A 72,089-nucleotide genomic window follows, 5' to 3' on the forward strand; every position below is an offset into this window, starting at 1 on the left:
TGGATGTGTATTTTCCCTCCTAAAGTCCAACCCTATCCTCACCGTGGTAGGGGGGTGTAACGTTGTAGTTTAACAGCTACACGGCTAAATGGGCTCTGGCAAAAAAAAAAAAAAAAAATCCAGAAAATGTCGGCATGAGTTTGTTGCGTCCGTCATCTGGTCGTCTTTTTATATGCTTGCATGTGGCGAGCAAAAAGGCGTGAAGGGGGCAGGCTGAAAGGAGAACAATACCCGAAAGATGTAAACCGAACGAAAGAGAAAAATGGGCCTCCCTCCAAGGCCCTGTGTTCTCCCCAGCCTGCTCCCAGTTTCCCCGACTTTGCATGCAACTGGTTTTGAGCTTTTGGAAAGCTCTTTTCTCAGTGTCGGGGTGTTGACTCCACTTCCAAGTTAACAAATAGCTGCAAGTCTGGGTACGGTCCGATTGGTTCCGAAGCTCTTCCGCTGTGAGGTGCGCTTTCGAATCTCCCGAAGGGGGCTACCCTCTAAGCAGGCGACACGTGCTCGTGTTACTATGTAATGCATGCTTGCCTCGACTCGACTAAGGACGACTAGAGTTCGACTAGATTGTGTGCTCACAAGCCGCTTTAAGGCCGCTTTTATTATTCCTACTGTCTACGAACTCCGAAACGGTATGGTAGTGCAATTATATATGACCGTCCTCCAATACGAAATGGTAGTGCAATTATATATGACGGTCCTCCGATATGATAGTAGGAATGCCAGTTTTGTGAGCGATCATCGCCGTCTTATGAACACAAACTAGTGGTATCTTTACGAATCCTGTTGGGTAGAGAGAACACCTCTGTTTTCTGCTCCGCCTGTTATTCTGAGTAGAAACCGCTTTTTAGTAGATGTTCGCAGCAAAGCTTGTTTTTATATAGTGCCCCTCCTTTCGGGAGTTCATCACCTCGCTGCCCAGACAAGAGCTTTCCCCGGCGGAACCTGTTTTTTTTTCTTTGTTTTTTTGTTTTACTTTCCAGTTTAATAGCGAACGAACAGTCACCAGCAAGTGGTCTACACCGACAGGAAGATGAGTATAGTATCACCCTTTCTTCTTTCTATTTCGATTTCAGTCTTTGTGATTTGAAAATTTAATTTAACTGTTTCCATTGTTCCAGCTTTCACACAGCAGTAGATTATCAACACTATAAATATCATCTCTTTTTTATAGATTGGAACAAGCAATGAAACCTAGCAGCATCACCGTTCCTGTCTGCAACATGTCTTGTGCACTTTGAATCAAGTTTTTCTTTCTTTGCGTTCAAGCACATCTGGGTACAATCAAACTGTGTATGATGTATGTCTATCTGTTTCTTCCAACATTAGCATCTCGAAGTGTTGGCAGCCATCATTGTCATAGAAATAGAGTAAGTATTCTTTTTCTTTCCTTCTGTGTGTATATTTTTGTAATTTCAGGTACTCCTCTTGATCATGATGGAATTCTACTATCAGCTATTGTGAGAATTATGTGGATTAGAAAAAACAACTGAATCCAGCAGCATCAGCTATCCTAGCTGCCACATGTTTCCTGTAGTTACAGAAGTCCTCAAGTAAGTGTTTCTTTCTTTGTGTACATGCACATCTGGGTAAAATCAAATTCTAAACTATTAGCTTTATTTAAATGAATTCAGTTCTGCTTGTATTTCTTCTCATCAGCTAACTTATGCAACTACAAAAAAAAGTAGTACATGGGTGTTTGATCATAGCCAGAAAGTTAAATATATCATTTTAAAAACATCCATTAGTTATGTTGTCTCTCTTTATTATATAAATAAAAAAAAAAGTTTTTAAATAATCAAAAGAAAAAAAATCATCACAGTAAAAATTATATATATGTAACAAAGAACACAAACAAACATGAAATTGCCATGAGTTTCAGCAAGAAGCAGAAAAGAGAAAAAGTGGAGATAACACCTGGGAAGTAACAGGTAAGAATTTTCTGTATTTCTTTTATTTCTTGTCTCGAATAGCACATAGATTTTTTTCATGTATCAATTAAAAAAAATAACCTAAGTCAAACAATTGATGGAAAAACGAAGCATTAAAGTTCAATTAAGCATTAAAAACATAACTTCTAATAATTATGTGATCTTTATACAAATTGTCTCCCTTGAATATATATGTATATTAAAAAAATAACTTCTAATAATTATGTGATCTATATACAAATTGTGTCCCTTGAATATATATATATATATATATATATATTCAAGGGAGAAAATTTGTATATAGATCACATAATTATTAGAAGAGATCAGATAATTATTAGAAGTTATTTTTTTAATTGAAATAAATATATATATATATATATATGTATATATATTTATTTCATTTAAAAAATAACTTCTAATAATTATGTGATCTATATACAAATTGTCTCCCTTGAATATATATATATATATATATATATATATATATATGTATATATATTTATTTCATTTAAAAAAATAACTTCTAATAATTATGTGATCTATATACAAATTGTCTCTCTTGAATATATATATATATATTATATATATATTTATTTCAATTAAAAAATAATTTCTAATAATTATATGATCTATATACAAATTGTCTCCCTTGAATATATATATTAAAAAAAATAACTTCTAATAATTATGTGATCTATATACAAATGGTGTCCCTTGAATATACATATACATATATATATATATATATATATATATATATATATATATATTCAAGGGAGAAAATTTGTATATAGATCACATAATTATTAGAAGTTATTTTTTTTATTGAAATAAATATATATATATATATATAAATATATATTTATTTCAATTAAAAAAATAACTTCTAATAATAATGTGATCTATATACAACTTGTGTCCCTTGAATATATATATATATATATATATATATATATATTCAAGGGAGAAAATTTGTATATAGATCACATGATTATTAGAAGAGATCAGAAAATTATTAGAAGTTATTTTTTTAATTGAAATAAATATATATATATATATATTTATTTCAATTAAAAAAATAACTTCTAATAATTATCTGATCTATATACAAATTGTCTCCCTTGAATATATATATAAATAAATATATATATATGCATATATATTTATTTCATTTAAAAAAATAACTTCTAATAATTATGTGATCTATATACAAATTGTCTCCCTTGAATATATATATAAATATATATATATATATATATGTATATATATTTATTTCATTTAAAAAAATAACTTCTAATAATTATGTGATTTATATACAAATTTTCTCTCTTGAATATATATATATATATTATATATATATTTATTTCAATTAAAAAGATAACTTCTAATAATTATATGATCTATATACAAATTGTCTCCCTTGAATATATATATATATTAAAAAAATAACTTCTAATAATTATGTGATCTTTATACAAATTGTGTCCCTCGAATGTACACACACACATATATATATATATATATATACACACACACACATATATATATATATATATATATATATATATGTGTGTGTGTGTGTGTGTGTGTATTCGAGGGACACAATTTGTATAAAGATCACATAATTATTCGAAGTTATTTTTTTTAATATATATATATATTCAAGGGAGACAATTTGTATAGAGATCATATAATTATTAGAAGTTATTTTTTTTTTATTGAAATAAATATATATATATATAAATATATATATTTATTTCAATTAAAAAATAACTTCTAATAATTATGTGATCTATATACAAATTGTCTCCCTTGAATATATATATTTATTATATATATATTTATTTCAATTAAAAAATAACTTCTAATAATTATATGATCTCTATACAAATTGTCTCCCTTGAATATCTATATATATTAAAAAAATAACTTCTAATAATTATGTGATCTTTATACAAATTGTGTCCCTCGAATACACACACACACACATATATATATATGTATATATATATATATATATATGTATATATATTTATTTCATTTAAAAAAATAACTTCTAATAATTATGTGATCTATATACAAATTGTCTCCCTTGAATATATATATATTATTATATTTATTTCAATTAAAATAAAAGTTCTAATAATTATGTGATCTATATAAAAATTGTTTCCCTTGAATATATATATATATATATAATTATGTGATCTTTATACAAATTGCCTCCCTTGAATATATATATATATATATATATATATATATATATTCAAGGGAGGCAATTTGTATAAAGATCACATAATTATTAGAAGTAATTTTTTAATTGAAATAAATATATATATATATATAATTATACTAGCATATGTTCCTGGCGTAGTCCCGGTGGTTGGCGATGTATGCTGCCCCCCTCCCCAACTAAAAAAAAAAGCAAAAAAACGGTTAATTTTTTAAAATTTGACCCCTATTATTAACCCTTAAAATTTTTTTTTTTTGGGCTCAAAGATATTAATTTAGATCCATGTCCAAGGAAACTATATCTAAATCTCAATCTAATTGTCGGAGCAGATTTTAGAGTTCTCAAAGGCCAAATCATTGAACTTTTACCTCTTAATCGCCAAATTTCTGTCCAAATACCAATTGCATAGATTTTCCAAAATCTCAGTACTCTGTACATCAAAATTTTGAATCTGTAGACTAAAGTTGACAGAGTTATTGCTAAGAGAAATGTACACACAGACAGATATTTTAACTTCTATAGATAGATAGATAGATAGATATATAATGAGAGACAGAAAGATAAATATATACAATGAATTAGTAGAGATAGTTGTTAAATTTTTGGAAATATGTATGGCAATTTGATGGCAAGACTTAGAGCTAACTGTTAAGATTTAAAATATATACATAGAAATTCAAATGCCAGGACTTATATGTAGAGTGCTCAATACATCAGTAGAGCAAGGTAATAAGTTAGAAAAATGCATACGTCAATTTAGATAACCACTTTTTTTGGTATTCTTGTGTGAATATGACATAATGTAATATAAATTGTAATAATTTTATTCTAAATGTTATGGTTCTCAATGAAAAATCTAAAATGTCAATATTACTCTATGTATGATAAAGCATTGACATATAATTTTCTTTCAATAAAATAAACGTTTTATAATGTCAGCTCTGTCTAGTGTTGAGCACTTATTTAAAGTGTAATTATTAAGTAAAATTCTACATAAAATGTCTTTATTGCTCTATGTTTTTTGGGCACTCTTATATAAGTCTGGTTAAATCTTAATGTTTATTTAGCCTGTAATAAAATAAACGTTTTATAATATCAGCTCTGTCATGTGTTGAGCACTTATTTAAAGTGTAATTATTAAGTAAAAATCTAAATAAAATGTCTCTATTGCTCTGTGTCTCATTGAGCACTCTTATATAACTCTGGTTAAATCTTAATGTTTATTTAGCCTGTAATAAAATAAACGTTTTATAATATCAGCTCTGTCTAGTGTTGAGCACTTATTTAAAGTGTAATTATTAAGTAAAAATCTACATAAAATGTCTTTATTGCTCTATATCTTATTGAGCACTCTTATATAAGTCTGGTTAAATCTTAATGTTTATTTAGCCTGTAATAAAATAAACGTTTTATAATATCAGCTCTGTCTTGAGTACTATTTAAAGTATAATTATTAAGTAAAAATCTTAATAAATGTCTTTATTGCTCTATGTCTCATTGAGCACTCTTAATTAACTCTGATAAATCTTAATATTTATATCTCTTGTAATAAAATAAACGTTTTATAATATCAGCTCTGTCTAGTGTTGAGCACTTGTTTAGAGTGTAATTATTAACTAAAAATCTAAATAAAATGTCTTTATTGCTCTGTGTCTCATTGAGCACTCTTCTATACCTCTGGGTAAAGCTCTTTCGTACGTTTAAACAATATACATATATATATATATATATATATATATATATATATATATATATATATATATATATATATATATATGCCAATGATGCTTGCATATGCTCCATAGTTTAATATAGCTGTGTAGTAAATTTAACAATTGTGTTGTTTAATTATGCAAGACGATTTTACTTTAAGAGTGCTCAATGCATTTATAGAGCTTTGTAGTAAGATTTGGAAACATTTTGCCAATTATTTTAGACAAATCTACTTCCAGAGTGCTCAATATATTAGTAGAGCTAAATAAAACATTTGAGAAACAGATATGGCATTTCAACTGCATAAATTTATTTTGACAGAGTTCAATACATTAGTAGAGCTAAATATAGACGTTCAAAAACCTGTATGGTAATTCAGCTACACGAATATACTTTGAGAGTGCTCAATACATTAGTAGACGAAAGCATAAAATTCAGAAAACATGAAGAGCTCTGCAGTATGTTTTGAAAACCTAAATGTCAATACATAAGTATAGATATACTGTAAGTTTTTGATATATATATATGTATATATATATGACAAGTATTTGAAACAAGTTTCCTATTTGAGTGCCTAATATATTTGAGAGCTCTATGGTAACTTTAAAGAACATATTTCAAAATTATGTTAGACAAATTGTCTTTTAGAGTGCTCATTTCTAAGTAGAGCTCTGTAGAAAATTTTTGAGACATGTTCAGCAATTTAAGTTCATATCAGTTAATAAATAGAGCTATATAGTGACTTCTGCAAATTTATATGGCACTTATCCTAGACAAGTTAACTCTTGTAGCTGTGCAATAACATAAGAGTTCTGCATTAGTTTTGGGGTATGGTTCTCACTTTATTAGGGCAATAACTTGGACACATTATACTCTGGACAAATCCATTGAGGACAACCAAAGGTAACCTGTTTTTTTTCCACTCTGCTGAATAAGACTCATCTGTCTTGGTGGTTCACTCTTGGGACATTAAAACAAAAAAGGTGAAGAATTAAAAAAGAATGCAAAAATGTAAATGTCTTTGCAAGTCATTCATTTTCACTTTCATAACACAAAAACATCTGTAAGAACTTGATAAAAGAATGCACAAACAATAAAATACAACTTTGCTGTCTTGGAATCTGAAATCAGTAGAAACTTCCCCTACTGAAATTCCCACACACCTCAAAAAAAAAAAAGAATCCTTCCCAATGCAATACATTTCAAGCAATTACAGTGTCAGACTTGGTACTGCAATGACTCTGTAAACTGAAAATATATATAAAAAATGTTAAGCAAAATTGATTCATGTTAACACCTCTCCCAACACCACAGATTAACTACAAACATACTTGATAAAGCAAAACACAATTACAAATGTGTATGAAAAAATAAAAATTAAAAAAATCAACCAAGCAATGGATCATGATTTTCTGGTGTTTGATGGAATGTGAGTAGGCATACAGCCTGGATATTTTTCCAAGGTAAGTGATGATATTCATTATTATTGTCTTTTTGGATTAGTTCAGATATAACTATAATTGTTTTATGTATATATTTATATGTCTAGATGTTATGTGTGCTATTTGCATGTTCCCTATAGAAAAAAATCTACATAAAATCTAAAAGTGTATTCTGATGTAAAATTAACCAGTAAAAACAATGCTTGTGTTCCTGATACACCAACTATTTCTTATTAGCATATAAGTTGAATCATGAAATTTATCTCCCTTGCCTGCCTCTCTCTCTTTATACCTCTGTATTTCTCTAGATCTGTCTATCTCTCTTTTCTTATTCTTTATCCCTATTCCCCCTCACGCCATCCCCTATGTGCTAACTGATAAATTTCAGCATGTCTAGATTGATAAGCTTCTCATTTACCGGTACCAAACTCCCGTTTTGAAGTTAGAAGTTTTAACTTGAATACACGTTGATATGTCAAGGTAACAGTAGGCATCGATGAGGCACATCCAGACGCCAACCTACACGGTGCAGAGAAAGAACAGAAAAAAAAACTAAGTCCCGATGTGCCTAGCAGATTAAAAGGCATTTTGCTACGCCTACATGCACCCAAGCTGGCAGTAGGCGTCGATCAGGCACTTCCAGACACTTACTAACAGTGTTTTGAACTTAGAAATTTCAATTGAATACACGTTGACATGTGTTGGTCTCATCTACCTATACCTACGTCCCCTCGGTTGGACTTAGAAATTTTCACTTAAATACAATCTGAGATGACTTGGTCTATAGGAATCTCATCTACCTATACCTACATCCCCTCTTGTTTGGACTTAGAAATTTTCAATTGAATACAGGTTGACTTGCCTTGGTCTATAGGATTCTCATTTACCTATACGTACGTCCCCTCTTGTTTGGACTTAGAAATTTTCACTTAAATACAATCTGAGATGACTTGGTCTATAGGAATCTCATCTACCTATACCTACATCCCCTCTTGTTTGGGCTTTGAAATTTTCAATTGAATAAACGCTGAGATGACTTGGTCTAAAGGATTCTCATCTACCTATATCTACGTCCCCTCTTGTTTGGACTTAGAAATTTTCAATTGAATAAACGTTGAAATGACTTGGTCTATAGGATTCTCATCTACCTATACCTACGTCCCCTCTTGTTTGGACTTAGAAATTTTCAATTGAATAAATGTTGAAATGACTTGGTCTATAGGATTCTAATCTTCCTATACGTACGTCCCCTCTTGTTTGGACTTAGAAATTTTCAATTGAATACAATCTGAGATGCTTGGTCTATAGGATTCTCATCTACCTATACCTACGTCCCCTCTTGTTTGGACTTAGAAATGTTCAATTAAATACACGTTGACTTGACTTGGTCTATAGGATTCTCATTTACCTATAGGTACGACCCCTCTTGTTTGGACTTAGAAATTTTCACTTAAATACAATCTGAGATGACTTGGTCTATAGGAATCTCATCTACCTATATCTACGCCCCCTCTTGTTTGGACTTAGAAATTTTCAATTGAATACACGCTGAGATGACTTGATCTATAGGATTCTCATCTACCTATACGTACGTCCCCTCTTGTTTGGACTTAGAAATTTTCAATTGAATACACGTTGACTTGGTCTATAGAATTCTCATTTACCTATACGTACGTCCCCTCTTGTTTGGACTTAGAAATTTTCAATTGAATACAATCTGAGATGACTTGGTCTACAGGATTCTCATCTACCTATACCTACGTCCCCTCTTGTTTGGACTTAGAAATTTTCAATTGAATACACGTTGACTTGAATTGGTCTATAGGATTCTCATTTACCTATACCTAGGTCCCCTCTTGTTTGGACTTAGAAATTTTCAATTGAATACAATCTGAGATGACTTGGTCTATAGGATTCTCATTTACCTATACCTACGTCCCCTCTTGTTTGGACTTGGAAATTTTCAATTGAATACACGCTGAGATGACTTGATCTATAGGATTCTCATCTACCTATATCTACGTCCCCTCTTGTTTGGACTTAGAAATTTTCAATTGAATACACGCTGAGATGACTTGATCTATAGGATTCTTATCTACCTATACGTACGTCCCCTCTTGTTTGGACTTAGAAATTTTCAATTGAATACACGTTGACTTGGTCTATAGAATTCTCATTTACCTATACGTACGTCCCCTCTTGTTTGGACTTAGAAATTTTCAATTGAATACAATCTGAGATGACTTGGTCTATAGGATTCTCATCTACCTATACGTACGTCCCCTCTTGTTTGGACTTAGAAATTTTCAATTGAATACACGTTGACTTGACTTGGTCTATAGGATTCTCATTTACCTATACCTAGGTCCCCTCTTGTTTGGACTTAGAAATTTTCAATTGAATACAATCTGAGATGACTTGGTCTATAGGATTCTCATTTACCTATACGTACGTCCCCTCTTGTTTGGACTTAGAAATTTTCAATTGAATACAATCTGAGATGACTTGGTCTATAGGAATCTTATCTACCTATACCTAGGTCCCCTCTTGTTTGGACTTAGAAATTTTCAATTGAATAAACGTTGAAATTACTTGGTCTTTAGGATTAATCTTCCTATACGTACGACCCCTCTTGTTTGGACTTAGAAATTTTCAATTGAATACACGCTGAGATGACTTGATCTATAGGATTCTCATCTACCTATATCTACGTCCCCTCTTGTTTGGACTTAGAAATTTTCAATTGAATACACGCTGAGATGACTTGATCTATAGGATTCTCATCTACCTATACCTACATCCCCTCTTGTTTGGACTTAGAATGTTCAATTGAATACACGTTTACTTGACTTTGTCTATAGGATTCTCATTTACATATACCTAGGTCCCCTCTTGTTTGGACTTAGAAATTTTCAATTGAATACAATCTGAGATGACTTGGTCTATAGGATTCTCATTTACCTATACGTACGTCCCCTCTTGTTTGGACTTAGAAATTTTCAATTGAATACAATCTGAGATGACTTGGTCTATAGGATTCTCATTTACCTATACCTACGTCCCCTCTTGTTTGGAGTTAGAAATTTTCAATTGAATACACGTTGACATGACTTGGTCTAAAGGATTCTCATCTTCCTATACCTTCGTCCCCTCTTGTTTGGACTTTGAAATTTTCAATTGAATAAACGCTGAGATGACTTGGTCTATAGGATTCTCATTTACCTATGCGTACGTCCCCTCTTGTTTGGACTTAGAAATTTTCAATTGAATACAATCTGAGATGACCTGGTCTATAGGATTCTCATTTACCTATACCTACGTCCCCTCTTGTTTGGACTTCGAAATTTTCATTTGAATTCAATCTGAGATGACTTGGTCTATAGGATTCTCATTTACCTATACCTACGTCCCCTCTTGTTTGGACTTAGAAATTTTCAATTGAATACAATCTGAGATGATTTGGTCTATAGGATTCTCATTTACCTATACCTACGTCCCCTCTTGTTTGGACTTAGAAATTTTCAATTGAATACAATCTGAGATGCTTGGTCTATAGGATTATCATCTACATATACCTACGTCCCCTCTTGTTTGGACTTAGAATGTTCAATTGAATACACGTTGACTTGACTTTGTCTATAGGATTCTCATTTACCTATACCTACGTCCCCTCTTGTTTGGACTTAGAAATTTTCAATTGAATTCAATCTGAGATGGCTTGGTCTATAGGATTCTCATTTACCTATACCTACGTCCCCTCTTGTTTGGACTTAGAAATTTTCAATTGAATTCAATCTGAGATGACTTGGTCTATAGGATTCTCATTTACCTATGCGTACGTCCCCTCTTGTTTGGACTTAGAAATTTTCAATTGAATACAATCTGAGATGACTTGGTCTATAGGAATCTCATCTACCTATACCTAGGTCCCCTCTTGTTTTGACTTAGAAATTTTCAATTGAATAAACGTTGAAATTACTTGGTCTATAGGATTAATCTTCCTATACGTACGTCCCCTCTTGTTTGGACTTAGAAATTTTCAATTGAATACACGCTGAGATGACTTGATCTATAGGATTCTCATCTACCTATATCTACGTCCCCTCTTGTTTGGACTTAGAAATTTTCAATTGAATACACGCTGAGATGACTTGATCTATAGGATTCTCATCTACCTATACCTACATCCCCTCTTGTTTGGACTTTGAAATTTTCAATTGAATTCAATCTGAGATGACCTGGTCTATAGGATTCTCATTTACCTATACCTACGTCCCCTCTTGTTTGGACTTAGAAATTTTCAATTGAATACAATCTGAGATGACTTGGTCTATAGGATTCTCATCTACCTATACCTACATCCCCTCTTGTTTGGACTTTGAAATTTTCAATTGAATTCAATCTGAGATGACCTGGTCTATAGGATTCTCATTTACCTATACCTACGTCCCCTCTTGTTTGGACTTAGAAATTTTCAATTGAATACACGTTGACATGACTTGGTCTAAAGGATTCTAATCTTCCTATACCTACGTCCCCTCTTGAGATATGCAAGCACAAAATGGATACAATACTTCAGCTATTCTTCAAAACTGATTACTTTTGGCCAAAATATTAAGAACAGCTAAATTTTAGAATTCCCTCTTCCTGCCTGCTTCCCTGGCTGTACCGATATGCAAAAAGTTTAAATGTAACATAAACAAATATCTTGTTAATCTTTCGTAGACATGGCCCCAAATAGTCAAGTCGCTGCCTGATGATATCTGTTGTTTGATTGAAACAAGTGGCTATTTGTAGCAGCGGGATGTGAGCATGTTTATATAACAATAAACAAGTATATATATATATATATATATATATATTTAAATTTTTTTTTATTTTATTTTATTATTATTTTTTTTTTTTTTAGTTTGCGGGGCTAACCTTGATATCCACAATTCTGCAACACCTCCCTGCAGTGACTTAGCCCACAATACATTGCAGTCTACATTGCATTAGAGAGAACCTACTACTGTAGACTTTATAAAATTATTTTTATACAATGACTTGAATTAGTTTAAAATGCAAAAGTCAAGTATCATGGTTCACTTGTGCTTTAAGCAAAAACATTCATTTCAAATGTGCCCCTGTCATTTCAAAGAATCTACTGTTGATTTTATATGCTGCTTGTGTAGTGATAAAATTTCTCAAATACATTTATGATGTTAGGTTGTATAAGAGTGTTAACTTTGGTCAAGATTGGACTGTTTGTTCTTCACTCAGATTTTTTCAGTTATCGACTTTCAATACTTATGAAAGGTATTCCAATATAAAAGCTAAAGCCTATCTAAGGACACTCCCAGACACAAAAAATATATTTGTGTGAAATTTGAAAAAAAATCGGCCCAACAGTTTTGGAGTCCATAAGGAACGTGCTCACACACACACACACACACACATACAGACACACAAAGTGCCTTTTAAATATAAGTAAAGATTCTCATTTGATTAAGTTATCAGGTTGTCAATTATTGCCACCACAGCGTTTTCATTGTCTTAGGGTGTTTGCAAAACAGCAACAATATATTTTCCAAACGAATCGATTAGAGGAACGCATCGGTTTTTCAGGGGTAAATAAAAAAGGTCATGGTGTATGAAACCAGACCCCAAGTTTCAAACATGGCGGCTGGTCTGTCAATTGAGATATGGAAGCACAAAATGGATACAATACTTCAGCTATTCTTCAAAACTGATTACTTTTGGCCAAAATATTAAGAACAGCTAAATTTTAGAATTCCCTCTTGCTGCCTGCTTCCCTGGCTGTACCGATATGCAAAAAGTTTAAATGTAACATAAACAAATATCTTGTTAATCTTTCGTAGACATGGCCCCAAATAGTAGCCCCTTACGTCCAAGTGCCTGTTTTACAAATATTTTAATGGAATGTGTTCTGATGAACTTGTTTCACTTGTACCCCCGCAACGTACATATCCCCGACAAACCCGTTTAGCAATAAGATCTCACCCCTTCACTGTTGTTGTCTCTAAATGCCAGAAAGCTTTCCATTCTAATAGTTTCCTCCCTAGAACAGCTAGACTTTGGAATTCCCTTCCTGCTGCCTGCTTCCCTGGCTGTACTGTTATGCAGAAGTTTAAATGTAACATAAACCAACATCTTGTTAATCTTTCCTAGGCATTGTCCCAAATAGTAGCCCCTTACATCCAAGTGGCGATATGCTTTGCAAACATGTGTAAAAAAAAAAAAAGTGGGTTTGTTTTACTGTACACATAGATTCGAAAAAGTTGTCAAAAAAACAAATATATAACAAATAAATGTTATCAAAGGCAAGATAAGTTACTTTTCTACCAAACTGGATATAATTTTCGTGTTTTTATTCAATGTAACATGTTTATTCAGCTCGAAAAGCATACAGTGTTTACCGATGTATTGGAAAATTCAAAATGGCGCCCGACTCTCTCTTTAACACGGTAAGTTCGGGAAAAAGTGTTATAAATAATAAACTAGACAAAATACTGTTAAAAATTCGCTCAACATATGTTACCGTGACATAACTTGACATATATTCGGTTGTTTTTTAATAGTATTTTATCTAGTTTATTATTTATAATACCTTTTCCCAAACTTACCGTGTTAAAGAGAGAGTCGGGCGCCATTTTGAATTTTCCAATACATCAGTAAACAATGTACGTTTTTCAAGCTGAATAAACATGTTACATCGAATAAAAACACAAAAAATATCTCCAGTTTGGTAGAAAAGTAACTTATCTTGCCTTTGATAACATTTATTTGTTATATATTTGTTTTTTGACAACTTTTTCGAATCTATGTGTACAGTAATACAAACCCAAAAATGTACTTAAACTCACCTTCTACCAAGAGAACTTTTAAATCATGTCTCACTGCAGCAAGCGTTTTGTTTTTGCCCATCCTCCCCAAAAAAACTTTACCAGCATCTCTCACATGGTCAGGTATTCTCGCTACAACACTTTTGTCTGTTGTCTTTTCTCTACCTTATAGCAGATGGTGAACAAGTCATTCAACAGGTCCAAGCAACACGGAGGTTTAACAAGACGCTCGAGTAGCCAACGGAGTTCTTTCACCCCAGGGATGAGTACGTGCACCACGCCCGATCAAAGTAGCTTAGCTGGACAGCAAGATGGTAGCGTGCCTGAAGAATCGTTGGATTTATCGGACGGAGATGACTCGCAGCAATGTAAGTTCACACTTTGTAAATAAGTTTATTTTATTTGTGGCATATCAACCCTCTTTTGGATTCCCTGATACTGAACCCCAGTGAAATGATTTATTACTTGTTGGATTCTGCGGAAATTCCATGATGTTTTCTATGTCGCTTTTAATTGCTTAATTAGCTTTAGTCTGACAGAAGGTGTTTGACAGAGTGTGGCATTCTGGTCTTTAACACAAACTTCAGAATTATGGTAAGGTTCTTGACATTATAAGGTTTTTTCTTTCTGATCAAAGCTTGTGAGTAACTCTACATAGTGTCTCTTCATTCTCTATTCTAGGCACAACACTGTTTTTTTTTCCATACATTCCTGAACAAATTATTCAGAAGATTAATATCTATACTAACACCATTTCTGTTCATCTCCTTTGGATCAGTTGAAATATACAGCTGATCTACAAGTTGATCTGGGTTCAGTAAGGGTGCAAAATAGCTGATCTTTTTTTTTTATATTACTAGCAGGGGTGCCCGGCGTTGCCCGGCGTTGCCCGGCGTTGCTCGGGTGTTTGGATATAAAAAAAAAAGTGGTAGTAGGCAGGCAGACTCGAACCCGTGATGCGAAGGAGGAAAAGAAAGTGAAAGAAAAGCTTACATCTTACCGCTACGCTAAGATGTGACAGGAAGTGAAAAGCTTTTAAATTTAGCCATCTTATAATAAAAAAATTTGACTTTTTTTTTTTTTTTTTTTTTTTTTTTACATAGGCATCACCACATTATCAAGGCCAAGAGGCCACTCAAGGATAAGGGTTAAAGAGTGTACAGTAGAAATTGGACAATATAGTAATCATTAGTAATGAAAATTTGGTAAATTTGATAACTTATATGGAACGGCTCATCAAGAGCTTATTTACGTTTGACTTGAAGACAACCATATTGTAGTCAGCCGGAAAGCAGGAAAAAGAAAAGATAATTCCACAGGCGTGCAGTTCTAAGAAAGAAGGTTTGTTCATGGAATCTACGTTTAGGTTTAGGCACAGATAAAGAGTGGGGGGAATTATTGATAGTGTTTACAGCTAGACGAGTGTTTGGCGAGGGGGGGGGCCATAGACCGAAGCTCAGTCGAACACTTTCCATGAAAATAACGATACATCAGAGACAAACTCGCAATATCTCCTCTGTGAGATAGAGGCTGCAAAGAAGAGAAAAGGACATCTCCTACGAGGCTACGGAGTCTATCCTGAACTCTATCAAGGCAGGACAAGTCCTTTCTAGCAGCTCCTGCCCAAATGTGGCAACAGTATTCCATCCCTGGACGTACCTGGCTCTTATATAGATAGACTTGCACAAATAATTTAAGAATCACGCAGGTGCAGAAATGAACGTTGGCTGAAGGCCAGTTATGCTTTCAGCTTTCTGCCATTATTTGTTTCCTCACGATGTTGGGGAAAACCAGCTCCCTCTGAAAAAGGAGAACTTTCAAATGAATAGCAATTGTCTGATATGAAGGGTTTCCCCCACATTTATCAAAGCGGGAAGGCCGCTGACAGCTTTGCTTCGATGAGTTTTGCTTTATTTATACGAAAAAGACGAACAAGCACACAAATGGACGGAATAGAGGGAATATTTTAAAAGTCAATCAAAATGAATGTAGAGATGACGTCCATTCACAGATATTTATTGTTTTTTTTTTTTACATGGAGGTCACCACTTATCAAGGCCCGGAAGCCACTCGGGGATAAGGGTTATTGCGTGTACAGTAATCAATTGGATAGTATCCTAGTAATCGTTAGTATTGGAGATTTGATAAAGTGTCTTACTTAAGGGGGCGGTTCATCAGGAATTTGTTTATGTTGGACTTGAAGACATCCAAGTTGTAGTTAGGTGGGAAACAGGCAAACGGAAGAGAGTTCCACAGGCATGCACTTCTAAGAAAGAAGCTTTGTTCATGGAATCGGAGATATCATAATCTAGGAAGTATAAGGAAAGTTCTAAATAAATGTAAGCTTGTCGAGAAGCCCGGCAAAAAAATTTCTTCTGGACATTTCTTCTCTGCAACCCTTCTCTCACAGACATGATGTTGCTAGTCTCAGTCTTTTCTCCAAATACTATTATGTCAAATGGTCTGACTCATTTGACTCGTTGGTCTAATGCTCTCCATCAATTCGCTGTTTTTTATACATCACTAGCAGTTCTACCCGGCTTTGCTTGGGCCCTATGTACTGTTCATATCTTTATGTGCATATGTATTAATATATTAAAATGTGTGACTTATGTCCAGGTAACCTACATCTAAAATTATAAGTGTTTAGACCCAAAATTGGTCGAAGAATTTGATAGAGTCTGCAAAGGTCAATTCTTTCAACTTTGACCTCTTAGCAGCCAAATTTCGCCCATAAACTGATTAAAAAGCTTGCTGCCTGTCTGAATACTCTTTATGTAAAGTTTCAAATGTTTACACCCAAAATTTGCTGAATAGTTTGCTAGAGACCGCAAAGGTAAAATCTTTTGAACTTTGACCCCTTAGCAGCAAAATTTTCACGCAAAAACTGATTAAAAAACTTGTGCTATGTCTGAATACACTTTATGTAAAATTTCAAATGTTTAGACCAAAAATTGGCTGAGTAATTTGATAGAGACCTCAGATGGTAATTTTTTATAAAACTTTGACCCAAATTTTGACCCCTTAACATTTATTGTTTTGGGCTCAAATGAAATTAAAAAGCTTGATCTATGTCCAAGTAACCTCCACCTAAAATTTCAAGTGTTTAGACCCAAAATTGGCAGAGGAGTTTGGTAGAGTTTTCAAAGGTCAAATCATTGAACTTTGACCCCTTGACAGCCAAATTTCTGGCCTAAAACCAATTAAAAAGATTTTCTCAAATCTAAATACCCCTTATATCAAATCTCGAGTCTGTAGACTGAAAATTGATAGAGTAGTTTGGTAGGGAAATGTACACACACACACACACACAATTGCAGTTTTATAGATATATAGATTGTAATACAGCTTCCCATTCCAGCAGCTTCTTTCCAAGAACTGCAAACTTGTGGAACCCTTTTTTTACTGGCTGTTTCCCTTCCACCTAAAGCCTTGATTTTTCAAAGACTAATGTCAATAGATATTACTGTTTTTACAATCATAATCTTTTGTCCTAGTAGCCCATTACATCAAGTGCCTTCACGCCTTGTCTGGAGTAACTTCTATAAAAACGTGACCCATCTATTACAGTTTCTCTATATCACTCTCTTTCTCTCTCACCATATTTTGTTTGACCCCCCCCTCTTATTTTATATGGTATCTATCACTCTCTCTTCAATGATCCCCTCCCCCCTCTCTCTCTCTTTCTTTCTCTCCCTCCCCCTCTCTCTTTCTTTGAAAATAAGAATAACAAACACTTATATCCTCTGCCTATTTGTCTGTCTGTCGGTCTGTTTCTCTCTCTCTCTCTCTCTCTCTCTCTCTCTCTCTCTCTTTTCCCCTCCTTTCTCTCTCCCTCTCTCTCTCTCTGAAATAACAACCACTTATATCCTCTGACTATTTGTCTGTCTGTCGGTCTGTTTCTCTCTCTCTCTCTCTCTCTCTCTCTCTCTCTCTCTCTTTCCCCTCCTTTCTCTCTCCCTCTCTCTCTCTATTTCTTTCCCCTCCTTTCTCTCTCCCTCTCTCTCTCTCTCTGAAAATAAGAATAACAACCACTTATATCCTCTGCCTCTCTATATGTCTGTCGGTCAGTTTCTCTCTCTCTCTCTCTCTCTCTCTCTCTCTCTCTCTCTCTCTCTCTCTATCTCTCTCTGTCTCAACAATGTAAGCTAATAAAAGAAAGAATAAAAAGACAGAAATAGTTTCTGGCACACAAGTAGTAATACTATTTAACCCATAGCTGAGAGATGAGAGATGAGCACACTTCCTGGCTGGACAGATTGTTATTGGATATGCGGCAGATGGAATATGTTTGCTACTAGTATTTCTTCTTTGTAAACTAAATGATAAAACTTAAATTGCATCAGTTTTTATCTAAAAATACTTATTCCAGCTAAGAAAATAATCATACAACTGATATATGCCCACCTTGTTCCCCATGTTTCCCTATCTCTTAGGGTCCAAAAAAGTTTCCAATCTAGTAGATCTCACATTACCAACCCAGCTCCGACCCCTGTCTCATCGCCACAATGTTGCATCCCTTTTAATAGTATCTTATTGGAATGTGCTCTGATGAACTCATTACACTTGTACCCCCTCGACATACATATCCTCGACAAACCTGTTTAGCAACAAAATCCCACCTGTTCACTGTAAAGGTTCCTAGATGCTGAAAAGTTTTCTAGGCTAATAGTTTATTCCTTTAGACTGCTAAACTTTGGATTTCCCTCCTTGTTTCCTGTTTCCCTAACTTTACTGACATGCAGAAGTTTAAATGTAATGTAAACAAACATCTTGCTATATAGTCCCCTGGAAACATGATCCCAAATAGTAGCCATTTATGTGGAAGAGTAAAAAAAAAATTATGCTGAAAATCCTTGTGAACACATGAATCAACCCACAACGCAGCCATTTTGAATTTGACAAGAATCAAAGCAGGCATAAAGATTTCCATGTGAAATTGCTTATCTCTCTGGTCATCTTAATAGAGGTAATTAAAGGGTCTTGAAATTTATGATGCAACTAACCAGCCGGTGATTGTTAAATTGACTTAATAAATTAATGACACTGTACTTTTTTGTTTGTTTTTACTTACAAGACATCATTGATTAAGGTCAAAATCTGCTTGAAGATGAAGGTCAGAACAAAGATGGGGGATTCAGATCTTGGGAGCTTGCTTCAATTATTGTCAATTCTGAAGTCATCGGTATTATATTTCTTGGTGCTTGTGCACTTTTGCCACCGCGCTATTTTTAAATAGTTTTTTTGGATTAAATTCAAGTTTCACAATACTTTTTTCATATTATTTTGATTCATCGGACTACTGTTCTCATCTTGAGTGTGATTTTCACAACGTTTTTGGACCGCTTGTGAATTTCATACTCCCATGAAACTTTCTCCTTTGGAGGAAACCAGTTAAACCTGAATATGGTTAATGCTGACCGACACAATGAAACAAGTTACAAAAACAAGAGTTAATTTTTTTTTAAAAAGAAAAAGCATGGTTTCCTCAAATAAAGTTTACAGCAGAAATGACTGGTTTTAGTACACAATTAGGGATTAATGGGGATTAGTCACCATAGTACCATATTTGCTTCCACTTTTTCTTGGAAACTATGGACCTTAGGTATAATAAAGTGCAGTGAACTAAGTATTATGATATCCATTTAATGCAGAGTTAGGCATTAGTATTTAATGCAAAAATGAACACAAATTTGACCATATTAAAAACCTTAAATTTAGCATAAATGGGTTATATCTTTTTGTTGTGCCTGCACAAATAATTAACAAGAACACGAAAGTAAAGGTATACAATAATATATTAGGAAGAAAAGTTATATACATATTTACATGTCTTCAGATATACTTCAGTTGGAGATATTCCGGCAGGTGGCGTGTTGCATGTCTTACTGGAGGCAGCATAAGCATCTTGCCTATTTGACGGTCGTTGCCGGACTCCCCCGGTATTGGTGATTGATACCTTTATATATCTCACTCACCCGCCTATGTTATTTAGTGGGCGTCTCCACAACACTTTTGACCTAAAACGTTTTTATTTTTCTCATTGTGCCAATCTTCAACTTAAAGTACTTGCACTTTTCGTTTATCCTACCTTTTGGGATGTAATTTTTTCTGTCTAATGTTCTTATATGAGACAAGGCCCCCAGAGACCAGCTTCCAAGACCTCCAGTCCGTCTGACCTTATTTATTTATAACATCCATCCATACAATAATGTCTAAAGATAACTTAGTTAATAAGAATACAAGAAATAGTACAAAATTGTTTACATCGCTCTTACATATCAGTCGGGCTGTGACAACAGTATATTCTCTTCATTGTTTTGACTTTTGAGCATATATCTGTCAATATCTTATATGTTTTTATATAGACTGATGTGGTTCTCAGTTGATTAACTGTGTCAGATATATACTCGAGAGTCAAAAGAATAAAAAGAATATGCTGTTGTCACAGCTCTATCTATCAGTCACAAACATCAACTTCAACAAGTTTTCATTATTCATGTCAGGACAGTGTTTCTTTTTCTCATCAAGAAACACCTAGCAAATTTAGTTAAAATTTTGCCTCGACTAAGCCAGCAGATCTCCATATGCATACTCAATTCCTTGGAGAAGAGACTTGAACTGGCTATATACGGGTAAAGAATGAGAAACAATAAAGTTGACTATTCCAACAACAATAGTCATCAGCAGCCATATTCAAAGATAACTAATACACTAATACAATGAAAATTCAAATTTTGCAGACAATATGATTTTCAAGAAAATTTATAAATCCTTTCAACCTGCCAACCATTGCTTTTTTTCATGAAGTTGCAGCTAAATTGGCTGGTAAACAGCAAAATTAAACAAAATAAATACAATAAGCAAAAGTTCAGCCAGAACTCGTCACTGTCAACTCTCTCTCTCTCTCTCTCTCTCTCAGCTTCCAGCACGTGTTCCCCCAACCACCTCTGCCAACAGGCATTTTATTAGAAAACTGACTCCATTCCATTTGCATACGTGTGCAGTGGAAGATGAGATCTCGTGAGATTCCACAAGACTACACCTTATAAATCCATGGCTGCCATCTTTAATCTCTCTCTCTCAGTTCCCATCTAAAGGTAAGTTGTATAACCACACAATACACACACACACACAAGGGCGCTTTCTTCTTTGATTATTACATTCAACTTTACAGAAGTTTTAGCATAATCTATTGTCTTAAAAATCCATATTCTTTTTGACGTTAAATTTGAACTCAACCTCAGATCAAAAGTCTCAAACTCAAATCCGACTGTTGCCCAAAATAAAGAAAGTTTTAGCATAATCTATTGTCTTAAAAATCCATATTCTTTTTGACGTTAAATTTGAACTCAACCTCAGATCAAAAGTCTCAAACTCAAATCCAACTGTTGCCCAAAATAAAGAAGACGGCTCTTTTATAGAGAGACTCAACCACATCTCATTTGCATACCCCTTCTCGTCACATCACGTGATTTTCAGTCCATAAATACCAAGGGGCGGCCATTTTTATTTTCTCTTCTTTTTTTTTTCTTTCCTAACACAAGCCACACGATGCATGAGGTAAAGTTCTTTACTTTTAACCAATTTTCTTGAAATAGTTGATGATCAAGTTTCCTTTTCTTTACATGTATAATTAACAAAAATGTTTTTCTGAAAATATAAATAAATCAGCAACCATCAATGCTGATATTTACATATAATGAAACTATATTTACATAAATCAGTGCCTAAATCAAAACGTGGATTCCATGAACAAAGCTTCTTTCTTAGAACTGCACGCCTGTGGAACTCTGTTCCGTCTGCCTGCTTCCCACCTGACTACAAGCTGGATGTCTTCAAGTCCAATGTTAACAAATTCCTGATGAACCACCTCCTTAAGTAAACACTTCATCAAATCTCCACACTAACGTACTGTACTTGCAATAACCCTTATCCCCGAGTGGCTTCCGGGCTTTGATAAGTGGTGACCACCATGAAAAAAAAAAAAATCAACTATGAAATACATGTTATAACAACATAAACAAACCATGATTTTCATTTCAAAAAGGAAAATATGTTTTAGTAAAATTGAAAAAAAGAAAAATTGGGGGGGTTAACAAAGAAACACCCAATTAGTAATTTCTCTTCATTTAAAGGGAGAATACCTGAAGCATCTGCGTCCTATTAGAAATTGCTTGGTATGCCAAGTGCGGCAGGTATGTCATAGGTTTCCGACCCCCGATCTAGATAATGAGATGAAAATTAAGGGTGGAGGTCGCACCTGCAATATTACTATGGTTGTTTTGATAATTTCAAAGTTAGGAAAGGAGAACTATTTTCATAATTATGATCACTGGTCGAGAGAGAATTGGAGAAAAACGAGAACCTGGAAATCGAGGTTGATGTATGTTCTGTCTTTTTCTCTCTATGTAAAGTTGAGCATACAAATAGAATATCAGCATATGATTAATTGGTACATTTTAGGTCAGGATTGGTTGTTGGTTGTTTTTGTTTTACGGCATATCAACCTTTTTCAGGTTATTTAATGCCGAATCTAGTTATTTTGAGGAACGATTTTTTATGGAGTATATTTTTTTTTTTAGGTCAGATTCTATTTAACCCATAGTTGGGACCCTAACAGGTACTACCACTCCGGGTCAGAGTGGACCTGGGAGCAATGCCAATTAAAGGGTGGCTCCACACTCCCCAAGGCCCACAAGGTGTGGCTTCACCATCGGACTTAGTTTTAGGTCATATCCAGGACCTTTAGGTCAGGAAGCCAATATCTTCAGACAGCCTAATCTGGTAGCAACAAGACAACAAATTGGAAATGATGTAAGACTCTTCTGGTTTTGACTCTTTGTATTTTGCTGAACGAAAATGTATATACAAACACCTCTCACACGTTATATGAGTGACATATGTGCATTCGTTGGCAATGGCAAAGGTGGGGAGTGTAGAGTGCAGAAAATATCTCTGGCCAAAGTCAGACCACCCAAGAGATATCCTCTTTGTTTAAAAAAATAAGTGCTTCATTTAATGGGAAAGTCATGCTGGGGTCAGCTTTTGTAGGATAAAACCCCTATGAATAGAGATAGTCCTAGACAGTCTTCAGTGGATGTCTCCTTTAAGCAGCCGAACAATAATTGCCAACAAAAGGCCAGGATTGTTCAGGTATAAAGAGGAAAAGAAAGAGAAAGAAGTAGGAGTTGAATTGAAAACAGTCTGATCTGGAAAACATCTCGTTTCTGCAAGTGTGCCATTCAACTTTTAGGGAGCGGACATTGTTGTTTGTTTATAGACTGAGCTTGCGGATTTTGGTTTTGTCTTTGACTGGATGAGCTAACAGACGGTTTTGGCCTGGCATAATATGTAAGAATCATGGCAATGCACAGAGTAAGTAGGTAGGGTGAACCGGGGTAATTCCACCTCCTTTACATATAATGGGAAATAACTGCTGTCAGGAATGTTGTTTCATCCCTAACTTGAGTTGTCCATTTAATAGAGTTGCTTCCCTTGAAAAGCATTTCCTTTCCAGAAGGCATGCTGGTGGGAAATTTGACTGCTTCAAGCTTGAAAACATCATCCTACTCCATCCATCAAGTAAGTAAAACCTTTCGCACTTTTTATGATGAGATCATAGAGTCAAGATGTTGATTTCTTAATCTGACACAGGTTATACGAATTTGTTATCCTTTTTTTCTTCATTTTGAAACGCTCAATCTTTCTATTTCAGGCCTAGTATAGTCAACAGGTGGGTTTTATCATTTATGCCTCTTGGTGGAAATCCACCCCCTAGCATTCTGTGGAGTCCTGAAGGATTATGCTAGTAAAAACAGTTGCCAGTTTATATGGGGAGAGTGAGAGTCTGACATCTGCTGAATTTATTCAGAGGATGGCACAACAAGAGAAAGAAAGGCAGCCTAAAAGAGCAAAACTCGGGCCAGCTAAAAAGAGGGAGAAAAAAGGAAGAGGGAAGAAATCAAGAGTGGAAATATCTGCTGATGACGGGTCCGAGCTGGAGTTCAATTGTGACACCGAAAGTGATGAAGATTGGCAGTCAAAACGGTCAGCCCGAGTTGGCAACAACGATGAAGATGAAACTTCCTCAGTAAGAAAGCAGAAAGTAAAGAGAAAGGGAAAGAAGGAACATGCTACCATCTCTGATGATGATTCACAAATCGGGGACAGTGATGAGGGCTGGTCAAACCAGTCACCCCATGGTGATGATGACAACAATGATGAACAAACTCCGTCAACCCGGTCAAGAAACCTCTTCGAAAACTTTTCAGTCAAACAATAGGATAGCCTACTTTGTGTAGGGTGTAGAGCTCTATCTATATAAAAGCCAAGTACGTCCAAGGATGGAATACTGTTGCCATATCTGGGCAGGAGCTGCTAAAAACAGCCTATCCTGCCTTGACAGAGTACAAAATAGGCTTCGTGGCCTAGTGAGTGATGCCCTTTTCTATTCCCTGCAACCTCTCTCCCACAGAAGAGACGTTGCAATCCTATCTTTGTTTTATCGTTATTTCCATGGCAGGTGCTCGTCTGAACTCCAATCTCTGGTCCCCCCACGCCAATCTTTTACGAAAAACACCCGTCTAGCTGAATCTACTGTCAAAATCTTTCCCCACTCTTTATCTATGCCTAAATCAAAACGTAGATTCCATGAACAAAGCTTCTTTCTTAGAACTGCACGCCTGTGGAACTCTGTTCCGTCTGCCTGCTTCCCTCCTGACTACAACTTGGATGTCTTCAAGTCCAACGTAAACAAATTCCTGATGAACCGCCCCCCCTTAAGTAGACACTTTAAATATCCACACTAACGTACTGTACTTACAATAACCCTTATCCCTGAGTGGCTTCCGGACCTTGATAAGTGGTGACCACCTTGTAAAAAAAAAAAAAAAAATGCTGGCTTTGATCATGTTAGTTACCTTTAAAAAGACACTGTAGGCAAGTTATATTGTTACTTACACTTTTGATGCTCAAAGGAGGCAAAGGGAATGGAAGGAAGATGGGGGGGGGGCTTTGCCCCCTTTTTTTCGTAAATATTGAAATTGATTTAAAACATGTTTTTTTCACTGACCCTGTTACATGAGTTCAATTTTTTTTACATATTAAACTGTTTTGACCTATATATGTGTGTGTTAAGTTTTCTTTTAGTAAAATCTATTATTTTGTCTTTGGTAGCCATTTTTGTAAAGTTGGGGGTGGAATTACCCAGGTTCACCCTACATGTTCACAATAGGAGTAGGAAAAGAATGACCACAGCGCTATATCTCAAATGGAGTACTGTTGTTACATCTTGGTAGGAGCTGCTCGGTGCACTCTATCCTGCCTTAATAGAGTTCAAAACCAGCTTCAAAACCTAGTAAGTGATGCTCTTTTCTCTTCCCTGCAACCTGTTTTCCACGTTGCAAGCCTATCATTATTTTCATGGCAAGTGCTCGTCTGAGCTTCAATCTATGGTCCCTCCTAGCTGGAATTTCACAAAAAATAACTCGACTAGTTACAACCATTAGCAACCATTTCCTCCACTGTCTATCTATGCCTAGATCTAAATGCATAAGCCGTTAACAAAGCTTCTTTCCTAGAACTGCCCGCATGTGGAACACTGTTCTGCTGGTTTGCTTCCCAACCAACTACAATATTGAAACCTTCAAGTCCAATGTAAACAAGTTCTTTTTAAACTGTCCGCTTAAATAATCAAATTGTACTAACCTCACACCATTAACGTTTACTACACTACCACCTGACATTCATTAACTTCTATCCTCGAGTGGCCTTCAGACCTTGATAAGTGGTGAAAAATCTCACTTTAAAAATTCAAACAATCTAATCAGAGTTCAATGGCTGACTCAACGGATAATTTTTTTCTTGTTTATTTAGAAAATTAAGACAAAGATTAATATAAAAAGTCATTAAACAGACTTTTTTTCTTTCAAATATAAAAAAAAAAAATTACAAGGTTTTCAGAAATTGGTTGAATTCTGCTGTTGAAGATTTTGCAATATCAAAACAAAAGGTTTTATCATCCTGAGAGACGAGAGCTTTAAGTGATACATAGTTCTCCTTAGTGGCATCGTACTGATCACGTTTCATGTGCTTCAAGAATTCATGGCGTTCTTTAATTCGATGCAGTCGCGTTCGGAAGATCTTCGGCCACTTTATCAACTGGGCATGAGTCAGGCCCATCTCGTTGTGGACGTAGACAAATACGTTCGTCAAATTATATTTATCTGCAAAGGAATAAAAAATATGCATAAAAATGGCGTTTCAACATGGTAACAGAAAAAATAAAAATGAAAACAACAAATGATACTGTTTTTCGTAATACGTGGACAGATTGAAAAGTCAGGTATGGCTGACCATATATGGAAGGAAAAGGGAAACCATCTATTGTTATGAAACCATCTATTGTTATAAAACCATCTATTGTTATGAAACAAAGCCAAAAATTATAGGTCCTGGATATGACCTGAAACTATATCCGATGGTGAAGCCACACCTTGTGGGCCTTGGGGAGTGTGGAGCCACCCTTTAATTGCCATTGCTCCCAGGTCCACTCTGACCCGGAGTGGTAGTACCTGTTAAGGTCCCAACTATGGGTTAAATAGAATCTGACTTAAAAAAAAAAATATACTCCATTAAAAATCGTTCCTCAAAATAACTAGATTTGGCATTAAATAACCTGAAAAAGGTTGATATGTCGTAAAACAAAACCAACCAACCAAAAAATTATAGACAAAGATGACTCAACAAAGAGGCAACATATATACTGAGTGACAATCGATTATTTAGTAGACTTAGTACAGAATTTAACATGATATGGGAACCATCTAATATATAAAAAGGAAAATGTATGTTAGTTTGTGTATGTCTGTGTTTTTTTTTATTTTTTTTTTTTACATGGAATTCACCACTTATCTAGGCCCAAGGGCCACTCGGGGATAAGAGTTATTGAGATGAGTATTACTTATTAATTTTATTTTATTACGGACCGTTATCCTCATCTTTTTTTAGTTGTTGTCTCACAACGTTTCGACCAACTATTCCTCTGGCCTTCGTCAGGTGGTATCTGCGACGGGATAGGAACTCCGAATCTTCCAACTGCATTCTCGGCAATTACTGCCTTCTATAGTTGTTGTATTTGTATGTCTGCCAAAAACTTTTGACAGACGCATTGGACCATGACAAAAATTGGTATCGTTAGAAAGATCAATCTCTTGGATGAAAAATATCTATAAATTGGCCAAAAAGATTAATTCTGTGCTGGTCAACTGGGCTATTTTTTGCAAGGACGGGTCACTTTTTTTGTCGACATTTTTGCAAATCATACACCTACCAATCTCAGCGTAGGTCTATAAAATGTTATTTTGAAAGCCCGTGACGTCATAAGTCACCGTGGCTGTGACTGTGACAGCTTTTTTTCACCTCCTTTTCCTCTTTCACGTTACATGTTCGGGCCTGCCAACTGCGGCTAATTTTTTTTTTGTGCTCGCATGGGTACTTGTTACAATTTTGATTGAAACAAAAGTTATTTTGATTTTTTTTTCTGGGTGTTGGTTGCTTAATAGCCGTAGTATACCACTTCTCTCCACTCGGGCAATGCCAGGTAGTCATGATAGTCTATAATATAAATTTTAGCTGTCTGCGTGTGTGTTTATGTGCATGTTTGTATGCCCGCAAAAAACTTGTCATCTGCATCGAAGCAGCATGAACGTGGTTCCGTAAAAAGAGCGATCTCTTGAACACATAATATCGAAAAATTATAAAAAATCATCACTTATTCCATGTAGAAATGTTAATTTGTATATGCAAACAGATCATTTGTTGTTTCATTTTAAAAAGCTAAACTTGCAATCGATCGATAACGTGTTCGCTTGCGAACTTAAGTTTTGCAAGTTCGTGCCCAGCATGCAGCATTTTTTTTTCAATTTTTTCTTCTCCTATCATTTAAAATTCTCTGCTTTTTTTACGGGCGTCCACAACATGACATTTTTTTTTCTTTTAATTACGTGATAAGATGGCACCCAAGTCTCGCTTTTCTTTTATTTGTTTAACCATATTTTACAACCGGGCAATGCCAGGCGCCCCTTCCCCAAAGAGTTATCGCGAAGTATAGACAATGGCAATGCCAGGCGCCTCTTCACACCAAAGAGTTATCGCAAAGTATAGACAAACAAAATTATATAGAAATCAGTTAGTTACAACTATTCAGAAAGTTTTATAAAAATCCAAGGCATCAATTTTTTTTTAATAAGCACAAAAGTGTCAATTTTAGCCATTTTAACCCGAAAGGCACCAGAGTTTTCCTGGAAAATCCGTTCTGTTACTTTTTTACTCATACCATGTTTAATGTTTGTGCAAAATTTCAAAAAATTCCAAGGCGTAGTTATTGAGAAAAGTTAGCTAGTTAATTATAGATAACAGATAATATGGTGCTTGTTAAGATAGAGTTGACAAATCAATTTTTTTCAAACTATATCATTTTAAGCAAAAACAATATTACTTACTTAATTGTCATGTCGAAAATAGTAATATATCCAAAAATTATGAAAATTCACTCAATCTAGCGGGTGGATATAGAAAATCAGATTTTTCTTCAGTGAACAAGTTGACCAGAGCCCTTGAACCGGCGCCACCTCTGTTGGGCCCTGGAGAATGCTGCTATGCCTCAACTCACACCTACATTAGTGAACACACAAACATACACAATATTTAAACCTTCTTTATCATCTGCTGATCTTGAAATATTCCCAACCTTTCTCGTTGAACTATATTTCTAATATGAAAAACAATGAACATTGACTCTTATTAAATATAATTTGTATAATTCTGTAATAATTCAATTGCTGTGATCTTCTATTTTTAAACACATAAAATATTTATTTATTTTGTTTTGTTTTATCATATAACGTTTCCCGTTTTTCTCACATTTGATTATAAACCCTGTGAAACTTTTTCAATAAAATCATTTCTCTAAACCGAAAATACTTCACCCAAATCCAAACTGCAAAATGTAACCCTCAGAAAAAGTGATGACTCCCCAAAGTAGGGATCCCCAAACTGGTGACTCCCAAAACTGGCACATCCCTAAAGATCCGCACAAAGGGAAGTTCTGCCTAAGAATAAGATATCTTGGGAGTTGTTGCTAATTTCCTTTGATTAACTAAAGGTTGTAGTTTAAACCCCTGCAGTGGGAAGTACATATTTTTCTTCCTTCTTCGCCCACAAAATAAAATACTGATTTATACTAACTGGAAAGAAAAACCCGTGGAGTGATCAGGAAAATCTTTTGGAGATCAAAATTAGTAAATCCAAGGAACTCCTTCATCTGGAAGTGGATCTCCTGAAAAAATAAAAGGTGGAAATTAAAATGATGATTTTTTTTTTTACAAGAATTAAAAAAGACAAAGAAACATTAAAAGAAAGTTTGAGGAGTTTTTTATTGGTAGCCTCTCCCTGCATAACTATTTTTCAGACCCGTGTGACATCACATGGCCCCACCATGGGGAAAACTGATAGAGGGAAACGGTTTTGAAAGTCGATTTATCATATTTTTTTTAGGTTTTCGATTACTTTTTTTATTGTATTTGAAAGATTAAAGCCTAAAGTTAATTCCTAAAAGGAAATAATATTTTTACATGTGAAAAAAAGTTTATAATGAAAAATGTTTTCATGGCGATATTCGGAAACCAACAAGTAAACTAAATTTTGAAGGTAAATTCATTGTAAAAATCTCTTGAAAAATAACAATTAGTTTTCTGGGACAATTTCAAATTAATAAAGGCAAGTTCTTAAATATTGAATTAAAAAAAATTCCTTGCTTACAACGAATAAATACCCCAAAATATCATTTTGAAGTGCGTTTTTTGCTCTATCAAATTGTGATATTCGTTACCATTCTCAATCTTTTTACTTTTTTTTTTCTTTGCAGGCTTTTCAACAGCATCGACAAAATTTAAATCTACACGTTTTCTTATTCCAGTTCAAACTAGGCCGAAAAACTGCTAAGACAGTTCATGATATCAATGATGTGTTTGGCACAGGAACCACTAATGAACGTGTAGAACAACAGTGGTTCAAGAAATTTCGCAATGGTGACAAGAGCCTCGAAGTTGAAAACGGTCACAGCCAGCCGACTGAAGTTGATAACATTTGAAAGCCTAAATTGAAGCCGATCCTCGCAAAACCACATGAGAAGTTGCTGTTGAACTCAAGCTCGACCACTCAACAGTCGTTCATTATTTAAAGCAAATTGGGAAGTCAAAAAAGTTGGATAAATGGGTGCTGCATGAATTGAACGATAATCAAAAAAAATCATTGTTTTGAGGTGTCTTCTATGCTCCTTCTGCACAACAAAAACGACCTATTTCTTGAGTGGATTGTAACGTGTGATGAGAAGTGGATCCTCTATGACAACCGGCAACATTTGGCACAGTGGTTGGATGCCAGAAAAGCTTCACAACACTTCCCGAAGCTGAAATTGCATCACAAAAAGGTTATGGTGACTGTTTGGTGGTCTGCAGCCGGTCTCATCCATCACCGCTTCTTGAATCCAGGCGAAAAAAATATGGTGAAGAAGTACTGTTGACAAATTGACAAAATGCACCAGAATGTATGTGCCCGAGATTGGTCAATATAAAGGGACCAATTCTCCTCCATGACAACATTCACCCGCATGTTGCTCAACTAACCCTGCAGAACTAATTGGGCTCATGCGGCATATTCACCAGGTCTCTCGCTCAGGGTACCAACTATGGGTTAAATAGAAACAGACTTGAAAACAACAAATATGTTCTATTAAAAAAACTTTTCTTCAAAATCTTTGGATTCGGCATTAAATAACCTGAAAAGGATTGATATGCCGTAAAACAAAAACAACCAACCAACCATCAGAAGTTCCAATGTATGTGCCCGAGATGGGTCAATATGAAGGGACCAATTCTCCTCCATGACAACGCTCGCTCACATGTTGCGCAACTGACCATGCAAAAGCTGAACGAATTGGGCTCTGAGATTCTGCCTCGTCCGCCATATTCACCGGTCCTTTCTCCCACCGATTATCACTTTTTGAAGTATATCGACAACTTCCTGTGCAAAAAATGTTTCAAAAGCCGAGATGATGCCGAATCGGCCTTTAATGACTTCATCGCTTCCAGAACTCCGGATTTCTATGCTAATGAGATAAATAAACTTGTTTCTCTTTGGCAAAAAAAATGTGTCGATTCTAATGGTTCTTATTTCGATTAATAAAGTTTATTATGAAAGGAGTTATGATCTTTTGAAGTTGAACGTCCAAAAGCTACATTATTTTTGCACTAACCTAATAAAGCCATAAAACATAGCTATCTTCATCCTTCAAATTGAGAAATAAAATCGCATAGCTTAAATAGAAATAACTCATAAGTTAAATGAAAACTTCTGTTTTTAAATGCAGATGATGTCGATCATAATAATTAAAAATAAATTAAATTAAATGTAAAATAAATAAATCAATAAAATAAATCAGCTTTATATAATATTTCTAAATAGAATACTTAAAACAATTCTATTACTAATTTGTAATAAAAATTGAAAGCTAATTATTAAAACAGATTTTATTTAATGTAATATGCAAATTAGATAACCTTTTGAATGGTGATTCCTTTTGAATAAATAGTATATATAGAAATCATGCAGAAATAAAAAAAGTATGTGCAAGTCTGTTAAACAGTGTACCTTTTGTATATATTAACCAAATCGTGAACAAACAAGATACAACTTTATTATAATAGATATATGATGTAACAAGTATGGAAAAAAATAAAATTAAAATTAATTCATTGTATCCCGGGCAACACTAGTATATACTAACCTTGATTGATTTTGCATTGTAACTGACCAATTTCGGAAGATGACAAACAACATCACGTACTTGGCTGCCTGAAATCAATGAAAGAGGAAAAATGAGCAAAACAAAATGTAAGGAATACATTTATAAATTACCCCCTCCTCAAAAAAAAAAAAAAAAAATCCTCCTGACGGACAATTAATTTGTTATCCCACTCAAAAAAAAAAAAAAAAAAAATTAATTGTCTAAATTACAGCTTTCGACCACATAAATTATAAATCTTTCAAAGCCCGAAAAATACTTTTTATTTATTTATTTTTTTTAATTAAAATCGGAATTTTTAGTTATGGAAGGTCTTAATAACTTATAATCTTGTACGTTTCTCCAACTCTCTAAATATTCTAATTTGTTATTTCACTTTTTAATCTTTCTATTTTTTTACAACTATGCATTACATAGACAGGAAAAATAGATTCATGTTTATTTTTTTTTGGGGGGGGGAGGACTTGTCCAGACCCACCCCCCTTATATTAAAAAACAAAATCTGCATAATGTATATCCCCATGATGAAACGAAAACATCATGTTCTTAAAGTCATGTAGATTGATCAAGTAGTTTTGTTTTTAGATAAGAGAGTCAAATTTTATGAATATCGGAGAAGTGACTGTCTCACCTGCCATTTTAAAAAAAAAGTGAAGAAACAAAGGGAGATAACATGAACTGCCCGCCTGTGGAATTTTCTTCTGTTTCTTTGCTTTCCAACTGACTACAATATGGTCGCCTTCAAGTACAACGTGAAAAAATTCTTGATGAAACATCCCCTGATGTAATCCAATTTACCAAATTTCCACACTCATTAACTCTTATCCTCAAGTGGCCCCCAGGCCTTGATAAGTGGTGACCCCTTTGTAAAAAATCAACTGTGCTCATCTGCCATTCTGTCTCCAATAGGATCTTCCAATCACTCAAATACCGGCATTAAAATCAAAACAAAATGTCCCTCTCTATCGCAGCCTATCAATACTTAATGGCTAACTGGGAACACCTCAGGTTGTTCATATTAGTTATACTCTTGCATTGCATGTTTAAAAAGGATGCGTTGTCCTCTACTGCATCTGACATTAAATGATTGGTTAACCATTGGCATAGAGCAGAGGTTTGCAACCTTTTTGAGCGTGAGGTCTAAAAAGTTATACTGATTAAAAGGAGGAGGGCCAAACAGCTTTGGCTAAATTGTCATGGAGGACAACAATGTTATTAAATTATTTAGATTCTTAAGACTCCTATTTGTCATTTTCAAAACGTTTCAGCCGATGTAACTTCTGACCTTCTTCAAGGTCCATCGTGCAGCGGTTAGAATACTTGGAAAAAATCAATTGTAAAATGTGATAGTTCGATCCTCAGTGTGGCCGACCAAAAAATACAATTGCGAATTACTTAGGACCTCTATGCAGTCAGGGCTAATGAAACGAGAGCATACTACCGCCATGAAATAAATAAAGGGTCTCATTCGAAATTCCGTCCAAATTCCTGAGTTTGACAGAAACATTCCCAAGTTCGATAAGATACACCTGAAGAAGGTTGGAGGTTACATTGATTGAAATGTTGTGAAAATCACGCTCAAGATGAGAACAGTAGTCCAAAGAATCCAAATAATATAAATAATCAATCCACATCCCAAAAATCCATTTATTGTAAATAAATTTTTTGAGCATTTCAAGAAATCAAGTAATAAATACAATTATATCCTATATTACAATGATATAATTTATTTTACTATAGAAATATAGCCTTGTAGGAGATGTCCTTTTCTCTTCCCTGCAACCTCTTTCTCACAGAAGAGATGTTGCGAGTTTGTCTCTGCTTTATCGTTATTTTCATGGCAAGTGCTTGACTGAGCTCCAATCTATGGCCTCCCCTTGCCAAACTTTCACCTGTCTAGCAGAAAATACTATCAATAATTCCCCCCACTCTTTATCTGTGCCTAAACCTAAATTCCATGAACAAAGCTTCTTTCTTAGAAATGCACGCCTATGGAATTGTCTTCCGTTTTCCTGCTTTCCAGCTGACTACAATATGGCTGTCTTCAAGTCTAACGTAAACAAGTTCTTGATGAGCCGTTCCATATAAGTTAACAAATTTACCGAATTTCCATTACTAACGATTACTATATTGTCCAATTTCTACTGTACACTCTTTAACCCTTAGCCTCGAGTGGCCTCTCGGCCTTGATAAGTGGTGATGCCTATGTAAAAAAAAAAAAAAAATATCGAAACAAAAAAAAAGAAATTCAAATGCATCGTGAGTAAGATGGCAGAACAAACAAAATTCACTCAAGGGCTGGATTTAAAAGGTTGTTGACCCCTGTTATAAAGAGCTTCATACCTTCCAAGAAATTTCAACAGAAACCAAACTGCCAACCCTGATACACATGTACATACACATACACACCCACACACAAACATACACACGCACACACACAAAAAAACACTAACACGTGTACACACACGCACACAAATACACACATAAACACATGCACAAAGACACACACAAACACACATGCAAAATGCCTTTATATATAAGTAGAGATAGGGATATATTTGTAATTTTTCATTATTTTTGTAAAATGTCTGATGTCCCTCGGATGCTGAGAACATCCTGTATAAACATTCTTTCTACGAACCCAAACACAAAAGAAAAATGATTTACCTGTGAGTTTGAAGAGTTTCTGATAAAACCCGAGTTTTTCATCAATATTTGGAACAGACATTGACAATAAACGTGGTGCTCGGATCAGAATTTGCGGGATGTCCGTCTTTGGGAAATTTTTGGATTTAAAATATTCAATAATGGCTTCTAAGTCTTCAATATTAGCCTGTCATTAAAGAAAGGAAAGAATAGCAAAATTAAGAAAAACGCTTAGGAACATTTTGATTCATACAAAGTGTCCCAAAATTAAGCGCCTATTTTGAACTAGTAATCAAAATAGATGGGAGAAAAGACAGTGCCAAATTTTGTTACTCTGTTTTTATGAGAATTGTTTTATAAATAGAAATTAAAATAGATGGTTGGGTTTAAGGACACTCTGTATTTGATGAAGGACTTAAAATCGCTAAAGCAATACAATATGCTTAAATACAATATACAATATGATATTAGGTTGTCCGTAAAATAATGGCCAATTTTCGAGAAAAAGTAATTATTAATCAAATAGGTGACACTAAACATTGAAATTAGTCAAAGTATGATCCTTGAACAGCCATGCATTTTTGCCATCTATCAACTAGATCATTTATGCCTCGTTGATAAAAATTCTTTGGCTTAGATGCTAAGAAATCTTTGAAAAAAGATTCAACCTCTGCATTAGATCTGAAAGTTTTATTGCTTAAAAAAGCGGCTAAATGCTTGAAAAAATGGTAGTCTGTGGGCGAAAGATCTGGAGAATAAGGAGGTTGTGGTAAAGTTTCATATCCCAAGTCTGTGAGTTTCTACAGTGTCATTCTCGCAACATTAGGCCACGCATTATTGTGGAGCAGGATTGAACCACGCCTATTCACTAATGCAGATCTCAATTTTTGTAAATGATGATGCATTTCTTCGAGTTGATTGCAGTAAACCTCTGCCGTGATGCTCTGATTAGCATCCAGAAAGCTGTAATGAATAGCACCAATTGCACACCACCAAACAGTCAGCATAATCTTCTGTTGGTGAAACTTTGACTTTGGAAAATGTTTGGGTGGTTCATCACAATCAAGCCATTGACCTGATCGTTTCCGATTACCATAAAGGATCCACTTTTCGTCACAGGTGACTATTCGGTCAAGAAATTGATCATTAATGTTTCGCAAAAAGAGCATCGAACACACTTCAAAACGTCGAGCTTGTTGATTTTCATTGAGCTCATGTGGGACCCATTTGTCGAACTTTTTCACCTTGCCAATTTGCTTCAGATGGTCCGACACTGTTGAACTGCTGACACCAAGTTCCCGAGACATTTCCCTGACACTTTGCCGTGGGTTTTGCTCAACAATGGCTCTCAAATTTTCATTGTCAAGATTAGATGGCCGTCCTCTACCTTCTCCATCTTTAAGGCTCTCATCACCACTACGAAATTTCTGAAACCACCTTCGTACTGTTCTATCACTTGTGATGCCTTCTCCCCATGCCCTATTGATATTTGCAGTTGTTTGAGAAGCATTGTTACCAAGCTTAAACTCATGCAGGAAAAGTAATCGTAAGTCTTCTTTTCTCATATTCCAAATTATGGGCTCATTCGCTCATAAAACGTTTTCTGAAAGAAAAAAGTAAGAAATTATTAAAGAGCACATATAAATCAGTAATCATGTTGATGTTTACCTGAAATATAATAAAAATCCTATGATAAAATCCAATTTCAAAACAGACTTTCTGAAATGGCCATTATTTTCCGGACAACCTAATACAATATATACAATATGATACAATACAATATACAATATATCTGGCGGATTGGAATGCTGTCATGCAGGAGGAGGATACCTTTGCTGATATTGCCCAGCTTCTTGATTTTGTTAGTTACTTTAGCCTGGTTCCAGAAAACTGTGGGCATGACGTTGTCAGCGGAGGGCTGCACTCTTGCGTTCTTTGGAGGTGGTTAGTCCAACTACTTTCACTGCATTGACTGGGCTTTCAATTAGTGTTGGGACAATTAATCGGAATTAGAATCAGGAATCAGAAAAATCGAACTTTTTGGGGTATCGGAATCGATATTGGAATCAGTATCAGAATCGGAAAAATTTGTATTTATTTTCCGATGCCAAAAACGATTCCTTTAATTATCTCTGTTTTTTATTTGATTTTGTTTGAAACAAAATCTTCACTGCTGGTAGTAATAATAAAATAATGAATATTTATTGATTCTAAATTACCAGTCAAACTAAAATCTATAGATCACCCCCCCCCCTTCACAAGTGTATTTTCACGTTTGAGCAAAATATCTGCACACTGAACATGTGTTTTTACAGTAATCGGATAAAAATAACACCTTTATTGTAAATATTTTGAGATTTATAAAGAATCGGAATCGGTAATTGTATCGGAACCGGGAAAAATATTAGAATCGTCCCAGCACTAGTTTGGCTATGAAATCCTTCCCATCTCTCTAATCATCTCTCTAAATTTCACGCTTTCCGAGCCATGAAGTTGCTTTTGAAAGGAAAGTGTTTTCCAGATTATGCAACCTTGATTTCCAAACTCATGTCAAAACGGTCCCCAGAGCTGCATTAAACGATGGGAGAAAATTTTGTTACTCTGCTTTTCCGAGAAGTGGTTTTAGCTGCCCTGATGAGTTGTGATACAACGAAACAGTACTATATGTGGATGACAATTAAAGCCCCCCCCCCTCTTTGGGTTGAGCACTTTGTAAATATATTTTCACCCGACGCGTAAAGCGATTAAGCGAAGCCCACTATTAATTTGTTTGTAAACAAACTTATGGTTTGAGCACTGTAAGCGACGGGCGGGTGTGGATTTAATACACACTCATGGAGAAATACTTACGGCACTGATTTGTGGTCCGATAGTTAGAACAGCCGACTGTCAACTCAACAGTTGTAGGTTCGATCCATGGCTGGGGAAAGGTGTATGTCTAGCCGCACTGATGAGTTGTGATACAACAAAACAATATTGACAATAACAATAATAATAAGGATACTAGAAAGCTGCTTGGCTAACGAAAATCTCAATAGAAGATGCGCATATAAAAACGACAAACAACCACAGAATTCGCGCATAAGCCTGAAGAGTCCTAGAGCGGATGAAACGCGGAATATTCAGTGTAGCTTAATCGCCATATACATTTTATAACTTACTAACTAGCTCTACCTACGTATTGAGCACTTTTGAAGTAAATACTTAAAGTTTACGCACAAATCTATACTTTCGTATATTAATTTTATGTGAGTAAATGAAGTAGTTATATATATATATACATACATATATATATTTATATACTCATTCCATTTGTGATTTTTTCCAAGGAACTCTGCCTTTTAGATCATTTTGGACCATTTGGAACTTACCTGTTGGATTGGAAATCTTTAATTCTACCGTGTTTGGATTTTACCATTCTTGGATTTTTTACCCTTCACCGGACTATCCATTCATGTGAAATCTTTTTATCATTTTTCTTTTACCTCCTACTCGCCTAACCTCACCCTTTTTTTAACCAAGTAAGATCTGTGACTTATCTGTAGTTTCACTAAATACTTTTACATGCAAAATCCGATCCCGCATTTTGCTAATTCCTGCCCTCTGATGAGAAGGAGACTATTTCAAGATGTTTTTTAACATGTTTTATTAATCATTTGTTCATATTATAAGCTCTATTTCCTTTTCGGTTTTATTGAGCTTTTACATCTGGTTGAGATTACTTTACTTGTAAATATTAACTCTTTAATATTTATAATATATTTTGAGTTTACCATTTTGATTACCTTGGTAAACTTATTGTAATTTTTATTTATATATATATATATATATATATATATATATATATATATATATATATAAGCATTCATTCTCAGACCTTGGTCTTTGTAATATTCACTCTTAGACAATAATCTTTGTAACATTCACTCTCAAACTTTGGTCGTGGTGACATTCACTCTCAGATATTTACTTTCCATAACATTTCTTCAAATCTTGTAACTTTGTTCGCAATGAGAGAAGTTTTTGGAACATCTGTTATATTCTGGGCATGGCAACCAGTTTCCTAACTCCCACTAGGTACATCCTTCTCAATTAAAGATTTAATTTCAATCCATCTTGACGGACCTTTCATTGGGTTTTCTGGGTTTGTTGCTGATTTTAATAGACAGAGTTTTCAGCATCATTATCATCTTGGCTGGTGCCGTGGTGCTGTCATTTGAATGTTTTTAATGAAGAGTAAACAGAATCTTTAAACTTTTGCAACCTACACCGAATGGTGTAAGTCATTCAAATAAATATAGCTTTATTAAAAAGTTTTGTTCAAATAATTTTATCAAAACGTTTTATTTAAATAATTTTATTAAAAAGTTTTGTTTAAATAATTTTATTAAAAAGTTTTGTTTAAATAACTTTATTAAAAAGTTTTATTTTAATAATTTTATTATAAATTTTTATTTAAATAATTTTATTACAAAATGTTGTTTAAATAGTTTAATTAAAAAATGTTGTTAAAATAATTTTATTAAAAAAATGTTGATTAAATAAAAATAATGTTTCCTAATAAAAAAAAAAATCTTGCCGGACCATTGCCCCCCCCCACCCCGCCCAACAACTCGTTTTTTTTTTTAATGTTTGTTTATAGAATGCCGTGTGAAGGTCAAGGTCAACCAGTGTTGACCCAAAGCTGTTCCTATAGGTTTGCATATCTGATGGGGTCTTTAAACCCTAACGGATCTAGACTTGAAAACATTTAAACAAAATTCCATCGTATACTTTATGCATCGTGACATTGTTGTTAGATCCAATTACTACAGGGTAACCCCCCGCCCATAAAAACGGGCCCAACTCTAATTAGGCCCTGTTTCTTAGTGTTTTGTCCACATGAAATGAAACTTTGGTCATAACTCGTTTATTATATCCAAAACATCACATCAAAACACATGGGTCTTTGGCCTTTTTTTTCTCCATTCTACAGCATATGTTCTAGATGGCCTCCATTTAGCTTTTCTTTTTTTGGGTCACCCTATATATATATATATATATATATATATATATATATATTACACAAAGAGAATCGCTTAATATGCTAATGATAATTTGTATATCACTTCCCAATATGCTCAACCCAAGTTAGGAAGCATTATAGTCACCCACATTCAGTACTGTTTCGCTGTTTCACAGTTCATCAGTGCAGCTTGACAAGCAACTACCTCAAACCAGGATCGAAACCCGACCGCCCAAACAACAGCCGGAGCTTCTAACCATTGCGTTATTCAGCTGCTACTGTTGCTTATATACATATATATATTTACGAGGTGACCCCCCCCCCAAAAAAAAATGGGCCCCAACTCTAATTAGGCCCTGTTTCTTGGTTTTTTGTCCGAATGAAATGAAACTTTGGTCATAACTAGTTTATTATATTTAAAACATCACATCAAAACACTAGGGTCTTTTGCCTTTTTTTCTCCGTTCTACAGCACATGTTCTAGATGGCCTCCATTTAGCTTTTGTTTTTGTTTTTTTTTGGTCACCCTGTATATATATATATATATATATATATATATATATATATATATATATATATATATACACACACACACACACACACACACACACACATACAGTGATGCTTTACAGTTGTGTAGTATTCCAGTCGAATCCGGATAGTTTCTCAGTTGACCTTTTTTTTCTCCATTAGACAGCATTTAGCTTTTCTTTTTTTTTTTTTGGTCACCCTGTATATATATATATATATATATATACAGGGTGACCAAAAAAAAAAAATATATATATATATATATATATATATATACACACACACATACATATATATATATATATATATATATATATGCACACATACAGTGATGCTTTACAGTTGTGTAGTATTCCAGTCGAATCCGGATAGTTTCTCAGTTGGCTGATAAAACCAAACTGATGCAAAATGACGTTAATACCTTCCCTGATTGTTTCAAGTAATCGAACTCCTGTATGCGTGACATTCTTTGTTCAATTTACAGTCGACCAATAATAAGAACAGTTGCGCATGACGGAAACAGCTGAAGTCTTGTGTACATTAGATGTAGTAGTGTATAAAGTTGACCTGTCTCCTTTTTGCTGAAGCCGGCTTCTCTTTTCCTTGTAACCAATGAATCGGACCCACGAATTTGATTTTAATGGGTACTCTAGGAAATTTTAATTTTTTAAACTTTTTTTTAGTAAATTTTAATGGCTTTTTTAAAAGTAAATTTTGATTGGTTTTCTAATAAATTTTAATTAAAATTTTTCTGATAAAGTTTAATGGGTTCTCTGGTAAATTTGTTTTTTTGGGGGGTTGTAGACACAATCCTAAATAGTAACGACTTACGTCCAAGCGGCAATATGGCTTTTTTGGCGTGAAAAAAGTAAAAAAAAACAACAAGAAGAATTTAATGAGAATCATACATACTTTAAAGATAAAAGGATTCTTTGTGATGATCACGGCAAGCTGGTCACTCGGAACTCCGACGTCCTTCAAGAAGAGCAAATAAGGTTTGACATCCGATTCAAAATCGAGTTTGAGGATAAGATTAGCAGCTTCATTGAACTTCTCGATGCGCGACAAATCAACACCGAGGCTGATCAATTGTTTGAGGGTCTCGGATTCACTAACATAAACGGTTAGATTAGAGGAGGTTGCCATGTCGGTATATCGGCTCCGATTCAATTCTATCGTTGCTTCTTCAGCTTCCGAAGGTGACATGACCTCTGAATCTCTAATAATGGTAGATATTTTATCACTTTCAAAAAAAGGTCTGGAAATTTCTCGGGTGTCTTTGAAATTGGCTGGTTCTCTGCTGGAATCAATACTAAGTGATAGCTTGCGATGAGACGTTTCAGCATCATTAGATTGGAACGCTTCAGGTTGTGCCTCAGCATATTCTGTTTTGTGGCTGGGGTCTTTTATTTGAAATGTCGTACAGCTGTCACTTTTAATCACCTCTGGTAATAAATCGGAGCGATTTTCATGCTCAGCTGTTTTTAATTCAGGCACCGTCGTCTTATCAAATTGTTTGATGGTGCTGACAAGTTTCCTGTAATAATCATAATGTTCTTTAGGGTCTCGTCTTTTATGAAGAATGCTTTCATTCTCCGATGGAATTTCTGCTTCTTCTACTAAAGAGGGGGATTCTTCTTTATTGTGGCATTGAAAAGCCGACAGAGACACGGGACGTAGACCATATTTGTAAAGGCTTTGGTAAACAGTTAGCACTGTTCTTTGCTTTTGACGAAGGACAACCAGTAAACACCTCAAAGACATTGTGACGGACCTAGAAATATAAGAAATGAAATAAGCATGAAAACTTGTAAGTAATTTATAAAGAATTTCATATAATAATTTGGAAATTAAACGCTAAGACAAATCTATATATATAAAAACGAAAATGTGTGTGTGCTTGTGTGTGTGTGTGTGTGTGTGCACTTTTTGTGTATGTCCACTATCACTTACAAGTGTTTATATACACCCTAGATAATAATATTTACAATTTGCGAACGCGCGTCGCGTCTAGATTTATTTACATCGAAATTTTACATGATTCTCGCTATTTCGGTCGTCTCATGTTGGTTCAGCTTTTTCGTATAAAATCGAAACTGATGTGAAACTAGGAATGTTTGGTCAATGTCAGTTTTCACCGTCATATCAGACAATTGCTTTCATTTGGATACTCCCCTAATAAAGGGGGAGCTAGTTTTAAAGTTGGGTAAAAACAAAAACCCAAAACAACTACCTTGCAGTTAAAATTCACTGCGGAAACATTAAGTGTGTTTGACCTCATTAAACACGCACACCACTTTTTAATGATTTTATTTCACACATTCTTAATCCTCTGCCATCGTAGTGTGGTAGGAATCCATCAGCCTATTACCCTCAAGGGTTCGGGTTCGAGCCTAACTGCCTACCAAAACTTTTTTTTTTCTTAACACTGGGTACCCCACTCCTCGCTAGTGAAGATATAAAATAAATTATCTATATATATAAAAGCGAAAATGTGTGTATGTATGTATGTGTGTTCGCTTATTGTGTATGTCTGTAAAAGGTTTTTTCCGTTGGACTTTTCGGTCGGCTCATTCCTTCTTAAAACTTTTTATATCACATCTAAATGATAATATATATGAGTTACGAATGGGGTTCGCCTGTCTATTCAATTTGTCCGACTTTCACGTTTTATTTTTTCCAGTCAATGTCGACTTCGTCATATCAGACAGGGGAGCGAGTTTTTAAAAACAAACAAACCGATTTATTGACCTCATTAAAAACTGTCCCGCACAAAATGCTAACTGCTGAATACCTATCGCCGTCACGTCAATCAAAAACGCGCACCTGTTTTTTTTTTCACATTTTACTATTTTCCAACTGCGCGTCGTCAACGCTTTGTTTTTTTTTTCACGGGCACCTGTTTTTTTCACACACACCTGCAAACACCTGGGCAACGCCGGGTACCCCTCGCTAGTATATATATAAAAGGCAAAATGTATGTGTTTTTGTATGTCTCACAAAAACTTTCGACACAGGTGACGGATTTTCACGATATTCATATCATTTTGAAGCTCGACCCTTCGGACGACAAATATCGAAAAATTGGCTAAAAACATTAATTCCTTCACTCTCAACTGGGAACATTTCCACAGGGAGCGGTAGCAAAAAATCGTTCCTTCATGACAAGTTAGCCATATACACATGTGCAAAAAACGGTCTTTCTTGAATTATTTTAACTATTAAAAAAACGACCCAATTTTGCTGACGTGCTCATAGCTCAGTCACTTAAGGAGCAGCGTCGTTATTTTAAGATTACACGTTCAAACCGAGATGTAAGATCTTTTTTTTTTTTTTTTTAATTTTTAAAGTTTTAATATTGGAGCAGGGTTATTTATGTCATTTTTTTCGTGTTTTTTTCCATCACGTTAGCTGTTTTTTTTTTTGTTTTTGTCTTTCTGATTTTTTTAAGAAGTTTTAAAATCGTTCGCTTACATGTTCGGTTTTTTTTTTCATCACGTTCGCTGTTTTTTTTGTTTTTGTTTTTCTGATTTTTTTAAGAAGTTTTAAAATCGTTCGCTTACACGTTCGTTTTTTTTTTTTTTTTTTCATCAGGTTCACTGCTTTTTTTTGTTTTTCTGATTTTTTAAAGAAGTTTTTTAGCTTACACGTTCGTTTTTTTTTTTACTTTCGCTTATTCTTTATTTTCCATTTTGTTTTTATTTACCCCTACAACACACCTCCAAACACTCGCTAGTCTAAAGTTGGGTTTTCTTTTTATTAAAAGCCTACTGTTTCTATTTAAAAATTATCAAAATAAACTTTTTAATATACTGTTATGGATATGCAAACGGCGTGAAAGTTAACCAATTTGCAAATTCCTTTAAAAACGAGCATTAATTAATTACTTATTCAATTTTTTTTATGGTTTCTTTTGCATAGAATTTAAGACCGAAAATGTACTAGCACAAAGAAATATTTTTATATTTATCTATCTATCTATCTATATATATAAGTGACTGTGTGCGTAAAAAGTCTCTATCTGAGCAAAAATTGCTTCTAAGGGGCTAAAATTGAAAACAAAACAGTTCATTTTAGCAGGGTAAATTGAATAAAACATATCTCCTACTGTTACTTTTGCACAAAACTAAACATTCATAGTTCAAAGTCACTTAATTTTCAACCTTTCATATCCATCTGTCGGTAGGTCAGACAGTAACGACTGTGGAGAGATAAATAACGACTAAGGCTGGAGTGCTAAATATTCTGATTCTAGCGTCATATTTTGTTATAACTTTTGAAATCATTACGCTATATTGAATAATCAATAAAGAATTAACTTGGCCATTTTACAATTGACAGCCTAGAGAGTGGAAATGCATTTCTCCACTGATAATGAATGATGCACTCGGAAGGACCATTCACAGTTTAAAAAAAAAACAATCAGGTAAATAAAAAATATTATTGAATTGTTTGAAATTTATCACAAATATATTTCAGAGGTATACTCCATCTTCAGTGTGTTGTTTTGTTTCTTTTTTTTCCATTTCTTCTTCCTTGCTATGTTGTAAATTTGGAGAAAGGAGTTTGTTTGTAAAGAGCCGTGCGTTGTTTCTAGTGGTTGTATTTTGAAATGTTTGAATTGTGCGTAGGCAACGCGAGAATAACATCAAGGATGAGATGAGGGTTCATATAGAAACGTTGTTTTAATTTGAATAAATTAAAATACGCATCAAGTTACAAAGTAATATTAGGAAAACAAATATTTTACTTGTTTGAAATTTATCACAAATATATTTCAGAGGTATACTCCATCTTCAGTGTGTTGTTTTGTTCCTTTTTTTTTCCTTTTCTTCTTTCTTGCCATGTTGTAAATTTGGAGAAAGGAGTCTATTTGTAAAGAGCCGAACATTGTTTATTTTATTATTGAATTAATTATCTTCTCATAACGACTGTACATTCCTGCATTGTAAGACTTTAAAAACACCTTATATATATATATATATATATATATATATATATATATATATATATATATATATATATATAACTCAGAATTTCCATTTATATTATTGCTCTATCTCGCATATTGAGCTTTCTTTATCTGCTTAAGATTGTCTTATAAATATTGATACTAATATTTATTTGGACTTTATGTTTACAGTAATACACAATCCTACGGCATTTCAGTATTTCATATATATATATAAGGAGTTAAAATAAAAAGAATAAGATCGATTCTTTAAGAGGAGACTTATCGGGACAATGCAAAGCTCAACAAACAGTTTCGGAGCTCATATAGAGTATCAATAAAACAAGAAAACAACAATATAAAAACGTATACAGATTTATTCGTTTATTAAATAAGGATGATACACCAATTAGGGGTGTAAAATATTTAAAACTATATCATGGTATTTCGAAGCCTAATGCTTCTCATCAGAAGAGGAGAGAAAATGCTAAGTAACATAACAGGTATGTGACGTCTAGCGATAGTTACATAAAAAGTGAAATAATTGTGCAGCGAGAGGAGAATATAGAAACTGTTTGGGAGGGGGAAATGAGAGAAATAAGACCGTTTTACTTATCCTACACCCCTAATCGGATAAGGGTTAAAGTGTGTACAGTAGTCAATGGGACAATATCATAGTAATCGTTAGAAGTGTAAATTTGGTAAATTGGATTACTTAAGAGGAACGGCTCATCAAGGACTTGTTTGCATTGGACTTGAAGACGACGAAATAAAAATATAAAGTTGAAAGAACTAACGAAAAATATCATTTTAACGATGCCTTTCAAATCGTAAACTGCCTTTTTACATTTTTTTACATTTTTCGAAGATAATAAAAAGTGTAAAAAAAAGCAAACCTTTAGAATCCTAAAAAGATCTCCCGGGAGCATTTTTGCAACATGAAAAATATACAAACCAAAATAAAGAGAGGAGGCAACCCTACTCCAAAATATGGTTTATTACATCGCCTAAAAAAAAGAAGAATCGGGGGCTCCAATAATACGATAATTTGGTGGGGAAGTAAATTGTTTTCTTTTTTCTAACTTGATTGTAAAAAGTTTTTATTGCTAACATTTATTTTCATGAACTCTAACCACACCTCACAACCCTAATCCGGCCGGTCGGTAAAAAAGTTTTTATTTTTTAAAATTTTGTTGAAACCGACAACACACATACGCACGCACGTACACACATACACACACACACACACACACACACACACACACACGCACGCACACATAAGCATCGCTTCCGTGTTCTCTGCACTGCACGTGCCGGGGTCAAACAGAAGTTAAATGATCAATTAAAAATGGCTCGAATAAGTTGTGTCTGAACTTTTTATTCTATGAAACTTAAGATTAATAAAACGAAATAATCGTGACCCGTGGAAATTCCACGGCGAATATTTCGCATTCAATAAGAACAAAACGAAAAAGTAGTTAACAAATAAATATATAAGAAAATGAATGTTACCAAAGACAAGATAAGTTACCCTTCTACCTACCTAGATCACATTTTTGTTGTTTTAACTTATTTTAAAACGTTTATTTAACACAAACAAAAGTAGCGCACAGTTTTAAGTTAGAACAATAAAGATGACATTTTACAGACATCTTGTGAGACTCGATAATCGCTCCAAACTCGAAAATTAAGCAAAATACTGGTAGCAACACATCCAATAAATGTCAGCAAACGATCGAACATGTTTTCTTTTTCACATTAGCGAAACTCTTATCAGAGCAAAAGCGAAAATGAGGAGCAAACACAAATGAAGAAGTCGGTTTTTATCGTTGAGCACAAAAACAAAAACAAAAAGAGTATCTAATCTAATAGGCCCCGTGCTATAGGTCAATCTCCAAAGTCTGTCCCATCGCCTCAGTGTTGCATCCCCGTTTACAAGTACTTTAATGGGATGTGCTCTGATGACCCCATAGCACTTATACCAGTGCCAGGAAAACTTGTCCCGGGAAAACTCGTCTCCGGAAAAACCGTACCCGGAAAACTCGTACTGTTCAGTTTGTTCAGGTATGCTGAAAACGAATATCGCTAGGAAAATTAGCAGAGAAAAATAGTTTTGGAGTTAGTTTTATTAATGCGTGTATTGTGAAATGTAAATCACTGGCGACCATGTTTGAACAGGCGGCATATGAAAGGGGCAAACCCTCAGTTTGTTCAGGTATGCTGAAAACGAATATCGCAATGGAAAATTAGCATAGTCTTACTATAGATTCACCATCAAAGTATTGAAATGTTTTTATTTTATTTTACAAAGGAATCACTGCCTATCAAGCCCCAGAGACCACTCGAGGGGTTAAAGAGTGTACAGTAGTCGATGGGACAATATCATAGTAATCGTTAGAAGTGTAAATTTGGTAAATCAGATTACTTAAGATGAACGGCTTATCAAGAACTTGTTTACATTCGACTTGAAGAGGACGAATAAAAACTATACAGCTGAAAGAACTCGCGAAAACTATCATTTTAACGATGCCTTTCAAATCGTAAACTGCTTGTTTACATTTGTGTACAGTTTTCGAAGATAATAAAAAGTGTAAAAAAAAAGCAAACCTTTAGAATCCTAAAAAGATCTCCCGGAAGCATTTTTGCAACATGAAAAACATACAAACCAAAATAAAGAGAGGAGGCACCCTACTCCAAAATATGGTTTATTACATCGCTTAAAAAAGAAGAATCTTAATTTAGACGCTCCAATAATTAATTGGGTGGGGGAAGCAAATGGTTTTCTTTTTTCTAACTTGGTTTTAAAAAGTTTTTATTGCTAACATTTATTTTCATGAACTCTAACCACACCTCACAACCCTAATCCGGCCGGTCGGTAAAAAAGTTTTTATTTTTTTAAATTTTGTTGAAACCGACAACACACATACGCACGCACGTACACACATACACACACACACACACACGCACGCACGCACGCACGCACACGCTTCTTGTCACCAAGCTGAAGAAGAGAGAAAGTGGGGGAAGGAGAGAAAGGGTCGTGTTCTCTGCACTGCACGTGCCGGGGTCAAACAGAAGTTAAATGAAATCGATTATAAATGGCTCGAATAAGTTGTGTCTGAACTTTTTATTCTATGAAACTTAAGATTAATAAAACGAAATAATCGTGACCCGTGGAAATTCCACGGCGAATATTTCGCATTCAATAAGAACAAAACGAAAAAGTAGTTAACAAATAAATATATAAGAAAATGAATGTTACCAAAGGCAAGATAAGTTACTTTTCTACCTACCTAGATCACATTTTTGTTGTTTTAACTCATTTTAAAACGTTTATTTAACACAAACAAAAGTAGCGCACAGTGTTAAGTTAGAATAATAAAGAAGTGTCTGACATTTTACAGACATCTTGTGAGACTCGATAATCGCTCCAAACTCGAAAATTAAGCAAAATACTGGTAGCAACACATCCAATAAATGTCAGCAAACGTTCGAACATGTTTTCTTTTTCACATTAGCGAAACTCTTATCAGAGCAAAAGCGAAAATGAGAAGCAAACACAAATGAAGAAGTCGGTTTTTATCGTTGAGCACAAAAACAAAAACAAAAAGAGTATCTAATCTAATAGGCCCCGTGCTATAGGTCAATCTCCAAAGTCTGTCCCATCGCCTCAGTGTTGCATCCCTGTTTACAAGTACTTTAATGGGATGTGCTCTGATGAACCAATAGCACTTATACCAGTGGCCGGAAAACATGTACCGGGAAAACTCGTCTCTGGAAAAACCGTACCCGGAAAACTTGTATCGTTCAGTTTGTCCAGGCATGCTGAAAACGAATATCGCAAGGAAAATTAGCACAGACAAATAGTTTTGGAGCTAGTTTTATTAATGCGTGTATTTTGAAATGTAAATCACTGGCGACCATGTTTGAACGGGGGGCAAATGAAAGGGGGCAACCCTCAGTTTGTTCAGGTATGCTGAAAACGAATATCACAAGGAAAATTAGCACAGACAGACGAATAGTTTTCGAGATAGTAATGCTTGTATTTTGAAATGTAAATCACTGGCGACCATGTTTGAACAGGCGGCATATGAAAGGGGCCAACCCTAAGTTTGTTCAGGTATGCTTAAAACGAATATTGCAAGGAGAATTAGAAGAGACAGACAGACTACTAGTTTTGGAGCTAGTTTTATTAATGCGTGTATTTTGAAATGTACATTAGTTGTTACCATGTTTGAACAGGCGGCATATGAAAGGGGCCAATCCTCAGTTTGTTCAGGTATGCTGGAAACGAATATCGCAAGGAAAATTAGCACAGACAGACTACTAGTTTTGTAGCTAGTTTTATTAATGCGTGTATTTTGAAATGTACATTAGTTGTTACCATGTTTGAACAGGCGGCATATGAAAGGGGCAAAACCTCAGTTTGTTCAGGTATGCTGGAAACGAATATCGCAAGGAAAATTAGCACAGACAGACTACTAGTTTTGTAGCTAGTTTTATTAATGCGTGTATTTGGAAATGTAAATCACTGTCGACCATGTTTGAACAGGCGGCATATGAAAGGGGCAAAACCTCAGTTTGTTCAGGTATGCTGGAAACGAATATCGCAAGGAAAATTAGCACAGACAGACTACTAGTTTTGTAGCTAGTTTTATTAATGCGTGTATTTGGAAATGTAAATCACTGTCGACCATGTTTGAACAGGCGGCATATGAAAGGGGCAAAACCTCAGTTTCTTCAGGTATGCTGGAAACGAATATCGCAAGGAAAATTAGCACAGACAGACTACTAGTTTTGTAGCTAGTTTTATTAATGCGTGTATTTGGAAATGTAAATCACTGTCGACCATGTTTGAACAGGCGGCATATGAAAGGGGCAAAACCTCAGTTTCTTCAGGTATGCTGGAAACGAATATCGCAAGGAAAATTAGCACAGACAGACTACTAGTTTTGTAGCTAGTTTTATTAATGCGTGTATTTGGAAATGTAAATCACTGTCGACCATGTTTGAACAGGCGGCATATGAAAGGGGCAAAACCTCAGTTTCTTCAGGTATGCTGGAAACGAATATCGCAAGGAAAATTAGCACAGACAGACTACTAGTTTTGTAGCTAGTTTTATTAATGCGTGTATTTGGAAATGTAAATCACTGTCGACCATGTTTGAACAGGCGGCATATGAAAGGGGCAAAACCTCAGTTTGTTCAGGTATGCTGGAAACGAATATCGCAAGGAAAATTAGCACAGACAGACTACTAGTTTTGTAGCTAGTTTTATTAATGCGTGTATTTGGAAATGTAAATCACTGTCGACCATGTTTGAACAGGCGGCATATGAAAGGGGCAAAACCTCAGTTTGTTCAGGTATGCTGGAAACGAATATCGCAAGGAAAATTAGCACAGACAGACTACTAGTTTTGTAGCTAGTTTTATTAATGCGTGTATTTGGAAATGTAAATCACTGTCGACCATGTTTGAACAGGCGGCATATGAAAGGGGCAAAACCTCAGTTTCTTCAGGTATGCTGGAAACGAATATCGCAAGGAAAATTAGCACAGACAGACTACTAGTTTTGTAGCTAGTTTTATTAATGCGTGTATTTGGAAATGTAAATCACTGTCGACCATGTTTGAACAGGCGGCATATGAAAGGGGCAAAACCTCAGTTTGTTCAGGTATGCTGGAAACGAATATCGCAAGGAAAATTAGCACAGACAGACTACTAGTTTTGTAGCTAGTTTTATTAATGCGTGTATTTGGAAATGTAAATCACTGTCGACCATGTTTGAACAGGCGGCATATGAAAGGGGCAAAACCTCAGTTTCTTCAGGTATGCTGGAAACGAATATCGCAAGGAAAATTAGCACAGACAGACTACTAGTTTTGTAGCTAGTTTTATTAATGCGTGTATTTGGAAATGTAAATCACTGTCGACCATGTTTGAACAGGCGGCATATGAAAGGGGCAAAACCTCAGTTTCTTCAGGTATGCTGGAAACGAATATCGCAAGGAAAATTAGCACAGACAGACTACTAGTTTTGTAGCTAGTTTTATTAATGCGTGTATTTGGAAATGTAAATCACTGTCGACCATGTTTGAACAGGCGGCATATGAAAGGGGCAAAACCTCAGTTTGTTCAGGTATGCTGGAAACGAATATCGCAAGGAAAATTAGCACAGACAGACTACTAGTTTTGTAGCTAGTTTTATTAATGCGTGTATTTGGAAATGTAAATCACTGTCGACCATGTTTGAACAGGCGGCATATGAAAGGGGCAAAACCTCAGTTTCTTCAGGTATGCTGGAAACGAATATCGCAAGGAAAATTAGCACAGACAGACTACTAGTTTTGTAGCTAGTTTTATTAATGCGTGTATTTGGAAATGTAAATCACTGTCGACCATGTTTGAACAGGCGGCATATGAAAGGGGCAAAACCTCAGTTTCTTCAGGTATGCTGGAAACGAATATCGCAAGGAAAATTAGCACAGACAGACTACTAGTTTTGTAGCTAGTTTTATTAATGCGTGTATTTGGAAATGTAAATCACTGTCGACCATGTTTGAACAGGCGGCATATGAAAGGGGCAAAACCTCAGTTTGTTCAGGTATGCTGGAAACGAATATCGCAAGGAAAATTAGCACAGACAGACTACTAGTTTTGTAGCTAGTTTTATTAATGCGTGTATTTGGAAATGTAAATCACTGTCGACCATGTTTGAACAGGCGGCATATGAAAGGGGCAAAACCTCAGTTTCTTCAGGTATGCTGGAAACGAATATCGCAAGGAAAATTAGCACAGACAGACTACTAGTTTTGTAGCTAGTTTTATTAATGCGTGTATTTTGAAATGTACATTAGTTGTTACCATGTTTGAACAGGCGGCATATGAAAGGGGCAAAACCTCAGTTTGTTCAGGTATGCTGGAAACGAATATCGCAAGGAAAATTAGCACAGACAGACTACTAGTTTTGTAGCTAGTTTTATTAATGCGTGTATTTGGAAATGTAAATCACTGTCGACCATGTTTGAACAGGCGGCATATGAAAGGGGCAAAACCTCAGTTTCTTCAGGTATGCTGGAAACGAATATCGCAAGGAAAATTAGCACAGACAGACTACTAGTTTTGTAGCTAGTTTTATTAATGCGTGTATTTGGAAATGTAAATCACTGTCGACCATGTTTGAACAGGCGGCATATGAAAGGGGCAAAACCTCAGTTTCTTCAGGTATGCTGGAAACGAATATCGCAAGGAAAATTAGCACAGACAGACTACTAGTTTTGTAGCTAGTTTTATTAATGCGTGTATTTGGAAATGTAAATCACTGTCGACCATGTTTGAACAGGCGGCATATGAAAGGGGCAAAACCTCAGTTTGTTCAGGTATGCTGGAAACGAATATCGCAAGGAAAATTAGCACAGACAGACTACTAGTTTTGTAGCTAGTTTTATTAATGCGTGTATTTGGAAATGTAAATCACTGTCGACCATGTTTGAACAGGCGGCATATGAAAGGGGCAAAACCTCAGTTTCTTCAGGTATGCTGGAAACGAATATCGCAAGGAAAATTAGCACAGACAGACTACTAGTTTTGTAGCTAGTTTTATTAATGCGTGTATTTGGAAATGTAAATCACTGTCGACCATGTTTGAACAGGCGGCATATGAAAGGGGCAAAACCTCAGTTTCTTCAGGTATGCTGGAAACGAATATCGCAAGGAAAATTAGCACAGACAGACTACTAGTTTTGTAGCTAGTTTTATTAATGCGTGTATTTGGAAATGTAAATCACTGTCGACCATGTTTGAACAGGCGGCATATGAAAGGGGCAAAACCTCAGTTTCTTCAGGTATGCTGGAAACGAATATCGCAAGGAAAATTAGCACAGACAGACTACTAGTTTTGTAGCTAGTTTTATTAATGCGTGTATTTGGAAATGTAAATCACTGTCGACCATGTTTGAACAGGCGGCATATGAAAGGGGCAAAACCTCAGTTTCTTCAGGTATGCTGGAAACGAATATCGCAAGGAAAATTAGCAGTGAAGGACAGACTACTAGTTTTGTAGCTAGTTTTATTAATGCGTGTATTTGGAAATGTAAATCACTGTCGACCATGTTTGAACAGGCGGCATATGAAAGGGGCAAAACCTCAGTTTCTTCAGGTATGCTGGAAACGAATATCGCAAGGAAAATTAGCACAGACAGACTACTAGTTTTGTAGCTAGTTTTATTAATGCGTGTATTTTGAAATGTACATTAGTTGTTACCATGTTTGAACAGGCGGCATATGAAAGGGGCCAATCCTCAGTTTGTTCAGGTATGCTGGAAACGAATATCGCAAGGAAAATTAGCACAGACAGACTACTAGTTTTGTAGCTAGTTTTATTAATGCGTGTATTTGGAAATGTAAATCACTGTCGACCATGTTTGAACAGGCGGCATATGAAAGGGACAAAACCTCAGTTTGTTCAGGTATGCTGGAAACGAATATCACAAGGAAAATTAGCACAGACAGACTACTAGTTTTGTAGCTAGTTTTATTAATGCGTGTATTTGGAAATGTAAATCACTGTCGACCATGTTTGAACAGGCGGCATATGAAAGGGGCAAAACCTCAGTTTCTTCAGGTATGCTGGAAACGAATATCGCAAGGAAAATTAGCACAGACAGACTACTAGTTTTGTAGCTAGTTTTATTAATGCGTGTATTTGGAAATGTAAATCACTGTCGACCATGTTTGAACAGGCGGCATATGAAAGGGGCAAAACCTCAGTTTCTTCAGGTATGCTGGAAACGAATATCGCAAGGAAAATTAGCACAGACAGACTACTAGTTTTGTAGCTAGTTTTATTAATGCGTGTATTTGGAAATGTACATTAGTTGTTACCATGTTTGAACAGGCGGCATATGAAAGGGGCCAATCCTCAGTTTGTTCAGGTATGCTGGAAACGAATATCGCAAGGAAAATTAGCACAGACAGACTACTAGTTTTGTAGCTAGTTTTATTAATGCGTGTATTTGAAAATGTAAATCACTGTCGACCATGTTTGAACAGGCGGCATATGAAAGGGGCAAAACCTCAGTTTCTTCAGGTATGCTGGAAACGAATATCGCAAGGAAAATTAGCACAGACAGACTACTAGTTTTGTAGCTAGTTTTATTAATGCGTGTATTTGGAAATGTAAATCACTGTCGACCATGTTTGAACAGGCGGCATATGAAAGGGGCAAAACCTCAGTTTCTTCAGGTATGCTGGAAACGAATATCGCAAGGAAAATTAGCACAGACAGACTACTAGTTTTGTAGCTAGTTTTATTAATGCGTGTATTTGAAAATGTAAATCACTGTCGACCATGTTTGAACAGGCGGCATATGAAAGGGGCAAAACCTCAGTTTCTTCAGGTATGCTGGAAACGAATATCGCAAGGAAAATTAGCACAGACAGACTACTAGTTTTGTAGCTAGTTTTATTAATGCGTGTATTTGGAAATGTAAATCACTGTCGACCATGTTTGAACAGGCGGCATATGAAAGGGGCAAAACCTCAGTTTCTTCAGGTATGCTGGAAACGAATATCGCAAGGAAAATTAGCACAGACAGACTACTAGTTTTGTAGCTAGTTTTATTAATGCGTGTATTTGAAAATGTAAATCACTGTCGACCATGTTTGAACAGGCGGCATATGAAAGGGGCAAAACCTCAGTTTCTTCAGGTATGCTGGAAACGAATATCGCAAGGAAAATTAGCACAGACAGACTACTAGTTTTGTAGCTAGTTTTATTAATGCGTGTATTTGGAAATGTAAATCACTGTCGACCATGTTTGAACAGGCGGCATATGAAAGGGGCAAAACCTCAGTTTCTTCAGGTATGCTGGAAACGAATATCGCAAGGAAAATTAGCACAGACAGACTACTAGTTTTGTAGCTAGTTTTATTAATGCGTGTATTTGGAAATGTACATTAGTTGTTACCATGTTTGAACAGGCGGCATATGAAAGGGGCCAATCCTCAGTTTGTTCAGGTATGCTGGAAACGAATATCGCAAGGAAAATTAGCACAGACAGACTACTAGTTTTGTAGCTAGTTTTATTAATGCGTGTATTTGGAAATGTAAATCACTGTCGACCATGTTTGAACAGGCGGCATATGAAAGGGGCAAAACCTCAGTTTCTTCAGGTATGCTGGAAACGAATATCGCAAGGAAAATTAGCACAGACAGACTACTAGTTTTGTAGCTAGTTTTATTAATGCGTGTATTTGGAAATGTAAATCACTGTCGACCATGTTTGAACAGGCGGCATATGAAAGGGGCAAAACCTCAGTTTGTTCAGGTATGCTGGAAACGAATATCGCAAGGAAAATTAGCACAGACAGACTACTAGTTTTGTAGCTAGTTTTATTAATGCGTGTATTTGGAAATGTAAATCACTGTCGACCATGTTTGAACAGGCGGCATATGAAAGGGGCAAAACCTCAGTTTGTTCAGGTATGCTGGAAACGAATATCGCAAGGAAAATTAGCACAGACAGACTACTAGTTTTGTAGCTAGTTTTATTAATGCGTGTATTTGGAAATGTAAATCACTGTCGACCATGTTTGAACAGGCGGCATATGAAAGGGGCAAAACCTCAGTTTGTTCAGGTATGCTGGAAACGAATATCGCAAGGAAAATTAGCACAGACAGACTACTAGTTTTGTAGCTAGTTTTATTAATGCGTGTATTTGGAAATGTAAATCACTGTCGACCATGTTTGAACAGGCGGCATATGAAAGGGGCAAAACCTCAGTTTCTTCAGGTATGCTGGAAACGAATATCGCAAGGAAAATTAGCACAGACAGACTACTAGTTTTGTAGCTAGTTTTATTAATGCGTGTATTTTGAAATGTACATTAGTTGTTACCATGTTTGAACAGGCGGCATATGAAAGGGGCCAATCCTCAGTTTGTTCAGGTATGCTGGAAACGAATATCGCAAGGAAAATTAGCACAGACAGACTACTAGTTTTGTAGCTAGTTTTATTAATGCGTGTATTTTGAAATGTACATTAGTTGTTACCATGTTTGAACAGGCGGCATATGAAAGGGGCAAAACCTCAGTTTGTTCAGGTATGCTGGAAACGAATATCGCAAGGAAAATTAGCACAGACAGACTACTAGTTTTGTAGCTAGTTTTATTAATGCGTGTATTTGGAAATGTAAATCACTGTCGACCATGTTTGAACAGGCGGCATATGAAAGGGGCAAAACCTCAGTTTCTTCAGGTATGCTGGAAACGAATATCGCAAGGAAAATTAGCACAGACAGACTACTAGTTTTGTAGCTAGTTTTATTAATGCGTGTATTTGGAAATGTACATTAGTTGTTACCATGTTTGAACAGGCGGCATATGAAAGGGGCCAATCCTCAGTTTGTTCAGGTATGCTGGAAACGAATATCGCAAGGAAAATTAGCACAGACAGACTACTAGTTTTGTAGCTAGTTTTATTAATGCGTGTATTTGGAAATGTAAATCACTGTCGACCATGTTTGAACAGGCGGCATATGAAAGGGGCAAAACCTCAGTTTCTTCAGGTATGCTGGAAACGAATATCGCAAGGAAAATTAGCACAGACAGACTACTAGTTTTGTAGCTAGTTTTATTAATGCGTGTATTTGGAAATGTACATTAGTTGTTACCATGTTTGAACAGGCGGCATATGAAAGGGGCAAAACCTCAGTTTGTTCAGGTATGCTGGAAACGAATATCGCAAGGAAAATTAGCACAGACAGACTACTAGTTTTGTAGCTAGTTTTATTAATGCGTGTATTTGGAAATGTAAATCACTGTCGACCATGTTTGAACAGGCGGCATATGAAAGGGGCAAAACCTCAGTTTCTTCAGGTATGCTGGAAACGAATATCGCAAGGAAAATTAGCACAGACAGACTACTAGTTTTGTAGCTAGTTTTATTAATGCGTGTATTTGGAAATGTAAATCACTGTCGACCATGTTTGAACAGGCGGCATATGAAAGGGGCAAAACCTCAGTTTCTTCAGGTATGCTGGAAACGAATATCGCAAGGAAAATTAGCACAGACAGACTACTAGTTTTGTAGCTAGTTTTATTAATGCGTGTATTTTGAAATGTACATTAGTTGTTACCATGTTTGAACAGGCGGCATATGAAAGGGGCAAAACCTCAGTTTGTTCAGGTATGCTGGAAACGAATATCGCAAGGAAAATTAGCACAGACAGACTACTAGTTTTGTAGCTAGTTTTATTAATGCGTGTATTTGGAAATGTAAATCACTGTCGACCATGTTTGAACAGGCGGCATATGAAAGGGGCAAAACCTCAGTTTCTTCAGGTATGCTGGAAACGAATATCGCAAGGAAAATTAGCACAGACAGACTACTAGTTTTGTAGCTAGTTTTATTAATGCGTGTATTTGGAAATGTACATTAGTTGTTACCATGTTTGAACAGGCGGCATATGAAAGGGGCCAATCCTCAGTTTGTTCAGGTATGCTGGAAACGAATATCGCAAGGAAAATTAGCACAGACAGACTACTAGTTTTGTAGCTAGTTTTATTAATGCGTGTATTTTGAAATGTAAATCACTGTCGACCATGTTTGAACAGGCGGCATATGAAAGGGGCAAAACCTCAGTTTCTTCAGGTATGCTGGAAACGAATATCGCAAGGAAAATTAGCAGTGAAGGACAGACTACTAGTTTTGGAGCTAGTTTTATTAATGCGTGTATTTTGAAATGTACATTAGTGGTTACTGGTTACCATGTTTGAACAGGCGGCATATGAAAGGGGCCAATCCTCAGTTTGTTCAGGTATGCTGGAAACGAATATCGCAAGGAAAATTAGCACAGACAGACAGACAAATCGTTTTCGAGATATTAATGCGTGTATTTTGAAATGTAAAGTAAAATAGATGGCCCATCAAGCCAGGAATAAATTAATGACAGTTTAAAGGCTTCAAAATCGCTTTCGAATTGTCTATGACATAATCGTGATTTTCTCATAAAATTCAACATCAACTGTCGATTTATTCGTCGCATTAACTCGCATCCTAGACTTGATTTAACCCGTAAGTGTCGACTCATAAATCAATCGAAATATATACATAAAAAAAAAAATTATTAGGATTATTTTTTCTTAATAGTAAATTACTGTTTCTTAAATTTCAAATCTATATAAAAACACGAACTTAATTTTCCGTTTCAGCGTATATTTTGTAAATTTAAATCCAGCCGAGAATGGTTTATGTAAGATTACTTGCATGGGGTAAATGTGGTATTTTGGTGATTGTTGGCTAAAGGTGGCGGGCAAACTCCGAAAGTACTTGGACGAATTGGTATGCAGGTGTCCAGTTATGAGATGGATCGTTAGAAGATCTTTCTCCCTCCTCCGGGGTCCCGCAGCGTAAGGAAAGGTGACTGTAGCTGAGGGTACACATCTAATTATATATCGCTTAAAATATATTGACAACTAAACATGGGAAAAGCAGTGTTGAGTCTTAAGTTAGAACAAGACAAAATGGCTGACATTAGACGGTCATATGGTGGGACTCGATACTTGCCCAAAACTCGAAAATCAAGCAAAATACGGTTAGAAACTCACCCGATAAATTTTACGATAAAATATTTATTGGCTGCGTTTCTAACAGTATTTTGTTTTATTGCCTATTTTGCAGCTATTATCAAGACTTCAAAGATGTAAGAGTCGCATTTAATGAGATAATCCCCCTCATTTTCGATGCAAGGAACCATTTCATCGAACCAAAGCGAAATTAGGGGAAAACGTTCGGATTTTGTCGAAATTGTTAAACAAGTTAAGAAACAAGGGAAGTTTCTGCAGTTTACGGACCGTGCTGAAATAATAACGTTATTATTTAGAAAGGCATTCTTGACACAGCCGCCTTTTCCATCTTCTCATCACCTATTTTGTACTTTCACCTAACAATTTAATAAGAAAAAGGGTACTTTTCCAGTTTACGGTCCATGTTGAATCAGTAACTTTGTATTTAAGAAAGCCATTCTTAATATAGGGAGGGACATGTTAACTATTCTGTACCTTCATCCAATAATTTAATAAGCAAAAGACATAGTAAAAATTGAATTTAACTTGAAAATTGTATCCAAAAATACCGCAGAAGTTTTCTTTGATATCTTTTTTTACAAGCTGCCCCAGGGCCCAGCGTAGTATTAACACTTCCAATCTTTCCATGATAAGAACGGCTTTCTGAAAAAAAAACAACAACAAAAAACAAAAAAAAAAAACAACCTTGAAAGCCGTTCTTAACATGGAGAGATTTGTAGGGGGTATTCAGAAAGTCGTTCTTAAAATGGGGAGGTTTGGGTGTTTATACTACGCTGGAGTATGTCGTAAAATAACCTTTCTTTTTTTACTGTTCCGTACTTTCACCTAACAATTTAATAAATAAATAAACTTGGGAAATTGAAACACTCGCTGAAAGTTATATTACTGAAGACGTTTGATATCAGGAATAGAATCTGACCAAACACCGTTTGCTGCTAAACCTCCCTCCCCCTCTCTCTCTTTAGCTTCTCCGTGCCCCTGCCACTAAGTATGTGTATATATATATATATATATATATATATATATATATATATATATATATATATATATATATATATAGAGAGAGAGAGAGAGAGAGAGAGAGAGAGAGAGAGAGAGAGAGAGAGAATATGTGCTTCCACATCAAAGAGGGGCAGGAGCATAAACAGAGACAGAAGCACACACTCTAACACACTCGCATAAAAACACACATACAGAAAACACACACATACATACGCACTTTGATAAACACACACACACACTCGCATAAACACACATATACACGAACACACACGTACACACAAATACTCAAACACACCAACGCAAATCAACTTTCTGTTAAAAGCTGTCGTGGCAGGGGTGGGTGTCATAAGTGTCAATCGAATTTGAAAGTTTGTTAACGAAATGGATTTATTTCAACTTCGTTTGACACGTGCCAATTCTCCTGCCCTTCACCCCCCCCCTACCTGCCTCTCTCTTTACTAAGACTTTTCGGTTGGGGTGTTTATGCTACGCTGGGGTAGGTCGTAAAAATAAACTTTTTTTTCGTTATTAAATTGTAATTTTTTAAGAAATCATTACTTTAAAAGTTAAGAAAGCCATTCTTAATGTAGAGAGGGGCATGTTAACTATTCTGTACTTTCATCCAATAATTTAATAAGCAAAAGATAGGATAAAATTGAATTTAACTTGAAAATTTTACCCAAAAATATCGAAGAAGTTTTCTTTGATATTTTTTATTTTACAAGCTGCCCCAGCGTAGTATTATCTCCAATCTCTCCATGATAAAAACGGCTTTCTGGAAAAAAAAAAACACTCCCAAGAAAGCCGGAAAATTAGCAGAGGCAGACAGACTACTAGTTTTGGAGCTAGTTTTATTAATGCGTGTATTTTGAAATGTAAATCACTGGCGACCATGTTTGAACAGGCGGCATATGAAAGGGGCCAATCCTCAGTTTGTTCAGGTATGCTGAAAACGAATATCGCGAGGAAAATTAGCAGAGACAGACAGACTACTAGTTTTGTAGCTAGTTTTATTAATGCGTGTATTTTGAAATGTAAATCACTGGCGACCGTGTTTGAACAGGCGGCATATGAAAGGGGCCAACCCTCAGTTTGTTCAGGTATGCTGAAAACGAATATCGCAAGGAAAATTAGCAGAGACAGACAGACTACTAGTTTTGGAGCTAGTTTTATTAATGCGTGTATTTTGAAATGTAAATCACTGGCGACCATGTTTGAACAGGCGGCATATGAAAGGGGCCAACCCTCAGTGTGTTCAGGTATGTTGAAAACGAATATCGCAAGGAAAATTAGCAGAGACAGACAGACTACTAGTTTTGGAGCTAGTTTTATTAATGCGTGTATTTTGAAATGTAAATCACTGGCGACCAGGTTTGAACAGGCGGCATATGAAAGGGGCCAACCCTCAGTGTGTTCAGGTATGTTGAAAACGAATATCGCAAGGAAAATTAGCAGAGACAGACAGACTACTAGTTTTGGAGCTAGTTTTATTAATGCGTGTATTTTGAAATGTAAATCACTGGCGACCAGGTTTGAACAGGCGGCATATGAACGGGGGCAACCCTAAGTCTGTTCAGGTATGTTGAAAACGAATATCGCAAGGAAAATTAGCAGAGACAGACAGACTACTAGTTTTGGAGCTAGTTTTATTAATGCGTGTATTTTGAAATGTAAATCACTGGCGACCAGGTTTGAACAGGCGGCATATGAAAGGGGGCAACCCTTAGTCTGTTCAGGTATGTTGAAAACGAATATCGCAAGGAAAATTAGCAGAGACAGACAGACTACTAGTTTTGGAGCTAGTTTTATTAATGCGTGTATTTTGAAATGTAAATCACTGGCGACCAGGTTTGAACAGGCGGCATATGAACGGGGGCAACCCTTAGTCTGTTCAGGTATGTTGAAAACGAATATCGCAAGGAAAATTAGCAGAGACAGACAGACTACTAGTTTTGGAGCTAGTTTTATTAATGCGTGTATTTTGAAATGTAAATCACTGGCGACCAGGTTTGAACAGGCGGCATATGAACGGGGGCAACCCTAAGTCTGTTCAGGTATGTTGAAAACGAATATCGCAAGGAAAATTAGCAGAGACAGACAGACTACTAGTTTTATTAATGCGTGTATTTTGAAATGTAAATCACTGGCGACCATGTTTGAACAGGCGGCATATGAAAGGGGCCAACCCTAAGTCTGTTCAGGTATGTTGAAAACGAATATTGCAAGGAAAATTAGCAGAGACAGACAGACTACTAGTTTTGTAGCTAGTTTTATTAATGCGTGTATTTTGAAATGTAAATCACTGGCGACCATGTTTGAACAGGCGGCATATGAAAGGGGCCAACCCTAAGTTTGTTCAGGTATGCTTAAAACGAATATTGCAAGGAAAATTAGCAGAGACAGACAGACTACTAGTTTTATTAATGCGTGTATTTTGAAATGTAAATCACTGGCGACCATGTTTGAACAGGCGGCATATGAAAGGGGCCAACCCTAAGTTTGTTCAGGTATGCTTAAAACGAATATTGCAAGGAAAATTAGCAGAGACAGACAGACTACTAGTTTTGGAGCTAGTTTTATTAATGCGTGTATTTTGAAATGTAAATCACTGGCGACCATGTTTGAACAGGCGGCATATGAAAGGGGCCAACCCTAAGTTTGTTCAGGTATGCTTAAAACGAATATTGCAAGGAAAATTAGCAAAGACAGACAGACTACTAGTTTTGGAGCTAGTTTTATTAATGCGTGTATTTTGAAATGTAAATCACTGGCGACCATGTTTGAACAGGCGGCATATGAAAGGGGCCAACCCTAAGTTTGTTCAGGTATGCTTAAAACGAGTATTGCAAGGAAAATTAGCAGAGACAGACAGACTACTAGTTTTTTTTTTTTTTTTTTTTTTTACAAAGGCATCACCACATTATCAAGGCCCAGAGGCCACTCAAGGATAAGGGTTAAAGAGTGTACAGTAGAAATTGGTCAATATAGTAATCATTAGTAATGAAAATTTGGTAAATTTAATAACTTATATGGAACGGCTCATCAAGAACTTATTTACTTTAGACTTGAACACAACCATATTGTAGTCAGCCGGAAAGCAGGAAAACGGAAGACAATTCCACAGGCGTGCAGTTCTAAGAAAGAAGGTTTGTTCATGGAATCTACGTTTAGGTTTAGGCACAGATAAAGAGTGGGGGAAATTATTGATAGTGTTTTCAGCTAGACGAGTGTTTCTTGTGAAAGTTTGGCGAGGGGGGACCAAAGATTGAAGCTCAGTTGAACACTTTCCATGAAAATAACGATACATCAGAGACAAACTCGCAACATCTCTTCTGTGAGATAGAGGTCGCAAGGAGGAGAAAAGGACATCTCCTACGAGGCTACGAAGTCTATTTTGAACTCTATCAAGGCAGGACAAGTCCTTTCTAGCAGCTCCTGCCCAGATGTGGCAACAGTATTCCATCCTTGGACGTACCTGGCTCTTATATAGGTAGAGAATAGCATCAGCAGTGAGATATCTACTGGATCGATAGAAAGATCCCACCATTTTTCCAGCGGCCTTGGCAACAGATTTGATATACGTGTTCCATTTAAGATCAGGAGTAATGGTCAAGCCCAGAAGCTTGTCAAAACTTGAGGCCTCCTGAAGACGAGAGCCATTCATTTCAATTGATGACAAATGTGGATTAGAATGTTGATGATGTAAAGAGAGAAGCTTGGTTTTAGATGCATTAAAAGTAACCAGCCACTCCTTTCCCCATTGTACTACGTGCTCAAGATCAGAGGAGAGAGAATTGGAGAGAACTTGGTCGTTTACTGTCTTAGATGTGGTACCATAAATGGTAGTGTCGTCAGCATAAATGTCTACAAATGATGTAAGGATATGATTTGGAAGATCATTAATGTAGATCAGGAAAAGAGTTGGGCCCAGGATGGATCCCTGAGGGACACCGGCATTAATACTGTGAGCTTCTGATTTTTGCCCCTCAACTACTACTCTTATGAACCTATCAGAAAGAAATGATTTAATAATTGAGAAGACTTTTCCAGCTATACCATAGCTAGCGATCTTATGAAGTAAACCTTTATGCCATACCCTATCAAAGGCTTTAGATATGTCAAGAGCAATTGCTCTAGAAAGATTGCCACCGTCGAGAGATTTGCTAATCCTATGCGATATAACTGTAAGGACATCTGCTGTAGATCTAGCAGAACGGAAACCATATTGAGTGTCACTAAGAAGGTTATTTTTGTTGAGATGTTTGATTACTTCTGTATTTAACACAGATTCTAGCAACTTACTCATGACGCACAGGAGACTTATTGGCCTGTACTGAGAGGGGGATGAGCGATCACCTGAATTCTTAAATACAGGGCATACTGATGAGATTTTCCAGGGAGATGGGAAACTATTCTCCTTAAGACAACGTTTAAACAGTTTTGTAAGTATGGGCGCTAATTCAGGTTGAAGTTTTTTGAGTACTAAAATTGGAATACCATCAGGGCCAGTTGCTTTACTCGAATCAAGGTTTTTGATTAGCTTCGCAACATCACGTACAGATATACGTATATCACATAGCGTGTTTTCTGATACAGGAGGAAATATTGGGGTTGGCGGTCTTGGTCGCAAAGGGTAGAATTTGCTGCAAAGTTCTTGACAAAGAGTTTGGCTTTGTCTGATGCTGACGAGATTACCTCAGGTCCATTGATAATAGTTGGGATGGAGCACACGCTTCTGTTCAGGATTCTGTTTGCTATTTGCCAAAACTGGTGGGAACCAAGCCGCTGCTCAGCTACTTTGGACTTAACAGATTGAGCATACAACACTCCTGCGTTCCTTATTACTTTCTTACAATGGTTGCTGGCAGTCCTGAAAACGGCTTTAGTTTCCATACATCTATTACGTTTGAAGCAGTGGAAAAAGTGATTTCTGTGCGCAATGGCAGCAGCACATTCTGGAGAGAACCATGGCTGGCTGTTAGGTTTTTTCTGAAACTTTTTAGAGGGTATGAAATGGTCAATACCTACAATTAACCATTCAGTTAGGTCTAATACTATAGAGGACACATCCTTTTTAAACATGGAATGCAGAGGTATATCAGATATAAATGTACGGAAGCTATCCCAGTCAGCCTTAGTGTATCGATATACTGTACGATGAAGAGGTACGTCTGGGGACTTATTATATTTCATTTTTATCTTAATTGATACAACAGAGTGGTCGGAAGATCCAAGAGGCGACAGAACAGAAACTGAACATAGTTCAGGGCAAGTTGTGAGAAAAAGGTCTAGTAGGCTCGCATACTGGCCGTCATTATCGGGCACACGGGTAGGTTCCTGAACAATCTGAGTGAGGTCATAGGCAATGGAGAAATCATGACAGAACCTCCCCTCATCATCGGTCTTGTTTGAGTGGGTCAACCATTCGACGTTGTGAACATTGAAGTCTCCACATACGTGAATGTTAGCTGAAGGATAAGTAGAAAGGACTTGGTCAATTTTCTCAGATATGCTTTGAAAGATAGTAACTCCACTGTTGTGGGGGCGATAGAGAGTAAATATAAATGCAGTAGTGTGAGCTAAAGCAACCCGGAAGCACATATAGGGTAAGTTAGGATCTTCCCTGGAGATGTCCCTCCCACATGGAAAGCTATCTTTAATATAGGCACATATTCCATGCCCATGACGATCTTGGGGGTCAGATTTAGAAGTTAAGTTAGAGTATCCTGAAATTGCAAACTCATCTAGGGAAATAGCCTGTCCAATGCCAGTTTCACTTAAAAATAAAAGGTCTGGTTTAGTCTCCTGTAATTGGGTTTCAACCTCTGGAAGGTTAGAACGAAGACCCCTGATGTTGGAGAAGGAGACATGGTAGTAGGGGTCTACGTTGGAAGTTGGAGAACCGGGTTTAATCGTGTATTTTTTCTTGAAACTTGTCATGATGAAATTTTGGAATTTGTGGACTAGGTCGACAGATTTACTTAGAGCAGGACAGAGAGGGGAAATTAAGAGAGAAAAAGAAACGAAGAATTTTTTTTTATTTTTTATTTGTAGTTAATGATAAGGTAAAGCCGTAACAATTACCCACTAGTATGGCATCGAGAGGCCCCACCAGAAGCTACTGCATGGTCCAGAATCCATTCACCAAATGGCAATGCAGCAGCCCCAGTACTTTGCACCTGCTGATAGGACAGCCTCCTTAGTGGTTAATCCAAGGTTCGGGTCCCTGACTATCAGGCGGATAACGTCAGCCCAGACAAAACGTTTACCTCCAGCACCCTTACTAGTGACATGGCTACAAGGATAGACATAGAAACAGAAAATTTCCGCCATCTCAGCCAACTGTTCGCAAAAATACTGCCAACCTAGAAAACAGCTTTTTCTTCTCCCTTTGTCCGAAAAATCACTCATTTAAAAAAATGAGGACTGAGGGACAAATAAGAAGAAGCGAGAGTAACAGGAGCTGCCGATAACGCATCCACAATGCGTTTTCTACTCTCCATTAAAAAAAAAAAAAAAAAAAAAACTATTAAGTATTGTACTTAATAAAAGTCCAACAGACGTGTTTAAGGGAAAGTATGGTGATAGATTCCCCTCACACGAACTAAAAATGAGTATAATTCGTAATTTTTGCTATCAACTCGGCAGATAAATAAACATATGTACGAGGAAAAAAAAAAAAAAAAAAAAAAAAGCTAGCATTTAATAAAACAGAAATACACAAATTAAATACTGAAATAAAATGGAGTTGTTAATATTTTAAATCTAAAATAAAAAGCATGATTGAAATCACTTATCTCAACAAAAACAATTCCGTCTCCAAATTGCAAACTGTGTTGAAAGAAATTCAGTTAGTAGCGTTCAAAACATTGTTTTTTTTAAATTAGCCGTTAATAGAAAATCGTGATTTTATTCTGAACTTAAGCTAGTAACGTTTTAAGAAGCTTACGATATAAAAGAAAAGGCTGATGGGGGGGGGGTTCTTCCGAAAGTAAGTTGGTGCCGTTATAAGTAATTTCGAGATAAGATGGAAGCCGGTATTGGACTAGGAGCTAGTTTTATTAATGCGTGTATTTTGAAATGTAAATCACTGGCGACCATGTTTGAACAGGCGGCATATGAAAGGGGCCAACCCTAAGTTTGTTCAGGTATGCTTAAAACGAATATTGCAAGGAAAATTAGCAAAGACAGACAGACTACTAGTTTTGGAGCTAGTTTTATTAATGCGTGTATTTTGAAATGTAAATCACTGGCGACCATGTTTGAACAGGCGGCATATGAAAGGGGCCAACCCTAAGTTTGTTCAGGTATGCTTAAAACGAGTATTGCAAGGAAAATTAGCAGAGACAGACAGACTACTAGTTTTGGAGCTAGTTTTATTAATGCGTGTATTTGGAAATGTAAATCACTGGCGACCATGTTTGAACAGGCGGCATATGAAAGGGGCCAACCCTAAGTTTGTTCAGGTATGCTTAAAACGAATATTGCAAGGAAAATTAGCAGAGACAGACAGACTACTAGTTTTGGAGCTAGTTTTATTAATGCGTGTATTTTGAAATGTAAATCACTGGCGACCATGTTTGAACAGGCGGCATATGAAAGGGGCCAACCCTAAGTTTGTTCAGGTATGCTTAAAACGAATATTGCAAGGAAGATTAGCAGAGACAGACAGACTACTAGTTTTGGAGCTAGTTTTATTAATGCGTGTATTTTGAAATGTAAATCACTGGCGACCATGTTTGAACAGGCGGCATATGAAAGGGGCCAACCCTCAGTTTGATCAGGTATGTTGAAAACGAATATCGAAAGGAAAAATAGCAGTGACAGACAGACTACTAGTTTTGGAGCTAGTTTTATTAATGCGTGTATTTGGAAATGTAAATCACTGGCGACCATGTTTGAACGGTTTGAACAGGCGGCGTATGAAAGGGGCCAACCCTCAGTTTGGCTCAGGTATGCTGAAAACGAATATCGCAGCAGAACTTAAAACACTTGTTCAGGTAGGTAGAAGAGTAACTTATCTTGCCTTTGGTAACATTTACATATACATTTGATTTGTATTTTGTTTTTTTCAACTTTTACGCTTTGTTGTCTTAACTCCGAAGGATTAACCTTAGAATTTCCACAGGTCTCATTAGTTAAAACGAATTATTTTGCAGTTCAAATTGGCGTGAAATAAACAAATCTGACTGACACAGGGTTTGCCATTTCCGGTTGTCGCCGCCGACAACGCTCGAACAATCGAAAGCGTCGCCAAGATCGTTCGTCGCTGTGTCTGTGTGTGTGAGTGGGGGCAAAGTTGTAACATTCAATAAAATCAACAGCTTTAATTTCTATGAATCGTCATTCGCGTATCGGTGCGAAGTCGAGTGTCGGCGTTCTTGTCTCGTTGAAGAAGTAAGTTTTTTTAACACAGTTGAGTTGGAAATGGATTTCTGCACGTGCATGGCTTGACGATAAGAATAACAATACAAATAACAACAATAATTATTATCTTCAAGTCTCTTCTTAAAGGGACTTTTCGGCTGGCTACGAAGTTACAACTAGCTAATGGACACTCGACACTGTCAATGAGTTATGCGAAACAGACGGACTGTTCCGCTGTATCAAAGTTATTAAGTGTGGTTAGACTGAAACTCATCAAAGCGAGTAATCTAAGTTTCAACTAGCTAATAGACATTCGGCACTTTCAATGAGTTATGCGATCATCGCTACTTGTCCAAAAACGGACTGTTCCGCTGTATCACAGTTATTAAGGGTGGTTAGAGTGTAACTCATCAGAGCCAGTAACCTAACTTACAACTAGCTAGTCAACATTCGACACTGTCATTGAGTTATGCGATACACTGCTAATTGTCCAGAGACGGACTGTTCTACTGTATCACAGTTGTAAAGGGTGGGTAGACTAAAACTCATAAGAGTCATTAATCTAATTTACAACTAGCTTATCGACAGTAGACACTTTCCCTGAGTTTACGTGTGTGTGTGTGTGTGTCTTTTTGTGTGTGTGTGTGTGTTTGCTTCGTTAACATTCAGACTGTCCATTTTAAAATCGTTCGGGTATGCTGAAAACGAATATCGCAAGGAAAATTAGCACAGACAAATAGTTTTCGAGATACTAATGCGTGTATTTTGAAATGTAAATCACTGGCGACCATGTTTGAAGAGGCAGCATATGAAAGGGGCCAACCCTCAGTTTATTCAGGTATGCGCTGAAAACGAATATCGCAAGGAAAATTAGCAGAGACAAATAGTTTTGGAGCTAGTTTTATTAATGCGTGTATTTTGAAATGTAAATCACTGGCGACCATGTTTGAACAGTTTGAACAGGCGGCATATGAAAGTGGCCAACCCTCAGTTTGTTCAGGTATGCTGAAAACGAATATCGCAAGGAAAATTAGCAGAGACAAATAGTTTTGGAGATAGTTTTATTAATGCGTGTATTTTGAAATGCAAATCACTGGCGACCATGTTTAAACATGCGGCATATGAACGGGGCCAACCCTCAGTTTGTTCAGGTATGCTGAAAACGAATATCGCAAGGAAGATTAGCAGAGACAGACAGACAAACTACTAGTTTTGGAGCTAGTTTTATTAATGCGTGTATTGTGAAATGTAAATCCCTGGCGACCATGTTTGAATAGGGGGCATATGAAAGGGGCCAACCCTCAGTTTGTTCAGGTATGCTGAAAACGAATATCGCAAGGAAAATTAGCACAGACAGACGAATAGTTTTCGAGATAGTAATGCGTGTATTTTGAAATGTAAATCACTGGCGACCATGTTTGAACAGGCGGCATATGAAAGTGGCCAACCCTCAGTTTGTTCAGGTATGCTGAAAACGAATATCGCAAGGAAAATCAGCACAGACTGACTATAGATTCACCATCATAGTATTGAAATATTTTTTATTTTATATAGGAATCACTACTTATCAAGCCCCAGAGGCCACTCGAGGATAAGGGTTAAAGTGTGTACAGTTGTCAATTGGACAATATCATAGTAATCATTAGAAGTGTCAATTTGGTAAATTGGATTACTTAAGAGGAACGGCTCATCAGGAACTTATGTACATTGGACTTGAAGACGACGAAATAAAAATATAAAGTTGAAAGAACTAGCGAAAAATACCATTTTAACGATGCCTTTCAAATCGTAAACTGCCTGTTTACAGTTTTTTACATTTAAAAAGTGTAAAAAAAAAAAAGCAAACCTTTAGAATCCTAAAAAGATCTCCCGGGAGCATTTTTGCAACATGAAAAATATACAAACCAAAATAAAGAGAGGAGGCAACCCTACTCCAAAATATGGTTTATTACATCGCCTAAAAAAAAGAAGAATCGGGGGCTCCAATAATACGATAATTTGGTGGGGAAGTAAATTGTTTTCTTTTTTCTAACTTGATTGTAAAAAGTTTTTATTGCTAACATTTATTTTCATAAACTCTAACCACACCTCACAACCCTCATCCGGCCGGTCGGTAAAAAAGTTTTTATTTTTTAAAATTTTGTTGAAACCGACAACACACATACGCACGCACACACGCACACATAAGCATCGCTTCTTGTCAGCAAGCTAAAGAAGAGAGAAAGTGGGGGGAAGAAGAGAAAGGATCGTGTTCTCTGCACTGCACGTGCCGGGGTCAAACAGAAGTTAAATGAAATCGATTAAAAATGGCTCCACAAAGTTGTGTCTGAACTTTTTATTCTATGAAACTTAAGATTAATAAAACGAAATAATCGTGACCCGTGGAAATTCCACGGCGAATATTTCGCATTCAATAAGAACAAAACGAAAAAGTAGTGAACAAATAAATATATAAAAAAATGAATGTTACCAAAGGCAAGATAAGTTACCCTTCTACCTACCTAGATCACATTTTTGTTGTTTTAATTTATTTTAAAACGTTTATTTAACACAAACAAAAGTAGCGCACAGTTTTAAGTTAGAACAATAAATAAGTGTCTGACATTTTACAGACATCTTGTGAGACTCGATAATCGCTCCAAACTCGAAAATTAAGCAAAATACTGGTAGCAACACATCCAATAAATGTCAGCAAACGTTCGAACATGTTTTCTTTTCACATTAGCGAAACACTTATCAGAGAAAAAGCGAAAATGAGAAGCAAACACAAATGAAGAAGTCGGTTTTTATCGTTGAGCACAAAAACAACAACAAAAAAAGAGTATCTAATCTAATAGGCCCCGTGCTATAGGTCAATCTCCAAAGTCTGTCCCATCGCATCAGTGTTGTATCCCTGTTTACAAGTACTTTAATGGGATGTGCTCTGATGAATCTATAGCATTTATACCAGTGCCCGGAAAACTTGTCCCGGGAAAACTCGTCTCCGGAAAACTCGTACTGTTCAGTTTGTTCAGGTATGCTGAAAACGAATATCGCAAGGAAAATTAGCAGAGACAAATAGTTTTGGAGCTAGTTTTATTAATGCGTGTATTTTGAAATGTAAATCACTGGCGACCATGTTTGAACAGTTTGAACAGGCGGCATATGAAAGTGGCCAAACCTCAGTTTGTTCAGGTATGCTGAAAACGAATATCGCAAGGAAAATTAGCAGAGACAAATAGTTTTGGAGCTAGTTATATTAATGCGCGTATTTTGAAATGTAAATGCATAAACACACTCATGCACACACTTTCATAAACACACACACTCGCAAAAACACACACATATACACAAACCCACACGTAGACACAAATACACACCAACACAAATCAACTTTCCGTTAGAAGCTGTAATGGGGTGGGGACGGGTGGGTGTCATAAGTGTCAAGCGAATTTGAAAGTTTGTTAACGAAATATATATATACTAGCAAAGATACCCGTGCTTCGCACGGAGCTTTGTTGCGCACTCGGGTACCAAAATCTGTGGGCACCTTTCCAGTAAGTTGATGTTGTAAGAGCAACGATTGCATAAGGTGATTAACATTTTAACTACCTCTTGTAGTGACTGAAATTCAATCAGGAACTTCACAAAACATTTTCATCAAAAAGGAAGGTTACTTGATGTTACATAGTAAATTTTTCATTGAAGTAATTTTCAACTCTTGCTTAAATTTTATCTTGCACATTCAATACTAAAAACTTACCACAATCAGATCATGTCAGTTTTTCCTCATATCCATTTCTCGAACTTTTCACTGAAGAGCCTCAGGGTAAACTACATTTCTGCTGCTTTGATTTGGAGCCAGAATGTAGAGTTTTTCTGAACTTCCTGTCCGGCTGATGGAGACGTAGAACATACCGTGACTGAAGCAGTCTGATGTCAAGTCTACGCCAATGGTGTTAAATGTCTGACCTTGACTTTTGTTTA

General features: G+C 35.8%; 1 protein-coding gene across 1 annotated transcript; it reads right to left on the bottom strand.

Annotated features, from left to right (window-relative positions):
- Positions 1 to 26,013: 26,013 nt before the first annotated feature.
- On the bottom strand, positions 26,014 to 42,015 carry LOC145243606 (transcription termination factor 3, mitochondrial-like). The gene is made up of 5 exons (XM_080106592.1): positions 41,128 to 42,015; positions 34,701 to 34,866; positions 32,016 to 32,083; positions 29,417 to 29,507; positions 26,014 to 26,394 (listed from the first exon to the last, which is right to left on the bottom strand). The coding sequence occupies exons 1-5, from the start codon at positions 41,977 to 41,979 to the stop codon at positions 26,117 to 26,119; spliced, it is 1,455 nt and encodes a 484-aa protein (XP_079962718.1). The 5' UTR covers positions 41,980 to 42,015; the 3' UTR covers positions 26,014 to 26,116.
- Positions 42,016 to 72,089: the final 30,074 nt, after the last annotated feature.

Source organism: Euprymna scolopes, chromosome 22 (genome assembly GCF_053919585.1).
Source record: "Euprymna scolopes isolate OS-2025 chromosome 22, ASM5391958v1, whole genome shotgun sequence".
Classification (NCBI taxonomy): domain Eukaryota; kingdom Metazoa; phylum Mollusca; class Cephalopoda; order Sepiida; family Sepiolidae; genus Euprymna; species Euprymna scolopes.

What these genes read in the sequence shown, in the direction of transcription:
- LOC145243606 (XM_080106592.1), bottom strand. Translation starts at nt 41,979, where the DNA reads ATGTCTTTGAGGTGTTTACTGGTTGTCCTTCGTCAAAAGCAAAGAACA. An exon ending in GAAACTCTTCAAACTCACAG is followed by an intron (nt 32,084 to 34,700) that starts GTAAATCATTTT and finishes CATTGATTTCAG; the next exon opens with GCAGCCAAGTACGTGATGTT. An exon ending in ACAATGCAAAATCAATCAAG is followed by an intron (nt 29,508 to 32,015) that starts GTTAGTATATAC and finishes TTATTTTTTCAG; the next exon opens with GAGATCCACTTCCAGATGAA.